Source organism: Rutidosis leptorrhynchoides, chromosome 11 (genome assembly GCF_046630445.1).
Source record: "Rutidosis leptorrhynchoides isolate AG116_Rl617_1_P2 chromosome 11, CSIRO_AGI_Rlap_v1, whole genome shotgun sequence".
NCBI classification, from domain to species: Eukaryota; Viridiplantae; Streptophyta; class Magnoliopsida; order Asterales; family Asteraceae; genus Rutidosis; species Rutidosis leptorrhynchoides.
Genome location: NC_092343.1, coordinates 45,309,677 through 45,381,765, shown reverse-complemented (window position 1 = coordinate 45,381,765; position 72,089 = coordinate 45,309,677).

Here is a 72,089-nt window from a genome sequence, read left to right as displayed (position 1 = left end):
TATGTAACCGATTAGTATCCAATTTGTCGCCTAAAGAAAAAGCAATGTTAGTTGAATTTGTGAAAGTTACAGAGGAAATCAACAATTGGCTTGAAGTAAAAGTCAGAGATATACAAGTTGTTGATAGTCCAATTAAAAACGAAGTTAATCACAATTTCGACACCACAGCTAACTAAGTGTGGGGAGAATCAAGTCTTTTTAAGGATAATATATATTTCTGTTAGAGTTAAATTTTCTGTTTTCGTGTAGTTTTCGAAAATGGAATCCGAATGGTCTTTCCCTAGCAGACCCTAAAGAACTAGTCTTCTCCCTGCATTCTGAATTTTTATTTCTTTTAGGTTTTACGAGATGAGGAATTCCTTTGATCTGAACCATCGTCTACTACTACACGCTATGATTACTAAATGTAATAATAACACTTTTTCGAGTGAACTGGTATCCTCCATAAGAGACAAAATGGACGAAGTGAGGAAAGAATTCAGGAAAGATCATCATAAGACACATTTTGGTAAAGGAAAATCAAAATCCGCAACAAAAATAAGAGCACGACACCTTGAAAGATGTCATAAATGCAGAAAATGGTCACACGAAGGTAAATGTTCGAACAATCAAACATATTCAAATACCGAATTTGTTACTCTATGCAGAGAAGGACCGTTCATATGTTTAGAAGAAAAGTTATTGAAAAATCGAGGTTACGCTTACGTAGCTATGGAAAACCAAATCACACGACTCTTCTATGAGTCGGCTAAAGCAGGACTCTGAGAATTCTATCTCACAGGTAAGTATGTACAGTTTTTATTTGTTTTTATTTATTGCTTTTAACCTTTTGATAATAAACGCTGAATCGTTCGCTATAAAGTATTAAATTGATATTCAATAAAATTAGGTATGCGAAACCGAAATTATTGATATCATACAAAAATTTATTACATCACTGCGAAATTTAGCGTTTATTCTTAAGGTATAAATATCTTTAATCAATCAATCCAAAATATTTCAAAAATTCGTCAGGAGTAAAACTAGGTAATATAGCCGAAATTACTTTACCCAAAAGAGGGGCGTATATTTTTGATAATATTTGATTGATTAAACTGAGATAAAAGACCAAAAAGATTGTTAATTTTAATTTTTTACCTTGTTTTTAAATTAATATTAAATAATTATTGTAAATTTTTAAAACCAATATATTTAAGTTTTTAAATATTTTAAAAAATTAATATTTTTAATATAAGTTTGTAAAATTAATGTATAAAAATATTAATGATATTTATATGAATTTTTAATTTTATGCATTTTAAGTTTGGTGTGAATTTAAAAACAAAATTTACTTTATTTCATTAAGTTAAAAATATGATTTCTAAAATTCATCGTGAGTTGAAGACTAGGTCGTTGAACCGAAATTGCTTTACCCAAGGGAGGGACGAGAAATTTTGTTATAATTATTTTTAATCTTATTTGATTTAAAGTATGCCAAAAACATTTAAAAACCCAAAAATCTTTGCTTTTATAACAACGCTTTAAAGTGACAAATTTTAAAATTTTGTCGAGAGACGAACTAGGACAACGATCCGAAATGCCCTCATTCTTAAAAGAAACAAATTTTCAAAATTAATTTAATTATTTATTTTATAAGTTAAAGATTTTTATAAAAAAAAAAAAACAGACCCCATGCGATCGCATGGGGTTTACACTGTAAAGCCATGCGATTGCATGGCCTAGAAAAACTGGACAGAATCAAAAAGGCCAGTAAGCTGTTCTGTTCCACACAACACACACACAAACATACGCAAATACTCTCAAAACACTTTCTAAAATCTTCATTTTTTCACCAAATTTAACCAAATTTCGTTCTACAATCAGCTATAAGCATGTCTTTTCTCAGATGGGGAAGCAGGAAGGTAAAAATTTTACCCCTAAACTCATAAATTTCCTACTTTTTGTGATAATTTTAATTAATTGCAATAATTTGATTTTGTTAATTTCTAGTGTAATTAGAGTTAAATTGTTAGTATATTATGCATGTATAACTTAGATTGATGCTATTTAACATGATTTGAAGCCAAAAACTTCAAAATTTTTAGAAATCTAGGGTTTGTGTTCTTGAGCAATTTGTGGCTTTTTGATATAAACAGGTTATGGCCGATTTTTGTCATGAATTATTGTTAAATTAAGTAGTGTAATATGTTTAGGTTGCTAAATGATCCAAACTTTGATCCTAAACATGATTTTTGAGAATTAAAGTGGAATTTTTAAGTCTAAAATTCATGAATTTGATTAATTTGATATAAATGCCATTTAAAACTTGTTTAATTGCTAGTAATAATTATTTTAACATGTTATTTGAGTTGAATGCTTATGAACTTTGTATACATTTTCATATATGCTTATTTGAAAAATTGTAGAATTGATAAAAATATGAAAATGAGTATAAGTTTAATATGGATTAAACATGTTATTGTAATTGTTTTAATTTGTTATTTTGCTAACACTAATGCATATTTGGATGCACAAATTTTATGTTTAATGTGTTTGGCAGAGAAATACCAATACTGATGGTGCATCATCATCATCTAGGCAACCTGCTCCGGAACCACAGCCAGAGATGTAATATCACGAATCGGAGCAACAACATGAACAACAACAACAACATTATGATCAACACGTACCATACTATGAACCAGACCCACAATTTTTTATTGCCTACGTAGTATTTCCCGTTCACCATATAATAGAACACCCAACAATTCATGAAGAAAAGTTGCATCCCAATTTAAGGATTGATAGAAGTTGGAGAGATTACCCGACGTACCAAAGTAACAAATTTAAGCTTTGGACCAAAAATGTAGAAGTTCCAAGGGTAATAGATTGGGAGCCTTTGGAAAGGGTCCACCTAGCTAACCCAGTTAGGCAGCATCTAATCCAAAGGTATGGTAGCTCTTCTTTTACTGATTGTGAACGTTTATTTACCACTCGTAGGCCTGTATATAAAGAGTGGTGTGTTGAGCTAATGAGTACTATAGCTTTTAATAAGGATGTAGATAGGTTAGACGATAAGAGTTTTCTTAGATTTTTACTTGGCCGTAGGATGTACAGGATGTCCATGCTGGACATGGCCAGGGCTTTACAGATTTACACTCCCGCTGAATTACTATCACCTGATTGTACAAATTTGATTTATCATGGTGAGCGGGTAGATAGAAATTTTGACGCTAACGCCATATGGAGGCGTATGTCAAATTTTAATGTGTTTACGCGGGGAGGAAGACACTCCTATTTAGATATTAATAAAGCCGAGCTTCGTATAATACATAGATTCTTAGCAAACTAGATTACACAAAGAGGTAACAACAAGGAGAAAATGATCTTACACGATTTATTTTACCTTAAGTGCATTCGAAACACTAGAAGCTTTGTTAATATCCCCTACTGTGTTGGTTTTTATCTGTTCAAAATGGTGGAAGGAATACAGGAAGGGGGAATAATAGGAGGAGGCATTTTTGTTACTCTCATTGGAGAGTATTTAGGTGTAGATAGGGATCAAGGGGATCCGATGATGGTATGTAGGGAACAGGACGAGACTTTAGGTTTGCAAGTCTATCAAGGTGCAAAGGTATTGACTAGGAGACGCAATCAGGCAGTACAATATCAGGTCCGCCATTCACAGATAGAGAGGGGTTCAGATGATGAGATGGAGGAAGCAGATGACATCAGGGATGTCATTAGGGATAGTGCTACTGACGTTTTCCAGCGTATAGATGAGGTGGAAATGACTAATGAGGATAGGCATCGTCGGTATGAGCAGTGACAAGCTGTGAATGAGTATGAGACGTCCAGGTAACGCCAACACGATAGCTGGCAAGTTCATCAGCACCAAATCATGAGCCAGCTATCATATCAGGTACCAAATAACTACATCCCGACTCAACCTGCTTACTATCCACCGCATCAGCCCGACATGCGACCACCCTATGACCTGTACGACCCCAATCAAGCCTACCAGAACACCTATCACCAACCATGGAACCCGAACGATGATATGAATTGGAACCCCTATCCAAATCAATAGTGTTCCATTGGTGATGTCTTCTCTTTTATTATTTTTATCTATTTATGCTAAACATTTAACATTTTGATACTTTTATGTAATGTTTAATATGTTTATTATTTTGTACTAATATTTCATTTTTATAATTTTAAAGTGGGATATCAAGTCCCATTTCAAAATACCATGCATGTTTATATTTGTATTGTATATATTTTATCTCATGTACACAACAGGGTAAAACAACGCATTTTCAAAGACTGACATTAAGTTCAGTAAAAGCTATTAATTTTGACGACAAAATGAAAAACAAGTGTGATGTAACAACAGACGGAATAAACAAATGATGTGCATCATTTATCATTCAACATAAACAACAATATGTTTGGAAACTTTGGTAAAATTTAATCATTTTTCTAAGCTAATCACCCTCAATAATTTAAATTGTTACTGATTTCTTGCAAATGAGGGCATTGCAAGATCTTAAGTGTGGGAATGGGTTAAATTCTTTCGGGTTTTAAAATTTTAATTTAAACACTTGGTTACCATTAAAAATACTAGTAACGCAGTAGTTGTATTAGAATCTAGTTCTCTCTGATAATAAAGAACAGCCCTAGTCTTATATACTGACTACCCACTTCTATTAAAATTTTTAATTTTTTTTTTAAATAAATGAATTCAAAATCATGTTTATACATATTTATGAACGATAAAACTACGTGTTAACACCGAAATTATTGTTACCTCGGAAAGGACATAAATTGAGAAACAGCCCAAAATGCTTGAATTTATTTAAAATGGAATAGAGGAGAATAAAAAGGCAAAGAAAGGAAAATAAAAGCCAAGTGTGGGAAAAATTTACCAAGTTATTTAGAACATATATCACATATTTTTGTATAAATAATTGAAAATACTTTTGTTTTGGACGATATTAATCAGTTTTACCAAGTTTATTGTAATATAAATGGAATTTAAAAGGAAGTAAAGTCTTCTAAGAAAAAGACACGCGCTTCTTGATTTAGGTCAGGAAGTTGTCGTCCAGACCAGTTGTAGAGTCTTCGAAAAACCTTGAAAAGTTTTCTCAAAAATCAGCTGGAAATCCACGGACCTCGGCATCAAACAGGGTCGTCAAGTGGTCAGAGTTATCCTAACCATGAGAGGATATGTCTTGTACAATGGGGGCACCATGCAAATTAGCTTATAAGACTAATGAATCAGATCCCCAGAAAGGATAATCTCTTTAAAAGATCAAAAATCAGCTTTTAAGACTGATATTACTCAATCCTTGAGATTGACCTTAAAGATTGAGAATTCAAACTCATGGAATTCGATGATATCTAAACTCGAGCTTGAACGAGAAAATATTTTGATCAAATTACAAACCGATTTGTTTTCTGAAACCCTATTTTCAATACGTTCATTACCATTGAACGTAAAATCCTAGGAATTCACTTGGAATTCATTAGGTCACCTGAACCAAATCGGGTGTCAACCGTAAAAACGGTGGTTGCATAGCATGGTCGAAGACAGGACCTTGTGCCAGACTGAAAAAAATATAGGGTGATCTTTACTATTGCTCCTACAAAGGATAGTAATTGCATTCGACACGATATAGACCATAATCAAAAGCATGTCACGGGACATTGCCTCAACATTTACTTGTTCAACACTTTCCTTTACAACCGGACGGTAGTTTACCGAAAGGTAATATACGGAGCAAGTAAACTGGACGTGTTGCTTTCCCAATACAAGGTTAGCAAGTGGGTGACACAAAACCATAAGTTTTGAGCTAAAATTTTCAAATCTGAAACCCACAAACCTACAAAAACATTTTGCAAACACCGGTGAAGGGTTATTCCGGAAAACTTATCTAGGGTAAAAGCTAGATTGAATTTTCAAAAGATCAAATGTTTTCATAAAGATCCAATTTCCTAAAGGATCCAAATTTTCATAGTCATGTGGAACTGTAAACCACATCGTTACTACTATTGTTCATACCGCCGCATTAAAATCACTAATGTACAAAGTGTGAAGAATAAAGAAGTGATTCTAGTAAAGTTATATTCAAGTTCTATATTTCTTGAGGACAAGCAACGCTCAAGTGTGGGAATATTTGATAATGCTAAAAATGAACATATATTTTATAGCATTATCCCTCAAGAAAGACAAGCTTTTAGTTGCAATTGTTCTATTTACAAGTGATATTCGTTTAAATAATAAAAGGTGAAGACAAAAGACAGATTCGACGATTTGAAGACGCAAACGACCAAAATGCTCAAAAGTACAAAATACAATCCAAGTGGTTCAATTTATTGATGAGAAACGTCTAAAAGTTACAAGAGTACGAGCCGCGAAACGCAAAATACAAGATATTAAATAGTACGCAAGGACGTTCGAAAATTCGGAACCGGGACATGAACCAACTATCAACGCGCGACGCAACGGAGCTAAAATTACAAGTCAACAATGCATAAGAATATAATATAATATAAAATTAATTATATAAAATTATATATATTATATTATATATTAAATAAATACTCGCAACCCACGTTTTGGAATCATTTGTGACCAGGAAAAGGTGGCCATGCGATTGCCTGGCCAGGAAGGCTTAAAGTCATGCGATCACATGAGAGCCTGTAGCTGGCCAAGTCCTATAAATTGCAACGTTTTCTGCCGAATTATGTACATCTTTATCTACTCTCTATCTCTCAAATATATATATATATTTATATTTATAATTTTAATTTTAATTTAAGATTAATAATAATAAGGTTATGGTAGCGAATGTTGTAAGTTTGTAAGTCGAAATTCTATCCATGTAACACTACGCGATTAATACTCATTGTAAGTTATGTTCAACCTTTTTAAATTAATGTCTCGTAGCTAAGTTATTATTATGCTTATTTAAATCGAAGTAATCGTGATGTTGGACTAAATATTAAAGACAGGATCATTGGGCTTTGTACCATAATTGGGGTTTGGACAAAAGAACGATACTTGTGGAAATTAGACTATGGGTTATTAATGGGCTTTATATTAACTAAACGATACCTCGTTAATTTAATATAAAGGTTACAATTTGACGTATCTATATATAACCACATACGCATAATCGGGTACGGTGGGCGGGATATTTATAAATACAATTTATTTTTCATTTGACCAGATACGGGGATGGATTAATAGTTAATGGACTCATTAAAACAGGGGTGAATTACATTCAAGGGTAATTGGTGTAATTGTTAACAAAATAGTAAAACCTTGGACTACACGCAGTCGATAACCTGGTTTATTCATTAAACAAAGTATTAAGACCTTGTTACAGTTCGAATCCCCAATTAGTTGTAATATTTGACTTCGGGTATAAGGATAATTTGACGAAGATCCTCGCACTTTATATTTATGACTGATGGACTATTATGGACAAAACCGTATGGACATATCGAATAATCCAGGACAAAGGACAATTAACCCATGGTAATAAATTAAAATCAATACGTCGAACATCATGATTACGGAAGTTTAAATAAGCATAATTCTTTTATTTTATATCTTATCGCACTTTTAATTATCGTACTTTTATTTTTTGCAATTTTATTTATCGCACTTTTATTTATTGCAATTTTATTATCGTCATTTACTTTACGCTTTAAATTAAGTTATATTTATTTTTAATATTTTACATTAGGTTTTAATTGTGACTAAAGTTTTAAAATCGACAAACTAGTCATTAAACGGTAAAAACCCCCTTTTATAATAATAATAATAATACTACTTATATATATATTTATACAAATATAGTTTAAAAATATAACGTTAAACTTGGCTAGCTCCCTGCGAAACGAACCGGACTTATTAAAAACTACACTACTGTACGATTAGGTACACTGCCTATAGTGTTGTAGCAAGGTTTAGGTATATCCACTCTATAAATAAATAAATAACTTGTGTAAAATTTGTATCGTATTTAATAGTATTTCGCAATAAAAATATAACTATTTATTATACACCTCGCATAACATCAATTACCTTAGAACTATCTTAGATTACTCTAGATTAAAGCTACCTTAGACTACCTTAGATTACTTTAGAATAACCCTAGATTAGTTTAGAATAAATTAGGAACTTAGTTTATCTGCTTAAAATTTAAAAACAAAAAGGCATACCTAGTGTGAAATGTCCCGTTCTTATTGATTAAAAACGTTCCATATTAATTGATTTCGTTGCGAGGTTTTGACCTCTATATGAGACGTTTTTCAAAGACTGCATTCATTTTAAAACAAACCATAACCTTTATTTCATCAATAAAGGTTTAAAAAGCTTTACGTAGATTATCAAATAATGATAATCTAAAATATCCTGTTTACACGCGATCATTACATAATGGTTTACAATACAAATATGTTACAACGAAATAAGTTTCTTGAATGCAGTTTTTACACGATATCATACAAACATGGACTCCAAATCTTGTCCTTATTTTAGTATGCAACAGCGGAAGCTCTTAGTATTCACCTGAGAATAAACATGCTTTAAACGTCAACAAAAATGTTGGTGAGTTATAGGTTTAACCTATATATATCAAATCGTAACAATAGACCACAAGATTTCATATTTCAATACACATCCCATACATAGAGATAAAAATCATTCATATGGTGAATACCTGGTAACCGACATTAACAAGATGCATATATAAGAATATCCCCATCATTCCGGGACACCATTCGGATATGATATAAATTTCGAAGTACTAAAGCATCCGGTACTTTGGATGGGGTTTGTTAGGCCCAATAGATCTATCTTTAGGATTCGCGTCAATTAGGGTGTCTGTTCCCTAATTCTTAGATTACCAGACTTAATAAAAAGGGGCATATTCGATTTCGATAATTCAACCATAGAATGTAGTTTCACGTACTTGTGTCTATTTTGTAAATCATTTATAAAACCTGCATGTATTCTCATCCCAAAAATATTAGATTTTAAAAGTGGGACTATAACTCACTTTCACAGATTTTTACTTCGTCGGGAAGTAAGACTTGGCCACTGGTTGATTCACGAACCTATAACAATATATACATATATATCAAAGTATGTTCAAAATATATTTACAATATTTTTAATATATTTTGATGTTTTAAGTTTATTAAGTCAGCTGTCCTCGTTAGTAACCTACAACTAGTTGTCCACAGTTAGATGTACAGAAATAAATTGATAAATATTATCTTGAATCAATCCACGACCCAGTGTATACGTATCTCAGTATTGATCACAACTCAAACTATATATATTTTGGAATCAACCTCAACCCTGTATAGCTGACTCCAACATTCACATATAGAGTGTCTATGGTTGTTCCGAAATATATATAGATGTGTCGACATGATAGGTTGAAACATTGTATACGTGTCTATGGTATCTCAAGATTACATAATATACAATACAAGTTGATTAAGTTATGGTTGGAATAGATTTGTTACCAATTTTCACGTAGCTAAAATGAGAAAAATTATCCAATCTTGTTTTACCCATAACTTCTTCATTTTAAATCCGTTTTGAGTGAATCAAATTGCTATGGTTTCATATTGAACTCTATTTTATGGATCTAAACAGAAAAAGTATAGGTTTATAGTCGTAAAAATAAGTTACAAGTCATTTTTGTAAAGGTAGTCATTTCAGTCGAAAGAACGACGTCTAGATGACCATTTTAGAAAACATACTTCCACTTTGAGATTAACCATAATTTTTGGATATAGTTTCATGTTCATAATAAAAATCATTTTCCCATAATAACAACTTTTAAATCAAAGTTTATCATAGTTTTTAATTAACTAACCCAAAACAGCCCGCGGTGTTACTACGACGGCGTAAATCCGGTTTTACGGTGTTTTTCGTGTTTCCATGTTTTAAATCATTAAGTTAGCATATCATATAGATATAGAACATGTGTTTAGTTAATTTTAAAAGTCAAGTTAGAAGGATTAACTTTTATTTGCGAACAAGTTTAGAATTAACTAAACTATGTTCTAGTGATTACAAGTTTAAACCTTCGAATAAGATAGCTTTATATGTATGAATCGAATGATGTTATGAACATCATTACTACCTCAAGTTCCTTGGATAAACCTACTGGAAATGACAAAAATAAATCTAGCTTCAAAGGATCCTTGGATGACTTGAAAGTTCTTGAAGCAGAATCATGACACGAAAACAATTTCAAGTAAGATTTCCAATCGAAATAAGATTGTTATAGTTATAGAAATTGAATTAAAGTTTGAATATGATTATTACCTTGTATTAGAAAGATAACCTACTGTAAGTAACAAAGGTTTCTTGATCTTGGATGATTACTTAGAATGGATTTAGAAAACTTGGAAGTAAACTTGCAATCTTGGAAGTATTCTTGATTTTATGAAACTAGAACTTTTGGAATTTATGAAGAACACTTAGAACTTGAAGATAGAACTTGAGAGAGATCAATTAGATGAAGAAAATTGAAGAATGAAAGTGTTTGTAGGTGTTTTTGGTTGTTGGTGTATGGATTAGATATAAAGGATATGTAATTTTGTTTTCATGTAAATAAGTCATGAATGATTACTCATATTTTTGTAATTTTATGAGATATTTCATGCTAGTTGCCAAATGATGGTTCCCACATGTGTTAGGTGACTCACATGGGCTGCTAAGAGCTGATCATTGGAGTGTATATACCAATAGTACATACATCTAAAAGCTGTGTATTGTACGAGTACGAATACGGGTGCATACGAGTAGAATTGTTGATGAAACTGAACGAGGATGTAATTGTAAGCATTTTTGTTAAGTAGAAGTATTTTGATAAGTGTCTTGAAGTCTTTCAAAAGTGTATGAATACATATTAAAACACTACATGTATATACATTTTAACTGAGTCGTTAAGTCATCGTTAGTCGTTACATGTAAATGTTGTTTTGAAACCTTTAGGTTAACGATCTTGTTGAATGTTGTTAACTCATTGTTTATTATAACAAATGAGATGTTAAATTGTTATATTATCATGATATTATGATATATAATATATCTTATTATGATATATATACAGTTAAATATCGTTACAACGATAATCGTTACATATATGTCTCGTTTCGAAATCATTAAGTTAGTAGTCTTATTTTTACATATGTATTTCATTGTTAATAAACTTAATAATATATTTACTTATCATTTAACATAATTAACCAAGTGTATCAATATCTTAATATGATTCATATGTACCTAGTAGACGTTGTTATAACGATAATCGTTATATATATCGTTTTCGAGTTTCTTAAATTAATAGTCTCATTTTTATGTATATAACTCATTGTTAAAATACCTAATGAGATAAATACTTATAATAAAATCATGTTAACTATATATATAACCATATATATGTCATCGTATAGTTTTTACAAGTTTTAACGTTCGTGAATCACCGGTCAACTTGGGTGGTCAATTGTCTATATGAAACCTATTTCAATTAATCAAGTCTTAACAAGTTTGATTGCTTAACATGTTGGAAACACTTAATCATGTAAATAACAATTTCATTTAGTATATATATAAACATGGAAAAGTTCGGGTCACTACAGTACCTACCCGTTAAATAAATTTTGTCCCGAAATTTTAAGCAGTTGGAGGTGTTGACGTATCTTCTGGAAATAAATGCGGGTATTTCTTCTTCATTTGATCTTCACGCTCCCATGTGAACTCGGGTCCTCTACGAGCATTCCATCGAACCTTAACAATCGGTATCTTGTTTTGTTTAAGTCTCTTAACCTCACGATCCATTATTTCGACGGGTTCTTCAATGAATTGAAGTTTTTCATTGATTTGGATTTCGTCCAACGGAATAGTGATATCTTCTTTAGCAAAACATTTCTTCAAATTTGCGAAGTGGAAAGTGTTATGTACAGCCGCGAGTTGTTGAGGTAGCTCCAGTTGGTAAGCTAATGGTCCGACACGATCTATAATCTTGAATGGTCCAAATCGAACAACGCCTTTCCAAGGTGAAACCTTAAGCATGACCATTTCTCCAATTTCAAACTCTATATCTTTTCTTTTACTGTCCGTGTAGCTCTTTTGTCTACTCTGGGCGGTTTTCAATCTTTGTTGAATTTGGATGATTTTCTCGGTAGTTTCTTGTATTATCTCTGGACCCATAATCTGTCTATCCCCCACTTCACTCCAACAAATCGGAGACCTGCACTTTCTACCATAAAGTGCTTCAAACGGCGCCATCCCAATGCTTGAATGGTAGCTGTTGTTGTAGGAAAATTCTGCTAACGGTAGATGTCGATCCCAACTGTTTCCGAAATCAATAACACAAGCTCGTAGCATGTCTTCAAGCGTTTGTATCGTCCTTTCGCTCTGCCCATCAGTTTGTGGATGATAGGCAGTACTCATGTCTAGACGAGTTCCCAATGCTTGCTGTAATGTCTGCCAGAATCTTGAAATAAATCTGCCATCCCTATCAGAGATAATAGAGATTGGTATTCCATGTCTGGAGACGACTTCCTTCAAATACAGTCGTGCTAACTTCTCCATCTTGTCATCTTCTCTTATTGGCAGGAAGTGTGCTGACTTGGTGAGATGATCAACTATTACCCAAATAGTATCATAACCACTTGCAGTCCTTGGCAATTTAGTAATGAAATCCATGGTAATGTTTTCCCATTTCCATTTCGGGATTTCAGGTTGTTGTAGTAGACCTGATGGTTTCTGATGTTCAGCTTTGACCTTAGAACACGTCAAACATTCTCCTACATATTTAGCAATATCGGCTTTCATACCTGGCCACCAAAAATGTTTCTTAAGATCCTTGTACATCTTCCCCGTTCCAGGATGTATTGAGTATCTGGTTTTATGAGCTTCTCTAAGTACCATTTCTCTCATATCTCCAAATTTTGGTACCCAAATCCTTTCAGCCCTATACCGGGTTCCGTCTTCCCGAATATTAAGATGCTTCTCCGATCCTTTGGGTATTTCATCCTTTAAATTTCCCTCTTTTAAAACTCCTTGTTGCGCCTCCTTTATTTGAGTAGTAAGGTTAGTGTGAATCATTATATTCATAGATTTTACTCGAATGGGTTCTCTGTCCTTTCTGCTCAAGGCGTCGGCTACCACATTTGCCTTCCCCGGGTGGTAACGAATCTCAAAGTCGTAATCATTCAACAATTCAATCCACCTACGCTGCCTCATATTCAGTTGTTTCTGATTAAATATGTGTTGAAGACTTTTGTGGTCGGTATATATAATACTTTTGACCCCATATAAGTAGTGCCTCCAAGTCTTTAATGCAAAAACAACCGCGCCTAATTCCAAATCATGCGTCGTATAATTTTGCTCGTGAATCTTCAATTGTCTAGACGCATAAGCAATCACCTTCGTCCGTTGCATTAATACACAACCGAGACCTTGCTTTGATGCGTCACAATAAATCACAAAATCATCATTCCCTTCAGGCAATGACAATATAGGTGCCGTAGTTAGCTTTTTCTTCAATAATTGAAACGCCTTCTCTTGTTCATCCTTCCATTCAAATTTCTTCCCTTTATGCGTTAATGCAGTCAAGGCTTTTGCTATTTTGGAGAAATCTTGGATGAATCTTCTGTAGTAACCAGCCAATCCTAAAAATTGACGTATATGCTTCGGAGTTTTTGGGGTTTCCCACTTTTCAACGGTTTCGATCTTTGCCGGGTCGACCTGGATACCTTCTTTGTTCACTATGTGACCGAGGAATTGAACTTCTTCTAACCAAAATGCACACTCTGAAAACTTAGCGTATAGTTTTTCTTTCCTCAATACTTCTAGCACTTTTCTCAAATGTTCTTCGTGCTCTTGATCATTCTTTGAGTAAATAAGTATGTTATCGATGAAAACAATGACAAACTTGTCAAGATATGGCCCACACACTCGATTCATAAGGTCCATGAACACAGCTGGTGCGTTAGTCAATCCAAACGGCATAACCATAAACTCGTAATGACCATAACACGTCCTAAAAGCAGTTTTTGGAATATCATCCTCCTTTACTCGCATTTGATGATATCCAGAACGTAAATCGATCTTCGAATAAATCGACGAGCCTTGTAGTTGATCAAATAAGTCGTCAATTCTCGGCAGTGGATAACGGTTTTTGATGGTAAGTTTGTTCAACTCTCTGTAGTCAATACACAACCTAAATGTACCATCCTTCTTCTTGACAAACAAAACAGGAGCTCCCCATGGTAATGTGCTTGGTCGAATGAAATCACGTTCTAATAGTTCTTGCAGTTGGCTTTGCAGTTCTTTCATCTCGCTGGGTGCGAGTCTGTAAGGAGCACGAGCTATTGGTGCAGCTCCTGGTACAAGATCTATTTGAAATTCAACAGATCGACGTGGAGGTAGTCCCGGTAATTCTTTCGGAAATACATCGGGAAATTCTTTTGCGACGGGAACATCATTGATGCTCTTTTCTTCAGTTTGTACTTTCTCGACGTGTGCTAGAACAGCATAGCAACCTTTTCTTATTAGTTTTTGTGCCTTCAAATTACTAATAAGATGTAGCTTCATGTTGCCCTTTTCTCCGTACACCATTAAGGGTTCTCCTTCTTCTCGTACAATGCGAATTGCATTTTTATAACATACGATCTCTGCTTTCACCTTCTTCAGTCAGTCCATGCCAACTATTACATCAAAACTCCCTAACTCTACTGGTATCAAATCAATCTTAAATATTTGGCTACCCAGTTTAATTTCTCGATTCCGGCATATATTATCTGCTGAAATTAATTTACCGTTTGCTAATTCGAGTAAAAATTTACTATCCAACGGCGTCAATGGACAACTTAATTTAGCACAAAAATCTCTACTCATATAGCTTCTATCCGCACCCGAATCAAATAAAACGTAAGCAGATTTATTGTCAATAAGAAACGTAGCCGTAACAAGCTCCGGGTCTTCATGTGCCTCTACCGCATTAATATTGAAAACTCTTCCGCGGCCTTGTCCATTCGTGTTCTCCTGGTTCGGGCAATTTCTAATAATGTGGCCCGGTTTTCCACATTTATAACAAACTACATTGGCATAACTTGCTCCGACACTACTTGCTCCGCCATTACTCGTTCCGACACCATTTGTTCCTTTCGTTCTATTAACCCCTGGTCCGTAGACCTCACACTTCGCTGCGCTATGACCATTTCTTTTACACTTGTTGCAAAATTTGGTGCAGAACCCCGAGTGATACTTTTCACACCTTTGGCATAGCTGCTTCTGATTGTTGTTGTTGTTGCAGTTGTTATTGTTGTTGGGATGATTGTTGTAGTTGCTGTTGTTGTAGTTGTTGTTGTTGTTGTTGTTGTTGGGCCGTTTGTTGTAGTTGCGATTGATGTTGCGATTGTTGGGATAATTGTTGCGATTATTATTGTAATTGCTGTTGTTGTTGTATTGGTGATTCTTATCACCGTTTTCCTCCCACTTTCTTTTGACTTGCTTCACATTGGTCTCTTCAGCCGTCTGTTCTTTAATTCTTTCCTCAATCTGGTTCACTAGTTTGTGAGCCATTCTACATGCCTGTTGTATGGAGGCGGGCTCGTGTGAACTTATATCTTCTTGGATTCTTTCCTGTAATCCTTTCACAAACGCGTCGATCTTCTCTTCCTCATCTTCGAACGCTCCCGGACACAATAGGCACAATTCTGTGAATCGTCTTTCGTACGTGGTAATATCAAATCCTTGGGTTCATAACCCTCTAAGTTCTGTCTTGAGCTTATTGACCTCGGTTCTGGGACGGTACTTCTCGTTCATCAAGTGCTTGAATGTTGACCACGGTAGTGCGTACGCATCATCTTGTCCCCCTTGCTCTAGATAGGTATTCCACCATGTTAACGCTGAACCTGTGAAGGTATGCGTAGCGTACTTCACTTTGTCCTCTTCAGTACACTTACTTATGGCAAACACCGATTCGACCTTCTCGGTCCACCGTTTCAATCCGATCGGTCCTTCGGTTCCATCAAATTCCAAAGGTTTGCAGGCAGTGAATTCTTTGTAGGTGCATCCTACACGATTTCCTGTACTTCTACATCCAAGGTTATTGTTGGTATGTAGCGCAGCCTGTACTGCGGCTATGTTTGAAGCTAGAAAAGTACAGAATTCCTCTTCATTCATATTCACGGTGTGTCGAGTAGTCGGTGCCATTTCCTTCAAAATAGTCAAATGGAACAAGTTAATCATACAGTATATTAAGAGTAGTTAATAGTATTTCGTAGCATAATATGAACTCATTTATAAAAGCTTTTTCTTCATATTAGCGTTTTATAAGTTTAAATTCGGGTAGTACCTACCCGTTAAGTTCATACTTAGTAGCTAATATACAATTCAACTACTACAATTCTATATGAAAAACTGATTATAATAATATTTCGCGTTCAAACTTTTATACAATATTTTACAAACTTACAATACCGCTTATTTTACATAAAGCATGAAATATAGCACACAATAACTTTGATGCAAGATAGTTGTGAAGATAATTCTAGCTAGTACACAAGTTGTTCAGCAAAGGCAATAAAGACACGTAATTCATACGTCCAGAAACAAGTCATGCATTCTGGTTTTACTAAGACTACTTCCCATCCTTGGTCTTGTGGAACATAACTGTTATGGCCGTTGATAAGACAGCGTGTTGTAACGTCTTCAAAGGGACGAGGGTTACGTAATGACCAACAATCTCGTAATAACCTAAAAACCTCATTTCTTACCCCAATTACCGACTCCGTCACTTGTGGGAACGTTTTGTTTAATAGTTGTAGCCCGATGTTCTTTTTCTTACTTTGGTGAGAAGCGAACATTACTAACCCGTAAGCATAGCATGCTTCTTTATGTTGCATGTTAGCCACTTTTTCTAAATCATGAAGTCCTATATTCGGATACATTGAGTCAAAATAATTTCTTAACCCGTTGCGTAAAATAGCATTTGGGTTCCCCGCAATATATGCGTCAAAGTAAACACATCGTTACTTATGGGTTTCCCAATGTGATATCCCCCATCTTTCAAACGAAAGTCTCTTATAAACCAAGACATTCTTGGAACGTTCTTCGAATGTCTTACAAACTGATTTCGCCGTAAATAGTTGTGCCGAAGAATTCTGACCGACTCTAGACAAGATTTCATCAATCATGTCTCCGGGCAGGTCTCTTAAAATATTGGGTTGTCTATCCATTTTGTGTTTTTATACTGTAAAATAGACAAGAGTTAGATTCATAAAAAAAAACTTATTAATACAAGCAATTTTTACATATATCATAAAGCATAAGCACACTATATTACATATATTACACCACACGAATACAACTATCTTATTCCGACTCGCTCGTTTCTTCTTCTTCGGTTTTGGTTCGTTTTGCCAAGTTTCTAGGGATATATGATGTTCCCCTAATACGAACTGTCGTTTTCCACAACGGTTTAGAAAAACCTGGTGGTTTCGAGGTTCCCGGGTCATTGTTACAACTTAAGGGCTTCGGGGGTTGACGATACATATAAAGTTCATCGAGGTTGGAATTAGATTTCTCTATTTTTATGCCCTTTCCCTTATTATTTTCTTTTGCCTTTTTAAATTCAGTTGGGGTAATTTCTATAACATCATCAGAATTCTCGTCGGAATCCGATTCATCGGAGAATTGGTAATCCTCCCAATATTTTGCTTCCTTGGTAGAAACACCATTGACCATAATTAACCTTGGTTGGTTGGTTGAGGATTTTCTTTAACTTAACCGTTTTATTATTTCCCCCACCGGTTCTATTTCCTCCTCCGGTTCCTCCTCTTCCGGTTCTGATTCTTCTTCCGGTTCTGATTCTTCTTCCGGTTCTTCTTCGGGAACTTGTGAATCAGTCCAATATATATTCGACTCTTCGTTATTATTAGGTGAGTCAATAGAATTTGTGCTAGAGGTAGACATCTATCACACAATATTAAACATGTTAAGAGATTAATATATCACATAATATATACATGTTAATAATATATAGTTTCCAACAAAAATGTTAAGCAATCATTTTTAAAGAAAACACGGTCGAAGTCCAGACTCACTAATGCATCCTAACAAACTCGATAAGACACACTAATTCAAATTTTCTGGTTCTCTAAGACCAACGCTCGGATACCAACTGAAATGTCCCGTTCTTATTGATTAAAAACGTTCCATATTAATTGATTTCGTTGCGAGGTTTTGACCTCTATATGAGACGTTTTTCAAAGACTGCATTCATTTTAAAATAAACCATAACCTTTATTTCATCAATAAAGGTTTAAAAAGCTTTACGTAGATTATCAAATAATGATAATCTAAAATATCCTGTTTACACGCGACCATTACATAATGATTTACAATACAAATATGTTACAACGAAATAAGTTTCTTGAATGCAGTTTTTACACAATATCATACAAACATGGACTCCAAATCTTGTCCTTATTTTAGTATGCAACAGCGGAAGCTCTTAGTATTCACCTGAGAATAAACATGCTTTAAACGTCAACAAAAATATTGGTGAGTTATAAGTTTAACCTATATATATCAAATCGTAACAATAGACCACAAGATTTCATATTTCAATACACATCCCATACATAGAGATAAAAATCATTCATATGGTGAACACCTGGTAACCGACATTAACAAGATGCATATATAAGAATATCCCCATCATTCCGGGACACCTTTCGGATATGATATAAATTTCAAAGTACTAAAGCATTCGGTACTTTGGATGGGGTTTGTTAGGCCCAATAGATCTATCTTTAGGATTCGCGTCAATTAGGGTGTCTGTTCCCTAATTCTTAGATTACCAGACTTAATAAAAAGGGGCATATTCGATTTCGATAATTCAACCATAGAATGTAGTTTCACGTACTTGTGTCTATTTTGTAAATCATTTATAAAACCTACATGTATTCTCATCCCAAAAATATTAGATTTTAAAAGTGAGACTATAACTCACTTTCACAGATTTTTACTTCGTCGGGAAGTAAGACTTGGCCACTGGTTGATTCACGAACCTATAACAATATATACATATATATCAAAGTATGTTCAAAATATATTTACAATATTTTTAATATATTTTGATGTTTTAAGTTTATTAAGTCAGCTGTCCTCGTTAGTAACCTACAACTAGTTGTCCACAGTTAGATGTACAGAAATAAATCGATAAATATTATCTTGAATCAATCCACGACCCAGTGTATACGTATCTCAGTATTGATCACAACTCAAACTATATATATTTTGGAATCAACCTCAACCCTGTATAGCTAACTCCAACATTCACATATAGAGTGTCTATGGTTGTTCCGAAATATATATAGATGTGTCGACATGATAGGTCGAAACATTGTATACGTGTCTATGGTATCTCAAGATTACATAATATACAATACAAGTTGATTAAGTTATGGTTGAAATAGATTTGTTACCAATTTTCACGTAGCTAAAATGAGAAAAATTATCCAATCTTGTTTTACCCATAACTTCTTCATTTTAAATCCGTTTTGAGTGAATCAAATTGCTATGGTTTCATATTAAACTCTATTTTATGAATCTAAACAGAAAAAGTATAGGTTTATAGTCGTAAAAATAAGTTACAAGTCATTTTTGTAAAGGTAGTCATTTCAGTCGAAAGAACGACGTCTAGATGACCATTTTAGAAAACATACTTCCACTTTGAGTTTAACCATAATTTTTGGATATAGTTTCATGTTCATAATAAAAATCATTTTCCCAGAATAACAACTTTTAAATCAAAGTTTATCATAGTTTTTAATTAACTAACCCAAAACAGCCCGCGGTGTTACTACGACGGCGTAAATCCGGTTTTACGGTGTTTTTCGTATTTCCAGGTTTTAAATCATTAAGTTAGCATATCATATAGATATAGAACATGTGTTTAGTTAATTTTAAAAGTCAAGTTAGAAGGATTAACTTTTATTTGCGAACAAGTTTAGAATTAACTAAACTATGTTCTAGTGATTACAAGTTTAAACCTTCGAATAAGATAGCTTTATATGTATGAATCGAATGATGTTATGAACATCATTACTACCTCAAGTTCCTTGGATAAACCTACTGGAAATGAGAAAAATATATCTAGCTTCAAAGGATCCTTGGATGGCTTGAAAGTTCTTGAAGCAGAATCATGACACGAAAACAATTTCAAGTAAGATTTCCAATCGAAATAAGATTGTTATAGTTATAGAAATAGAATTAAAGTTTGAATATGATTATTACCTTGTATTAGAAAGATAACCTACTGTAAGTAACAAAGGTTTCTTGATCTTGGATGATTACTTGGAATGGATTTAGAAAACTTGGAAGTAAACTTGCAATCTTGGAAGTATTCTTGATTTTATGAAACTAGAACTTTTGGAATTTATGAAGAACACTTAGAACTTGAAGATAGAACTTGAGAGAGATCAATTAGATGAAGAAAATTGAAGAATGAAAGTGTTTGTAGGTGTTTTTGGTCGTTGGTGTATGGATTAGATATAAAGGATATGTAATTTTGTTTTCATGTAAATAAGTCATGAATGATTACTCATATTTTTGTAATTTTATGAGATATTTCATGCTAGTTGCCAAATGATGGTTCCCACATGTGTTAGGTGACTCACATGGGCTGCTAAGAGCTGATCATTGGAGTGTATATACCAATAGTACATATATCTAAAAGCTGTGTATTGTACGAGTACGAATACGGGTGCATACGAGTAGAATTGTTGATGAAACTGAACGAGGATGTAATTGTAAGCATTTTTGTTAAGTAGAAGTATTTTGATAAGTGTCTTGAAGTATTTCAAAAGTGTATGAATACATATTAAAACACTACATGTATATACATTTTAACTGAGTCGTTAAGTCATCGTTAGTCGTTACATGTAAATGTTGTTTTGAAACCTTTAGGTTAACGATCTTGTTGAATGATAATGCTAAAAACGAACATATATTTCATAGCATTATTCCTCAAGAAAGACAAGCTTTTAGTTGCAATTGTTCTATTTACAAGTGATATTCGTTTAAATAATAAAAGGTGAAGACAAAAGACAGATTCGACAAATTGAAGACGCAAACAACCAAAAAGCTCAAAAGTACAAAAGACAATCAAAGAGGTTCCAATTATTGATAAGAAACGTCTCGAAATTACAAGAGTACAAGATTCAAAACACAAAGTACAAGATATTAAATTGTACGCAAGGACGTTCGAAAATTCGGAACCGGGACCAGAGTCAACTCTTAACGCTCGACGCAACGGACTAAAAATTACAAGTTAAATATGTATATAAATATAATATAATATATAATTAATTATATTAATTATATATATATATTATATATATAAAATAAATCGTCGGCAAGAAAGACTCCAAACATGGGTGAGCTGTAAAAGTAAACTCCGCGACTCGCGGAGTTTGAAGGCCAAAAAGGCCGCGAGTCGCGGAGCCCCAATTTCAGAAACTCCCTATAAAGCTCGCGCATTCTGATCGTAATCATCATCTTTTTCTTCTCCTCATTCATACGTAAAATATATATATATATATATTTATATTTTATATTTTAATTTTAATTATAATTCTAATAATAAGGGTATGTTAGCGAATATTGTAAGGGTGTAAGTCGAAATTCTGTCCGTGTAACGCTACGCTATTTTTAATCATTGTAAGTTATGTTCAACCTTTTTACATTAATGTCTCGTAGCTAAGTTATTATTATGCTTATTTAAAACGAAGTAATCATGATGTTGGGCTAATTACTAAAATTGGGTAATTGGGCTTTGTACCATAATTGGGGTTTGGACAAAAGAACGACACTTGTGGAAATTAGACTATGAGCTATTAATGGGCTTTATATTTGTTTAACTAAATGATAGTTTGTTAATGTTAATATAAAGATTTACAATTGGACGTCCCTATAAATTACCATATACACTCAATCGGACACGATGGGCGGGGTATTTATATGTACGAATAATCGTTCATTTAACCGGATACGAGAATGGATTAATAGCCACTAGAATAATTAAAACAGGGGTGAAATTATGTACAAGGACACTTGGTATAATTGATAACAAAATATTAAAACCTTGGGTTACACTCAGTCGACATCCTGGTGTAATTATTAAACAAAGTATTAAAATCTTGTTACAGTTTAAGTCCCCAATTAGTTGGAATATTTAACTTCGAGTATAAGAATAATTTGACGAGGACACTCGCACTTTATATTTATGACTGATGGACTGTTATGGACAAAAACCAGACGGACATATTAAATAATCCAGGACAAAGGACAATTATCCCATGGGCATAAAACTAAAATCAACACGTCAAACATCATGATTACGGAAGTTTAAATAAGCATAATTCTTTTATTTCATATTTAATTTCCTTTATTTTATATTTAATTGCACTTCTAATTATCGCACTTTTATTTATTGTTATTTAATCGCACTTTTAATTATCGTACTTTTTAATTATCGCAATTTTATTTTATCGCACTTTTATTTATTGCAATTTCATTATCGTTAATTATTTTACGCTTTAAATTAAGTCTTTTATTTATTTAATATTTTACATTAGGTTTTAACTGCGACTAAAGTTTTAAAATCGACAAACCGGTCATTAAACGGTAAAAACCCCCCTTTATAATAATAATATTACTTATATATATATTTGTATTTCTATAAAAGTAAACTAATATAGCGTTAAGCTTTGTTTAAAAAGATTCCCTGTGGAACGAACCGGACTTACTAAAAACTACACTACTGTACGATTAGGTACACTGCCTATAAGTGTTGTAGCAAGGTTTAAGTATATTCGTTCTCTAAATAAATAAATATCTTGTGTAAAATTATATCGTATTTAATAGTATTTTCTGCTAAAATTAATAACTATTTTATACCACTCCGCTACTACATCAAGTATTTTTGGCGCCGCTGCCGGGGAACTTCTTAAACGCCGGAAGCGCAACGCTAATAGAAAGAAAAAAAAAACATAAGTATTTTTAAGATTTTGTTAAATATTTAAGTTTTATAAAGTTTCTTTATTTTTATATAAGTTTTATTTAAGTATTTTGTTTTTATTTAAAAACATATAAAAAAATATATATAAATCTAGTTTTAAGATTTTTATTTATAAAATTATAAAGTAATTCTATTTTTATTTAAGTTTTTAAAATATAAGTTTTTATTATACACATATTTTTTTATATATTTAAACAGAAAATTAAAAACAGAAAAGAAAAAAAAATAAAGAAAAAACGCGTCAAATTCAAACTGTACCAGAGTTGAATTTTTGAACCCCGCGACTCGCGGGGTTTGATGCATTAAATACCGCAACTCGCGGAGCTTTTTCTGACACGCCTGCCAGAAACCCTAACTGCATTTAATACGGAGTAATAATTATTATTATTAATTAAGTTTTAGGTTTTAATTAAACTAATATTTAATTTTAATTATTTAGTTATATTAAGTTTTAATTAGTTTTATTTATATATTTAAATTAATACTTTTATAAAATAATATAAAAATAATATTTTTATAAAATTTATACTTTTTACAACTTTTTGTATATTTTTATATTTTGTCCCTTTTTAATCGTTTTAGCGTAATATTTGTATTTTTAGTTCATATTTAGTTTTAAACTTAGTTTTTGCCATAGTTATTTTTACTTCTAGATTTTTAGGCTTTGCCGTAAAATCCCTTAAGTGCTTTTTATTTAGACTAAGATTTAGGTGCTTTAGAATTTTGCGACGCCTTTTTAAGTTTTAGTTTCTTTTTAAGTTATTTCCATTTGGGATATAGTTTTTCCTGCAAGCTTTAATATTTTTAGACACCTTTTACCTATGTATCAATTATCATTCCAATTAGTAATCTCAATTTGCGATTATAATTTTAAGTTAGTTGTAGTAATAAGGTTAGGTTAGTCAAGTACTTTTAAGTTTTATAAGTTTCTTTAATTTTTCCGTCACCTTTTATTTTTCAACCATTTTTCTTTTTCGATCTTTTTCGACGAACTCTTTTTCTTTCTTATTTCTCGCTATTCTAGTTTTTAGGACATAGATTTTTATTCTACTTCTTATCTAAATTTCTTAAAATTACGAAAATTTATTTTAAGTGGTTAAATTGATAGACATCAAAATTTTCTGGTTCGTAGTAATAGTTGGATTTGTACGTGGACCGGGTTATTGGAGCCAAACAGTCCTCAATTATATTGAGACCAAACGAATCTTGCCCCTCTGCTGCATCTTTTGGCTATTCGAAACGTGGGCAAAATCAGAAAAGTCTATTAATTGGATAACTTATTATAATTTTTCTTTCCTTTTAAAAACTAATAGGATATTCAGTGAATGCACCGAGCAAGACGATCACCACCTTTTGTACGTTCACCACCTGTAACTAGATCAAGACATTTAGCAAATATAACCGCCGTTGATTTTTCTTTAGAATCGTCATCCAGTCGACCAAGTACTTCAGTTCAAATTTCCGATAATCCATTTTTTGAACCCGACCTCACAATTGAGAATCCGGAGAATATTCAGGAACGGTTCGTAGATCCTGAACCATTAAACTTTCCTCCGGAACCACCAATCATTCAAACAGAGATTGTTGAGGAACGAACCATTAAATCAGAATCCTCTAGTGATTCCGATTCAACAAATTCAATTATGGAGAATCTGGAACCTTTAAGTATGGAAGACCGAATGAGAGCTAAACGCACTGGCCAAGGTCACGCAATTACTCATCCAGACATTAATGCGCCAGATTATGAAATCAAAGGACAAATTCTACACATGGTGACTAATCAATGCCAATTTAGTGGTGCGCCGAAGGAAGATCCAAATGAACATCTACGTACCTTTAATAGAATCTGCACACTATTTAAAATCCGAGAAGTGGAGGATGAACAGATATATCTCATGTTATTTCCCTGGACTTTAAAGGGAGAAGCCAAAGATTGGTTGGAATCGTTACCTGAAGGGGCGATCGATACATGGGATGTTTTAGTTGACAAATTTCTTAAACAATTCTTTCCTGCATCTAAAGCCGTAAGACTTCAAGCAGAAATTGTTACGTTCACACAGAAACCGAATGAAACTCTATATGAGGCATGGACTAGATATGGAAAGTTATTAAGAGGATGTCCGCAACATGGTTTAGACACCTGTCAAATAGTACAAATATTCTACCAAGGATGCGACATCACTACAAGGAAAGACATAGATATAGCAGCTGGTGGTTCTATTATGAAGAAAACCGAAACTGATGCTTACAAAATTATTGATAACACTGCTTCCCACTCACATGAGTGGCACCAAGAAAAAGATATCGTTAGATCATCTAAAGCAGCTAGAGCCGATTCTAGCCATGACTTAGATTCAATTTCCGCAAAGATAGATGCTGTGGAGAGACGAATGGAAAAGATGACTAAAGATATTCACTCAATACGAATTAGTTGTGAGCAGTGTGGAGGACCACATTTGACAAAAGATTGTCTCAGTATTGAATTAACAATGGAATAAAGAGAGAATATTTCATACATACTGGAAATAATTATCAGAATAATTATCAACCGCCAAGACCAATTTACAATCAAAACCAAAATTATAACCGAAATATTCCATACAACAACCAACAAGGTCCTAGCAATCAACAAGTATCAAATAATAATTACAATCAGCAAAGACCTAATTTTCAAAACAAACCACCACAACAAACCGATAATAAAAAGCCGAATTTAGAAGATATGATGACGAAGCTAGTTGAAACTCAAACGCAGTTTTTCACATCTCAAAAACAAACCAATGAACAAAATGCTCAAGCATTTAGAAATCAACAATCTTCTATTCAAAATCTGGAACAAGAAGTGAGTAACCTAGCAAGGTTAATAGGTGAAAGAAAACCGGGAAGTCTACCTAGTGATACAAATGCCAACCCCCGGAATGAAACAGCTAAAGCCATTACCACAAGAAGTGGTACAACACTTAAACCACCTGAAATACCTGTAACTTCTGATGAAGCTATTCCTACTCCACAAGAAGCACAACCTGATCAAGATAAGGAAAAAGAACCGGTAGTTGAAAAGGTTAATGAAGATAACACAGCTAAGGATAAACCTTATGTTAAACCATACCAACCACCACTTCCTTACCCGAGTAAAATGAAGAAAGAGAAACTTGAAGCCGAGCAATCCAAATTCTTGGATATGTTTAAACAGATAAATGTAAATCTTCCTTTCATTGATGTGATTTCAGGAATGCCTAGATATGCTAAATTCTTGAAAGATCTAATTTCAAATAGAAAGAAAATGGAAGAACTCTCGGCTGTTACTATGAATGCTAATTGTTCAGCAGTGCTGTTGAATAAGATACCAGAAAAACTATCTGATCCAGGAAGTTTCACAATTCCATGTTTTCTGGGAAGTCTTAGTTCAATAGAAGCATTGGCAGACTTAGGTGCTAGTATAAATCTAATGCCGTATTCACTATACGCTAAACTAGACCTTGGAGAATTGAAACCAACCAGAATAAGCATACAACTAGCCGATAGATCAATAAAATATCGTAGAGGGATAATGGAGAACATGCTAGTTAAAGTTGGTACTTTAGTATTTCCAGTAGATTTTGTTGTTCTGGACATGGAAGAAGATTCTCAAGTTCCTCTCATATTAGGAAGACCATTCTTAAACACGACTAAAGCAATGATAGACGTGTTCGGTAAGAAATTGACCCTAAGTATAGAGGATGAGAGTGTTACCTTTTCAGTTGATAGAGCAATGCAACAACCACAATCTGCAGATGATACATGTTATTATATTCAAACTATAGATGCACATGCAGAATTATTAGAAGAATTTCCAGAATTACAAGGAACAGGAGAATGTTCTTTAGGAGAAGGTAATGAACCAATTGATGAAGCTGAAATGTTAGCTACACTTATAGCTAATGGATATGAACCAACAACAGAAGAAATTCAAATGCTAAAAGAAGAAGACAAATATCGATATAAATCATCGATAGAAGAACCTCCGAAATTAGAGTTAAAGCCACTTCCAAACCATTTGGAATACGCTTATTTACATGGTGAATCTGAATTACCTGTAATAATATCGTCTTCTCTTACTGAAAATGAGAAATCACAACTCATTTCTGTGTTGAAAGCTCATAAACCAGCCATTGCATGGAAGATTCATGATATTAAAGGAATAAGTCCTTCGTATTGCACACATAAAATCCTTATGGAAGAAGGTCATAAAACGTATGTGCAACGCCAACAAAGACTAAATCCTAATATGCAAGATGTAGTTAAGAAAGAGATTATTAAACTGCTAGATGCAGGTTTAATTTATCCAATTTCTGATAGTCCATGGGTAAGCCCAGTTCAATGCGTGCCTAAGAAGGGTGGCATGACTGTCATTACAAATGAGAAAAATGAGCTTATTCCTACTAGGACTGTAACAGGATGGCGTGTATGTATTGATTATAGAAAATTAAATGACGCCACCAGAAAAGATCACTTTCCCTTACCTTTCATAGATCAAATGTTGGAAAGATTAGCCGGAAATAGTTACTATTGTTTTCTAGATGGATTTTCCAGATATTTTCAAATTCCAATAGCACCCGAGGACCAAGAGAAAACCACATTCACGTGCCCTTATGGTACTTTTGCTTACAAACGCATGCCATTTGGACTTTGCAACGCCCCTGCAACCTTTCAAAGGTGTATGATGGCGATTTTTCACGACATGATAGAAGAATGCATGGAAGTATTCATGGATGACTTTTCAGTCTTCGGTGATACATTTGAATCATGTCTAGTTAATCTGGAACGAATGCTTCTTAGATGCGAACAATCAAATCTAGTACTTAATTGGGAGAAATGCCATTTCATGGTTAAAGAAGGCATCGTTCTTGGTCATAAAATTTCAAAAGAAGGAATTGAAGTGGATAGAGCTAAAGTAGATGTAATTGCTAAACTTCCACATCCCACCAATGTTAGAGGAATTAGGAGTTTTCTAGGGCATGCTGGTTTTTACCGACGTTTCATAAAAGATTTTTCTAAAATTGCCACTCCTATGAATAAACTCCTAGAAAAGGATGCTCCATTCATCTTTTCAGATGAGTGTATCAAATCTTTTAATATTCTTAAATAAAAACTCACTAATGCACCGATCATGATAACACCAAATTGGAATCTACCATTTGAACTAATGTGCGATGCAAGTGATTTTGCAATGGGAGCCGTTTTAGGACAAAGGATTGAAAAACGATTTCAACCTATATATTATGCTAGTAAGACGTTACAAGGAGCATAAACGAACTATACAACTACTGAAAAAGAACTCCTTGCTATTGTCTTTGCTTTTGACAAATTTCAATCATATCTCGTTCTAGCAAAAACGGTGGTCTATACCGACCATTCTGCTCTTAGATACCTATTTTCGAAACAAGATGCTAAACCAAGATTAATCCGTTGGATCTTACTCTTACAAGAGTTTGATATTGAAATCCGAGATAAAAGAGGAGCAGAAAATCTCGCCGCTGATCATCTTTCTCGTCTTGAAAATCCTGAGTTAGAAGTTCTAAATGAATCGGCCATACAAGACAACTTTCCTGATGAATATCTATTGAAGATAGATTATAAAGAAATACCATGGTTTGCAGACTATGCAAACTATTTAGTATGTGGATTCCTTGAAAAAGGATTATCGTACCAAAGACGAAAGAAATTCTTCAGTGATATAAAACACTATTTTTGGGAAGATCCACATCTGTTTAAAAGTTGTCCCGATGGAATAATACGCCGATGTGTATTTGGAGATGAAGCTAGTAAAATTTTAAACCATTGTCACACAGGACCAACAGGAGGGCATTATGGGCCTCAACTAACAGCAAAAAAAGTTTATGATGCTGGATTCTATTGGCCTACAATTTACAAAGACGCACACCTTCTTTGCAAATCCTGTGATGCTTGTCAAAGGGCCAGAAAAATAAGTCAACGTGATGAAATGCCACAAAATGTCATCCAAGTATGTGAAGTATTTGACATTTGGGGTATTGACTTTATGGGTCCATTTCCAAAATCTCATAATAATCTATACATACTCGTAGCCATTGATTATGTATCTAAATGGGCGGAAGCACAAGCTCTCCCAACTAACGATGCACGAGTTGTAGTCAACTTTTTAAAACGTCTTTTTTGCAAGGTTTGGAACACCGAAAGCTTTAATAAGTGATCGGGGTACTCATTTCTGTAATAATCAACTTGAGAAAGTTCTTAAAAAATATGGAGTAACTCATAAAATCTCCACCGCATATCATCCACAAACAAGTGGACAAGTTGAAAATACCAACCGAGCCTTAAAACGTATTCTAGAGAAAACCGTAGGATCAAATCCGAAGGAATGGTCCATTAAATTGGAGGATGCACTCTGGGCTTTTAGAACAGCCTACAAAACTCCAATTGGAACCACACCTTTTAGACTTGTTTATGGAAAAGCATGTCATCTTCCAGTAGAAATTGAACACAAAGCATTTTGGGCTTTGAAAACATGTAATCTTGATCTACATGAAGCTGGACGTCTACGATTAAGTCAACTAAACGAATTAGAAGAATTAAGACATGAAGCATATGATAATTCGTTAATCTATAAAGAAAGAACGAAGAAATGGCATGATAAAAGAATCAGAAGTTCAAAAAAATTTAAAGAAGGAGACAGAGTTCTTCTTTTCAATTCACGATTCAAGCTATTTCCTGGAAAATTGAAATCAAGATGGTCTGGACCATTCATAGTCAAAAGAGTTTTCCCATACGGAACGATAGAATTAATAAATTCAAATGGGATTGAATTTAAAGTTAATGGTCACAGAGTTAAACATTACATACATGGTCCGATGGAAGTCGACAACGAAGTTAACCACAATTTCGACCCCACAGCTAACTAAGTGTGGGGAGAATCAAGTCTTTAAAGGATAATATGTATTTCTGTTAGAGTTAGATTGTCTGTTTTCGTGTAGTTCTCGAAAATGGAACCCGAATGGTCTTTCCCTAGCAGACCCTAAAGAACTAGTCTTCTTCCCCCATTCTGAATTTTTATTTTTTTTAGGTTTTTACAAAATGAAGACTGCCTGTGAACTAAACCATGGTCTAATGCTACACGCTTTGATCACTAAACGTAATAATGACATACTACCGAGTGAATTAGTATCAGTAATCAGAGAAAGAATGGACAGAGTTAGAAAAGAATCCAGATGCGAAGATAATAAGTTACAATTTGGTAAAGGAAAATCAAAATCCGCAGCAAAAAGAAGAGCACGACACCTAGAACGATATCACAAATGCGGAAAATGGTCACATAGAGGTAAATGTTCAAATAATCAAACCTATTCAAATACCGAATTTGTTACTTTATGCAGAGACGGACCGTTCATATGTTTAGAAGAAAAGACACTGAATGCTCGAGGTTACGCCTATGTAGCCATGGAAAACCAATTAAACCGACTATCTTATGAATGGGATAGATCATATAACTAAGAAATCTATTTCACAGGTAAGTCTGTACAGTTTTTATTTTATTTTATTTTTAACCTTTTGATAATAAACGCTAATTTGTTCGCTATAAAGTATTAAATTGGTATTAAATAAAATTAGGTTTGGCGACCGAAATTATTGATATCATTCAAAAATTTATTACATCACTGCGAAATTTAACGTTTATTCTTAAGGTATAAATATCTTTAAACAATCAACCCAAAATATTTCAAAAATTCGTCATGAGTTAAATTAGGTTTTGGAACCGAAATTACTTTACCGAAAAGAGGGGCGCATATTTTTGATAATATTTGATTGATTAAAGTGGGATAAAAAGTCAAAAAGATTTTTAATTTTATTTTTACCATGTTTTTTAAAATTAATATTTAAATCTTAAATTAATATTGTAAACTTTGTAAAAACAATATTTTTAAAATTGTAAATATTTGAAAAATTAATATAAGTTTGGTGTGAATTTATAATATGAATTTTTAAATTAAGTTTGGTGTGAATTTTTAATTTTTAAAATATGAATTTTTAATTTTATGCATTTCAAATTTTTAAGTTTGGTGTGAATTTTTAATATTAATTTTGAATTTTATATTTAAGTTGTGTGAATTTAAAAATAAAAATTTACTTTATCTCATTAAGTTAAAAATATGATTTTTAAAATTCGTCGTAAGTTGAAGACTAGGTCGTTAAACCGAAATTGCTTTACCCGAGGGAGGGACGAGAACTTTTATTATCATTATTTTTAATTTTATTGAATTAAAGTATGCCAAAAACATTAAAAAACCCAAAAATCTTAGCTTTTAAAATAATCGCTACAAAAAGACAAATTTTAAAATTTTGTCGAGGGACGGACTAGGACATCGATCCGAAACGACCTCGTCCTAAATAACAAGGGAAACAAAATTTTAAAATTAAGTACTTAATTGTTTTATAAGTTAATGATTATAAAAAAAAAAAAAAATAGCAAACTCCGCGACTCGCGGAGTTTGAAGGGTCCAAACACCGCGAGTCGCGGGAGGACCGAAATACAGAAAAAATAAAAAGAGCTGCAAACTGATCAGTCCACACCCCCAAAACCGAAAACACTGCGAAATACTCCGAAAAAACACCCAAAAACACCCCCAAAATCACAATTTTTAACCGTTAATCACCAAATCTTTTACTAAAATCATGTTGAGAAGGATGCTATCTAGGAATTACTCAAGAAAAACGGTAAATTTCTACACCTAAACACCATTTAATCCGAAATTTGTGTTCTTGAGCAATTTTTTCCCCAATTTGATTTTGATGCTTTTTAGTGTAATTATGATTAAATTGTTTATGTATTATGCTTGTACAACCTAGATTGATGCTATTTAACATGATTAGAAGCCTTAAACTTCAAATTTAGAGTAATCTAGGGTTTGTGTTCTTGAGCAAATTTGGGGCTTTTTGATATAAACAGGTTATGGCCGATTTTTGTCATGAATTGTTGCTAAATTAGTAGTATAACATGTCTAGGTAGTTAAATGATCCAAACTTTGAGCCTAAACATGATTCTGAGAATCAAAAGTGAACTTTTTCAAGTCTAAAATTCATGAACTTGATTTTTGAAAGATAATGCCATTTGAAACTTTTTTAATTGCTAGTAATGATTATTTTGACATGTTATTTGAGTTGAATGCTTATGAACTTGGTGAACATTTTCGTATATGCTTATTTGAAAAAGTGTAGATTTGATGAAAATATGAAAATAAGCTTAAGTTGAATATAAATTGATCATGTCATTGTAATTATTTTGATTGATGATTTTGCTGACACTAATGCATATTTGGATGCACAAAAATTGTGTTTGATGTGTTTTGCAGACTGAAAGGGGTGAATCTTCATCCCAAGCCCGCAATGCTCCTGCTGAGAATGCGGAACAACAGGAGGTGGATAACTACTACAAGCAGGATATACCTCATCCAGTCATGACCTTTTCTGATATGCACTTGGAAGAGTAGCACCCGAACCTGAGATTTGACAGACTTTGGATAGATTATCCAAAATACCAAAGGGGTTTGCATACTCTTCATTCTAAGGTTGTTGATGTACCGAGGGTCATAGAATGGGGACCCTTAGAAGCTGTAGAATTGGCCGGGCCAATTAGGGAATTACTTGTACAGAGGTATGGTAATTCTACTTTTAATGACTGGGTACGTTTATTCACCATGCGTAGACCTGTATATAAAGTATGGTGTGAAGAATTGTTGTGTAGTATAGAGTTGAATGATCGGGTAGCTAGTTTAACCGATCGTTCTTTTATTAGATTTTTGTTAGGCGGTTCGATGCGCCACATGTCTTTACTAGACATGGCTCAGGCTTTACGTATATATACGCCTGAGGAGTTAGCATCTGCCGATTGTAGAGGGTTGATACTAAACGGTAGAAAGATAGATGAAAATTTTGATACACACGGTGTGTGGAGTCAAATGACAAGCCATCACCGTTTCAAAGGGGGAAATTACTCTTATTTGGATATAGATAGAGCCGAATTAAGAGTGATTCATAGGTTTTTAGCTAATTCGATTACACAAAGGGGTAAGAACAAGGAAAAGGTAAATGAACAGGATTTGTTTTACCATATGTGTATTCGAGACCCACAAAGCGCTGTAAGTATATCATATTGTGTGGGTTATTATTTATCAGCTATGGTTAGGGGGATGAGACCGCATAGCATAATAGGAGGTGGTATTTTTATTACTTTGATTGGTGAATATCTCGGTGTGGATATAAGTCGGGGGGGATTATTAGTAGAAGAACCAGAACCCCGCGATACTATAGGTTTAAATGTATACCATGGTGCGAAAGTTTTGAAAAGGCGAAATAAGGCTACAGTACCATACCATGGTAGACATCCACAGGTTGAGAGAAACCAACAGCAAGGTAATGTAGGAGGGGGGAATGAGATGCAAGAAATGCAAAGGTTTATAGCTTCTCAGGAGTACAAAAATGCTAGACAGAGAGCATTTGAAGATTGGCAAGTTCATCAGAACCAAATCATAGCTCATTGCCAACATATAGGTAGAAACTATATTCCTACACCGAAACCCATCTTCCCTCCCTGGTCTATAGAGATGCAGCCACCGTATCCTACGTATAACCCTGCCGAAGCATTCTATAGCACCTATGGTTATGCCTGGAACCCCTATTGGTACCAGTATCATCCCTAGTATACTTAGTTTTAATTATTTTGTAATTTGTAATGATTGATACGTTTAATACTTTTGTTAATATTGTAATAGTTTTTATAATTGTTTAACTTTTATTCTTAGATTTTAATAATTTTTGAATGTGGGGTAATATACCAAACTTCAAAAATATGTATATATGTTTGCAGTTTATCATATGTACACAACAGGGTAAAACAACGTATTTTCAAAGACTGACATTAAGTTCGGCAAAAGCAACTAATTTTGACGACAAGATGCAAAATATATGTGAAATAACAACAAGACAGAATGAACAAATGATGTGCACCATTTATCATTCAGCAAACAAACGCCAATATATTTGGAAACTTTGGTAAAAATTTAATCATTTTCACACAAATCACCCTCAATAATTTAAATTATTACTGATTTCTTGCAAATGAGGGCATTGCAAGATCTTAAGTGTGGGAAGGGGTTAAATTCTTTCGGATTTTAAAATTTTTTACTTTATACACTTGGTTACCATTAAAAATACTAGTAAAGCAGTAGTTGTATTAGAATCTAGTACTCTCTGATAATAAAGAACAGCCCTAGTCTTATATACTGACTACCCAATTCTAGTAAAATTTTTAAAAAATTTTCAATTAAATGAACTCAAAATCATGTTTATACATATTTATGAACGATAAAACTAGGTTTTAACACCGAAATTATTGTTACCTCGGAAAGGACATAAATTGAGAAACAAACCAAAATGTTAAAATTCATTTAAAATGGAATAGAAGACGATAAAAAGGAAAATAAAAGCCAAGTGTGAGAAAATTTACCAAGTTATCTTAAACATATGTCACATATATCTGTAACAAATAACTGAAAATACTTTTGCTTTGGACTAAACTAAACTGTTTTACCCGATGAAAGAAAAGAAGAGATGGATCTACACGATGAATCAATTCCATCATTAAAAGGAAGTAAAGTCTTCCAAAAAAGACACGCGCTTCTTGATTTAGGTCATGAAGTTGTCGTCCAGACCAGCTGTAGGTTGACGAAAAATCCAGAAAAGTCATCACTAAAATCAGCAGGAAATCCACGGACCTCAGCATTAAACAGGGTCGCCAAGTGGTCAGATTTATCCTAACCATGAGAAGGATTTATCTCGTACAATGGGGGGGCACCATGCAAATTAGCTTGATAAGACTAATGAATCAGATCCCCAGAAAGGATAATCTCCTTAAAAGATAAAAAAAAAATCAGCTTTTAAGACTGATATTACTCAATCCTAGAGATTGACCTTAAAGATTGAGAATTACAAACTCATGGAATTCAATGATATCTAAACTCGAGCTTGAACGAGAAAATATTTTGATCAAAATTACAAACCGATTTGTTTTCTGAAAACCCTATTTTCAATGCGTTCATTACCATTGAACGTAAAATCCTAGGAATTCACCTGGAATTCATTAGGTCACCTGAACCAAATCGGGTGTCAACCGTAAGAACGGTGGTTGCATAGTGGTCAAAGACAGGACCTTGTGCCATACCAAAAAATTATAAGGGTGAGCTTTACTATTGCTCATACCAAGGATAGTAATTGCGTCCGACACGTTATAGACCATAATTAAAAGCATGTCAGGGGACATTGCCTTAACAGTTGCTTGTTCAACGCTTTCCTTTACAACCGGACGGTAGTTTACCGAAAGGTAATATACGGGACAAGTAAACGGGACGTGTTGCTTTCCAAATACAAGGTTAGCAAGTGGGTGACACAAAACCATAAGTTTTGAGCTAAAATTTTCAAATCTGAAACCCACCAAACCCACAAAAATATTTTGCAAACACCAGTAAAGGGTTATTCCGGAAAACTTATCTAGGGTAAAAACTAGATTTAATTTTCAAAAGATCAAATATTTTCATAAAAATCCAATTTCCTTAATGGATCTAAATTTTATAGTCATGTGGGACTGTAAACCATATCGTTACTACCATTGTTTATACCGCCGTATAGAAATCACTGATGTACAAAGTGTGAAGAATAAAGAAGTGATTCTAGTATTTCAAGACGATATTGCTTGAGGACAAGCAACGCTCAAGTGTGGGAATATTTGATAATGCTAAAAACGAACATATATTTCATAGCATTATTCCTCAAGAAAGACAAGCTTTTAGTTGCAATTGTTCTATTTACAAGTGATATTCGTTTAAATAATAAAAGGTGAAGACAAAAGACAGATTCGACGAATTGAAGACGCAAATGACCACAAAGCTCAAAAGTACAAAAGACAATCAAAGAGGTTCCAATTATTGATAAGAAACGTCTCGAAATTACAAGAGTACAAGATTCAAAATGCAAAGTACAAGATATTAAATTGTACGCAAGGACGTTCGAAAATCCGGAACCGGGACCAGAGTCAACTCTTAACGCTCGACGCAACGGACTAAAAATTACAAGTTAACTATGTATATAAATATAATATAATATATAATTAATTATATTAATTATATATATATTATATATATAAAATAAATCGTCGGCAAGAAAGACTCCAAACATGGGTGAGCTGTAAAAGTAAACTCCGCGACTCGCGGAGTTTGAAGGCCAAAAAGGCCGCGAGTCGCGGAGCCCCAATTTCAGAAACTCCCTATAAAGCTCGCGCATTCTGATCGTAATCATCATCTTTTTCTTCTCCTCATTCATACGTAAAATATATACATATATTTATAATTTATATTTTAATTTTAATTATAATTCTAATAATAAGGGTATGTTAGCGAATATTGTAAGGGTGTAAGTCGAAATTCTGTCCGTGTAACGCTACGCTATTTTTAATCATTGTAAGTTATGTTCAACCTTTTTACATTAATGTCTCGTAGCTAAGTTATTATTATGCTTATTTAAAACGAAGTAATCATGATGTTGGGCTAATTACTAAAATTGGGTAATTGGGCTTTGTACCATAATTGGGGTTTGGACAAAAGAACGACACTTGTGGAAATTAGACTATGAGCTATTAATGGGCTTTATATTTGTTTAACTAAATGATAGTTTGTTAATGTTAATATAAAGATTTACAATTGGACGTCCCTATAAATTACCATATACACTCAATCGGACACGATGGGCGGGGTATTTATATGTACGAATAATCGTTCATTTAACCGGATACGAGAATGGATTAATAGCCACTAGAATAATTAAAACAGGGGTGAAATTATGTACAAGGACACTTGGTATAATTGATAACAAAATATTAAAACCTTGGGTTACACTCAGTCGACATCCTGGTGTAATTATTAAACAAAGTATTAAAATCTTGTTACAGTTTAAGTCCCCAATTAGTTGGAATATTTAACTTCGAGTATAAGAATAATTTGACGAGGACACTCGCACTTTATATTTATGACTGATGGACTGTTATGGACAAAAACCAGACGGACATATTAAATAATCCAGGACAAAGGACAATTATCCCATGGGCATAAAACTAAAATCAACACGTCAAACATCATGATTACGGAAGTTTAAATAAGCATAATTCTTTTATTTCATATTTAATTTCCTTTATTTTATATTTAATTGCACTTCTAATTATCGCACTTTTATTTATTGTTATTTAATCGCACTTTTAATTATCGTACTTTTTAATTATCGCAATTTTATTTTATCACATTTTTATTTATTGCAATTTCATTATCGTTAATTATTTTACGCTTTAAATTAAGTCTTTTATTTATTTAATATTTTACATTAGGTTTTAACTGCGACTAAAGTTTTAAAATCGACAAACCGGTCATTAAACGGTAAAAACCCCCCTTTATAATAATAATATTACTTATATATATATTTGTATTTTTATAAAAGTAAACTAATATAGCGTTAAGCTTTGTTTAAAAAGATTCCCCGTGGAACGAACCGGACTTACTAAAAACTACACTACTGTACGATTAGGTACACTGCCTATAAGTGTTGTAGCAAGGTTTAAGTATATCCGTTCTCTAAATAAATAAATATCTTGTGTAAAATTGTATCGTATTTAATAGATTTTCTGCTAAAATTAATAACTATTTTATACCACTCCGCTACCACATCATTGAATGTTGTTAACCCATTGTTTATTATAATAAATGAGATGTTAAATTGTTATATTATCATGATATTATGATATATAATATATCTTAGTATGATATATATACAGTTAAATATCGTTACAACGATAATCGTTACATATATGTCTCGTTTCGAAATCATTAAGTTAGTAGTCTTATTTTTACATATGTATTTCATTGTTAATACACTTAATAATATATTTACTTATCATTTAACATAATTAACCAAGTGTATCAATATCTTAATATGATTCATATGTACCTAGTAAGACGTTGTTATAACGATAATCGTTATATATATCGTTTTCGAGTTTCTTAAATTAATTGTCTCATTTTTATGTATATAACTCATTGTTAAAATACCTAATGAGATACATACTTATAATAAAATCATGTTAACTATATATATAACCATATATATGTCATCGTATAGTTTTTACAAGTTTTAACGTTCGTGAATCACCGGTCAACTTAGGTGGTCAATTGCCTATATGAAACCTATTTCAATTAATCAAGTCTTAACAAGTTTGATTGCTTAACATGTTGGAAACACTTAATCATGTAAATAACAATTTCATTTAATATATATATAAACATGGAAAAGTTCGGGTCACTACACAGTGTATGACCCAAACCCGATCTAGACCAGGGACGTTGTTATTCGTACATGATCCAGACACAATAATCTCTAAAGCAAGCAAAGAAGAACGAATCAGAAATCGAATGGCGTTATATGTTACTTTAGCAGAAAACACCAAACCCTCGATTGAAGGTCGAGGAGGACCGCTCAGATTCCCGGAGATTTAAGGACACTCGTTCGAATTAAAACATCACATTATACAGCTCATCTAAAATGGCTGTCAATTTCACGGATTACCGAATGACGATCCTAACTCTCACCTTGATAAATTCATACCCCTTTCAAACTCCTACAAACAGCCAAGGATAGGATAAGATATAGTCCGTCTATATTTGTTTCCCTATTATCTCACTCATCATGCGGAAACATGGTTTGAAGGATTGGAAAAAGATTCCATCACGTCATGGACGGAGATGACCACTAAATTCCTAACCAAATATTTCCCTCATTCTAAACAAACCAAACTTAAGAATGACGTCATTAACTTTAAACAAAGTTATGATGAATCTCTTTACACTGCATGAGAGCGATTCAAAACCCTGCTGAAAAAATGCCAAAATCACCAGTTAGAACGGTCAGCCCAAATCTGTACCTTCTACAATGGTCTTACGGTAAATCACAGGACGACGATCGATGCAGCAGCTCAAGGAAATCTGATAAACCAAACCGCAGACGAAGCATGGGAATTGCTCGAGAACATGACAATGCATCATCATGACTGGAACAGTGGTGAAACAACTTCACCATCTGCCCCACTCTCCGCACTTAAGAATCAAACGGAGGCCATAAAATCCCTCATGGATAAGATGGAATCTCTTGCCAAACAATTCGGAGAATTGAAGACACAGTCACAGCAGGTTAACCAGGTTCAGGCTTGTGTCAATTGTACCAACCCGTAACCCACTGAAAAATACCAAGTTGAGTACGAGAACCTTGACGGTTTAGTCTGTTACGTTCAATACCCAGCTCGTCAATCAAATCTCGGATTCAATCAACAACTTAGGGTTAACCAATTCCAAAGAAACAACTAGCCTTTTCGCTATCGTTACCCACCTTATCTACCCCAACAATCTCAATTGACCTACGATCAACCACTTCCACTCACTGGTCCACCAGCTGAGAAAAATTCCCCAACCACCCAAATTACTAAAGTAACCAGCCCTACTCTCGGGACTGATGATCAGTAGACTCAGTTGATCCAAGGACAACAACAGTTAAATCATAGAATTACATCTATACAAGACCAGACGGAGATACTAATGAGAAATCAATTGGCTCTGCTCAAAAGTCTATAAACGCAGCTCGGACAGTTATCACAACGATTTGAAACCTGACCACAAGGAAGATTACCTAATAATACTATCCAAAACCCCCACATAAAGGAAGCTAAGCAAATAGATTCCGTAATCTCAGAAGAAGAACCACTGAGAAGGTCATCTAGGCTCAAGAACAAATCGACATATACTCAGAAGCTGTCCACTACACCTCCAGTTCGTGTACCCAACCCTGAAAGGCTACAGGAGGAACCATCCAAGCTTGATTCCTACAAACTTGATGGAAGATTCCTGGACACCATGTCCAAAGTCCCCAACCAAAATAAATACATCCGAAGGCTTCTCTCTACGAAGGAAAGGATAATAGATTCTAACAAAATTTCACTGAGTGAAGAATGCTCGGCATTACTCATAAACTCTCTACCGTAAAAGCTAGGAGATACGGGCCGATTCATTTTCCCGTGTTCAATCTACCATTCTGGAACCATTCATGCGCTAGCAATTTCATTTGCAAGTCAATGATATCTTAATTTAGGCTAATTTTCAAGTCATCATAAGTTCTAAATATGATTTAACTATAGGAAAAACTTAAGCATAATTTCGTATAGTTTATCAAAGTTTCAATTTTCAATCAAACAATCCTAACTTGTTCCAAAAACTAGTTTCTAAGTACTCTAGATGAATCACTAAGCCTAAATGAGCAAGCAAAACATCAAATTTCTAAAAATTTCACCAATTTCTAACCTAAAACTCAAACTAACGAATCGAGAACTAAAAGTTAACCAAAATGCCTCAATCGAACATAAAAAATGCCTCAATCGAACATAAAACCTAACACATATAAATCACATTGTCTAACTAAGCATAAAGGAAATCAAAATTGAGCATAAAACACAATTTTTCTCAAAAGCCAAAAATTTAACTTCGAGTAAAAACCCGATTTTTAACCGTGAAAGAGTACCTTTTATGCGAAATTGAAGATGGAAACGTGTTTAAGAGGCACGAGAGATGCGGATTATAGCTTTGAATCGTTAAATTTGGTCAAGATTTGATGATGATGGTGGTGGTGTTTGGCCGTCGATCGAAGGAAACAGGGAGGAGGAAGAAAAAAAGAAAAAAGAAAGAAGAAAAATGAGAGGCAGAGAAGAAAAGGAGAAGAAAAATGGGCCCGTGTGGCTCACGGACTTATTTTCCCGACCTGACTGCGAGTTTTTTTATATTTTAAAAAAAAATTTAAAAATCATCACTAAGTTAATAAAAGATAAACAAAATTTTGCTTCGGATCTTAATCCGATTATTTTTACCAATTAAACTAAAAATTAAAAGCAAAGACAAATAGACGGAGTAAAATAAAAAAAATTATTTTATTAATAACTCAAATTATACAGGTTCCACAACTAAGTTCCAAAAATGACGCTGAAAGAAAGATAAATTTAACGTCTCCTTGACCATCCAGAGTAAATCAGAGAGTGTACTGAAAATATTTCAAAGTCACTTAGCATTTTTCGCTCACGCTTTTGTAAATCTCCGATGCCGTCCATAAGTTTTACCAAAGCCCTTTCTAACTTTTTTAATGTTTGAAATTCCATTCCTAGGTCCAGTATCTTGATAATTAAGTTCGAAAAGAAGTTTTGACATTGTGTCTTGAAATAAAAGATCTTCCGCGCAGTCAGGATCACCGATAGTAAATTTAAAGTTTTCAGATATTTCTAAAATGATCTTTCTTTGCGGAGTTGTAAATGGAAATTTTGACATAGTGAGGATTTGCACAAGTTCTGAATATATTTCCTTTCTTTTTGCGAAAAAATTATGATGTATTCTTTCCTCGATCGAATCCGGAAAAACTTCGATTAATCGTTTGATGAGAAATGAGACTGGATCAACGTAGAAGAAATCTCGATCTCCATATTTTGAAATAGGGTTAGTTTTTTTGCTTTCAATCCAAAATTCTAATTCAGAAATCATTGCTGCGACATAACGGTTGATATGAATTTGAGAAAATTCCTTATCACTGATATGGGGAAGAAAACTGACGAATGACTCTAAATCGAATTTGAGATTTATTTCTGCATCCCGATACTTGCCAAAAATATCATCCCCACATCCCTTTAACAGTTTGTGAAGAGAACGAACTTGATCATGCAGCTCTTTTAACAGATTCAATTGAAATGTTGAAAATGGGAAATTCGAGGAATAGAGGTGCCTAACGAATTCTCTATAGACGTCTAACCTTCTGCTAGGATTTAACAGATTTCCAGTGAACGGAGGATATGAGTTATCAATGTGTCGTTTGTCTCTTGGAACATATTCAAACAAGTCCGGATATTTGAAAATTGTTGGGTATTCTTCCCGTATTTCATCTTCCATAATGAGGAGTTTATTTAGACTGAGCCTCCCTTTTGGATCGTGAAGAGGGTCGAATCCTGGTTCATTTGAGTAAAACTTATCCAAAAGTAATGAAATCTCTAAGTCGGATGAAGTTATCCGGCTTCTTGGACTACAAGGATCAAGAATTAATTCTTGATGAGATTCATCAGGGTTTAGATTTGTTTTGATCTTATAAAGAAAAACTTCTCCGGTTTTTGAAGTTGTGGGAGAGCAACTGCCTTTCGTACTTTCTTCGTAATCGGTTAAGTTTGAACTGAAATCTACAGAAATTAATACCATAATTAATATTTTGTTTTTATAGTTTTTGAAAAGGGTTTACTATAATGGCGACTTTAAATCCTATACCGACAAACTCCCTGTTTGTTAAGCATGTGTGTTTCTTATCAATTTATCTTATGAAACAAGTGGCCAGGCCGACAACGGAGAGGTAGGATCCTTTTGGCTCCAATATAATTGGAGACTGTTCGGAAAATCCAACAACCAAGTCTGTGTATAATTGTGTTTCTTAGACACCACTCAAGAATCTCAGATATCTTGACAAAATCAACGATTACCTTAACAAACAGAAAATTCAATCCCCGACAGCGACGCCTAAAACTTGTTACTACAATGATATGGCTAAAACGGACGGTTTTATTTGTGCGGTGTCGTTAGGTCGCAACACGTCAGAATCAGCTACCAAAAGAGAGTAACGGTTTTATTATTTATATTTAGCTGGGGTTTCCTAGCTATAATTCACCTACTTGTCTTTCTTTTAACGAGTAATTGGTAAATATAACTCATGTTCCTATTTTTGTATGTTTGCTCAGTAACGTGGGACAAAAGTGCCTATATAGTTAACCCTAGTGACAAGTGGTGATAAGTTCAGATTAACTAAAGGTAATATAAATTATAAAGATAAAAACAGGTAGGTATGAAGAATAGAATTCTGATGGGGAATGATCACAAGAGTTTAGCTTCCTAGAATAAACACTAAACATCAATCAACTGGGCTATGAACCTAACTGATTTGTCACTAAGAGTTTAGGCTTTGAAGATTCTGGCTAAGACGGATATCCCTACTCCCAACGTTAACCTTAGAGGGTTTAAACGACCTTATGGATAGAATCCTAGGTACATGAACAAAGTGGTATATCCCTGAAGGAAAGTCTCGGCTTTTCTTAATCCTAGTTGGTCCAACTATAATAATATTCCACCACTCAATACTAAATTATGCCTTAACATTAACAGATGTGCAATCTTAGATATTCTAAGGTACTGCTAATTGGATTAGAAGTCTCTCCTTTGCGATCACTTACTCAATCCCGGATCATCTTACAACATCTCAAGAATGTTGCTTCAGATGCGAATCATGCTTCTGAGCAAGCCAGTGTTCACTGAACTCTATTTTATCTACTCTAATCACAACCTAAATGGGCAGCTCTTCTTTGACGAATAACTTATGGATATATCCCTGTTGACAAATTCATAAAGGAAATTGAAATTACCTTGAGAGTTGATTGATTCCATTTTCATTGATTTTTAATTGTGTTGAATGAAATGAGTGGATTGAAATAGAAAAAAGTATTGTTCAGTGCGAAAACCTTTTTTATACTCTAGAACTTGAGGTTAGAATAGTAGGGTTGGATTTTCGCGCCAAAATACTTCTGCTTAATTAGGGATGGAAAAAGACCCACACCTCTGATTGGTAAACCCGAAACCGACACTTTTGGGGCGAGTTCATGTCCGGGTATTCGGGTTTTGAGCCGGGTATGGGGATGATTTTAATTTTTTTCTGAGTTCGAGTATGGAAATGGGTTTAGATACAAACCCGCATACTCGACTCGAATACCCAGCCCATATGCCCGTATACCCGACCCGAAAGCGATTCCAATTTCATTAATAACTATAATATATTTGATACTCCGTAATAATAATATAAGCTACAATGAGTATTGTACAATTTTTCTATATTTATATATAGTATATTATTTCAGATTTAGAACTCAACTAGTATCGGGGTCATCCCGCGCATTGCTGCGGGTTTGACGAGAAAGTTGTTGTTATACAAAATTATATGTCTCACATTAAATTATTTTACACGTACTATGATTAACAAAATAAAAAAACCCAAATAAATTTAACAAACTCGGATAACTAATTTTTTAACCAATCAAACCAACATAATTTAGTTGTTTAAAATACTTTAACGGAAAAAAATGTTTAACAAAACTAAATAATAATCGCTATATACAACCTATATATTTATGCTAATAATATCTAGTAAGGTTATCAATATAAGATAAATAAATTTGAAAGTATTACTGTATAAAATCATAGGAATTAAAAAAATACACAATATATATATATATATATATATATATATATATATATATATATATATATAGTCTATTTTTTAATTCCTATTATTTTATACAGTAATACTTTCAAATTTATATATAAATATACATATATATATATATATATATATATATATATATATATATATATATATATATATATATGTGTGTGTGTGTGCGCGCGCGCGCGCGCGCGCTCGCGCGCTGTAAAAATGATCATCGGTGACTATCCACTTCATATTAAAAGTCAATTAAAATTCACATACTCACGTTAGTGGCTATTTAAAAAAACTAATTAAAAGAGTACCATTTGTGCAAAGATTATTAAGGCAAATAAAAAAAATATTTTTTTAAGCATAGCACTAAAACCTATACTTAAGCTTTATGGACATGCAATACATGGTTGTATTTTGTTGAAAACTATCTCACTAACTTGCTAATAACCACTTTCATACACTTTTTGTATCATCATTCATGCACATATTCTTTTTTTAAGCATAGCCTTTAGGGCTATGTAAATTAATAATTTTAAAAAATTTAATCAAAAGTGCACCATTTGTGCAAAGGTTAATAAGGCAAATAAAAGGGAAAAATTAATAAGGTGTTTAGTTTTCAGCCAAATAGATTTGTCGATTCATACGCCATTTAGTATATGGTTTAATTTAATATCATTATTGAAACATAAACTGAAATAAGGGAATGGTGAATGATAACGGCTAACAACGAGGATATTCGATACACTACAAAAACCCGATAACCCTACATTTAGTAAATATATTGGGATTCCCGTTTATTCGCGGAGAAACCCGATAACCCGACGGCTAGTAAGTAAATGGGGACCCGACGGGTATGGGACCGGGTTTGGAACAGAGTTTTCAAACCGTGTTCAGGTTTGGGATTGCCTAAGCCCGGCCCAAACCCGACCTGATGTCATCCCTATGCTTAATACTCCATAATTACGAGTAATAATATCAAAATTAATAATTACGAGTAATAATATTAAAATTAAAATTAATAATTCAAGTAAATTTTATTTATTGTATAAGTTTATCTGTATTTGAAAAATAATATTCACCTAATTATTTATAACAATATATATTAATATTAATATTAATTATATCTATAATAATTATTCACTTAAAAAACAATAACTAATAAAGATGAGTGTGATAACAAAAACAAATTTTTTTTATTTTTTTATTTTTATTTTTTTAGGGTATGAATACGATATCATTAATTTACGTACGGATGCTCGTATCTAACAAAAACCAATCAATAATATCGAAGTATCGAACTACCTAGTTTAGACACAATTGTTACACTATCTTTTTACTTTTTAATGAATTTAGTTAAATTTACTTTGAATATAAGGAAAACACTTGAAGCAATTTTAATAGAATAAAGAGTATTTAACATATATACCCTTTCTAAACTTTAAAATCACATATATATCAACTTAAATGAATTAATATCATATATGCCCATAACTAAATTGTATATTAACATATTTATTCACTTGAAAATAATAATATTATAAATGTTCATTTTAAACATTTAAATCCGTCATATATACCCATTTATCTCATTAAATCATTAAAACCTCATTTATTTTTAAACACTTAACTTTGTAATTATACTAGTTACCTAGTGTATATTTTAGATTTCGAACATTTTTGTTACAACCTACAAAAAAACATAAAATTTGACAATTTCATAAAACTAGTAATCATCCAAGTAATCGGTATACACGATGCTTATAAAATAATAACAACAAAATAATGAGCAATTGTGTATTCATGTCATTCAGTTAGTTATTTTGTAGCTGTAAAAAATTTTTAGAAACATAATGTGGAGACTATATAAAGTTATAAACATCTCTAGAATAAGGTAGAAGAATGTACGTACTTGAGTTTCTAGTACATGTATCTTATCCGTTAATTTTGTTTAATCATAGTCATTCATTTTGTAGTAGAATTAGTATAAATAGAAGTAGCTTCATTTGACACAACACATTCTAAAAGTCTTGTAAATTTATCTTAATTAATTAATATAAGTACTTACATTAATTCCACTAGGTCCTTATTGTGTGATATTTCAATTTCTTAAATCGTTGGGAGGTCTGAGCAAGGTTAACTTAGTACATAATAAGTGCCTCACGTTGAGCTTATCCATATGTCTCTCAAAAAAAGTGAACACAACTATCTAAAAAATAATTTAAATATATTTAACATTGTTTATTTATTTATATATAATTTTATGTAAAAAGATATGTTGATTTTTAATAGAAATTCAATAACGGTATCAACATCAAGTTTCGTGGACCCTAATAATATGTTTATGAATATAACAAGTTAGGTGGTTACCGCGCTTCGCGGCGATTAACGATCGGTTAAAAAGAAAGGAAGAAAAAGTAAAAACAAAAAGAAAACGGGTTTGGCCGGGTTAACCCGGTTAACCGAGGCAGGTTGTCCCGGAGTTACTATTCATTAGTCTTGTCACCCTTGCAATTTGATTATATATGATATACTATTCATTAGTCTTGTCACTTTTGGATTTGATTATATATGATAAAAATAATAATAAAATTGACTTAATGGCTCTAGAATATTTTTTGAATAGCTTTAGTTGACTAGGCTCTTATACTTCTCTCCCATTTTCTTTCTGCAAAAACAAACTCGAGAACACACTTGCAAATTAAACCTGCAAACAAGAAAATTAACACTCCCAATTTTTACGCATTTCAACATTTCAAGATTTCAAGATTAAATGGCGCCAACATCAAATTCATCATCATCATCTTCTGATGATGACGATGATAATCATTCAATCGAACATCCTAGGGAATTTGGTATATTATGTAGATACGGTGATGGAGAAATGGGGTTTGTACAAGCAAATCATGTTGTTCTTTTTCGAAGTAGAAATCAATGGAGGGTGCGGATTGGTAAAGATTGGCTTCCAACCTAGCTTTACGGATATTGTTCAACTGATTGTGTAAAAAAGTTTGTTCTTGTAATTAATCTTTAATTTCATGATTTGTATTAATCCGTATTTCTTTACTCTTGCTCTCGAAAATATAAATATACATATTTCTTTAATTTGTTCTTTGATTATGGTTAGTTGTAGATGGGTTATGAACCTGTTTCTTCTTGACAGATTTTCAATTCTTAGCACTTAATCATCATCTAGGTTCCATTTATCTTGTTAAAACAATCACCCAACCCAAAACTCCTAATCGGTGCTTGCTTTGCACCAAATAGTGACAACTTAAACTCATAAATACCAAAATTAGGGTTCATAATCACCAAGAACCCTAAACCCAACCCCAAATCAAGAATCAAAGTATAAGAATTTCAAATTTGGGTTTCACCTCTTTACCAAATTTGAGCCCACAACTGAAAGAAGTTATGCTCCAAAGAGTGTTGAAATCACCACCATCTCCAACCTTGAGCTTCATCTTCTCACACTACTCTCTCTCTAGGTTGAGAGTAATTTATGTAAATGGAGATAAAGAAATGATGTTTCCAGATCCATTTTGAGGTTTAAACACGTTTTAAACCAAGTTACATCTTGGTCCATTCACAAACAAAAGCTGTCAAAGCTGCACAAAACTACTAGCACAGTGGGGCGGCGAAAAGTGTATGTGTGATAAAGTTCTGGGGATGGTTTTGTTTTTTGGGTTGTTGTCGTTTTGGGTATTTTGGTGGGTGACGACGATTTTTCGGGGGACTTTTAGTATTACAAGAGTAAATTTGGGTATTTTGGGGTGGGTGACGACGATTTTTCGGGTGTATTTTAGTATTACAAGAGTAATAATAATAATAGTTGTTTAATGAAATATGTTGCATTTCGAAATAATAATAATAATAATAATAATAATAATAATAATAATAATAATAATAATAATAATAATAATAATAATAATAATAATAATAATAATAATTTAATAAAAAAATATGAAAATATGGATAAGATTTTATGATTGCATAATAACACTAGACATCGTCTTCTAGTCTGCAACGTCCATTTTTTTTAACCTGGGTATCCAACTTTATTTTATAACTGACTAATCCCAGGGCGACCACCCGCTTTGCGAGCAGCCCGGAGTCATTGCAGGCGAACTTCCGTGGCCATGATAGAGAATAACTTTGTGGGTGCCTGGAATCGAAACCTTGACCTCCACATTGGAAGGTAAGAGTCTTACCATGCCACCACTACTACTTCCATTTCTATTTCTATTTCTATTATATAGTAACAAACACCCAAAACGAAAATCAAAATTATGATTTCGATGAAATCTTTAGGTGCTTCGGTGGTGATCAACCTCCCAACCGCCTCCGTCACCACCACCGTCACCCAACTCCACCATTCAACACATTCATTCCCAATTCTATCAGTACCACAACACTTGCCAAAATTAAGTACTTTTAGTATCAGTTGGAAAGCAACCACTCCTGTTAGGACAGCTGTAGCTGCTTGATATCGGCCAAAAAGTCACATTTTTACCCCCAATATTAAGCCCTAGAACAATAAAGATTCAAACTTTGTCGGCAAAATTATCGCTTTTCTGGTTGATTTTGTAGAATAAGTAATTACGAAGGCGATGCAAAAAGAATCAAGTAAAACGGAGCTAAAACGAAGATTCTAGAGCGAAAACGGTGAAAGACAAGAAATCAAGTTACGATCCAGTGAAAATTAGCTGACCATGCAGACCAAACGGCTTGCCAAACGGCCTGCCAAACAGCCTGCCTGGCTCACAAACGGCATGCCTAACGGCCAGATCAAACGGGCACCTTAAACGGGCAAACCTGGCAAACGGCCTGCCAAACGGCCTGTCAGCCGTTTGCAGGCAAATTTCAAGTCTATTTAAAGGGCTTTCTCCATCCATTTCAACACACACTCAATTTGTAATTCACTTTATATTTTCAAGCTTTTAGTTAGTTTTTAGTAGTAGTTAGCTTAGCTTTTATTTTCCGGAGGATATCCCGGCGAGTCCTTGCGATCTCTGGCAAATATATATATATATATATATATATATATATATATATATATATATATATATATATATATATATATATATATATATACACACACACATAAACATATATATATGATGCTATATATAATTAGTGATTGTATGTTATAATATATTAAAATGTATAAATATTGAATATTCAAAATATATTATAATATATAATTAGTAAATATTATATAATTAATAAAATGTAACAATGGTGTATTAAAAATTATTTTTTTCAAGTTAAATTATAGTGGTTATATTAATATAATTATTACTTTCATTAAAATAAATATTAATATTAATATCAGTATTATTAATACTAATAAAATTATTATATATAGATTTTGACACATGTAATTTGATACATTATTATTATGATTATTACTATTATAAGCATTATTACAATTATCATTAGAAATTGTTATTTTTATCATTATTATTATTAAAATAATACAATTTATTATTATTATCATTAATAATATTATTATTATCATAGTTATTATCATCATTATTATTAATAAACCTAACTTTTCATTAAAATTATCACTATTGTTATTAATAATATTATCATAATGTTACTAACACTTTTATCATTTATATATTTAACAACATTATTAATAATATTACTAATAAAAGGGTAGCAATAATAAAATTATTATTAATTAGTATTATAATTATTGTTATTAATATATCTATTAATTATTAATGTTTATTAAAAATAAAACAATAAAAAAAGATATAAATAAAAATCTGTTTTCCTGTTATTACCCGTATCAAATTTTTTTTTTTTTTTGGGATTCGACTTCAGTAAAATCCAGATGCACATTCCTATCAACCCGTTTATATTTTTTGTTTCTTGTCAAAAATTATTACACATCATTATCAGATGTATGAATCTGTTAGAGGTTGTTTTCTGTATTTTAATTTATTTATTTTGTTTGTCTGATTAATTTTCTGATTGACTTGAATTGCTATAAAATAAGCGAGTAACTCATTGTTGTTAAGCAGAACCAATTATTCTCCACCAGCTTTACCAACTACAATTAGTATAGGCTGTTTTGTTATGATGAATTACACCGGATATTAAAAAAACCAAAAACCGACTCTGTTCATGAGTGAAATTCACAAAACCACGAGATCAAATACAATTTCATAATCCACAAATGCAGTCTTGTTAGGAAACCTCCAAGCAAACTTTCTGTAAGATCTCAACCTCCAATTCCTTATGTCGATTACTAATTTTGAGGTCAAAGTTTTTAGAAACAAAAGTCAACCGAGTGTTCTTAGAACAAATTCTAAGTTTCTGTTATGATTCGAGTTAAGATAATGATCTCAAAAGTTTCCATGAACGATGTATGAACTAATTCATGTTGGGATTACAACCTATAAGTGTCCAATTTTTAAAATCACTGATTTTGTTTTAAATAATGTTCGTGGTAACTGGTGACTGCCGCTGCTATTTTTATTTATTTATACAAGTCTAGCAAATGGGTCGTTCTATTTAGATTCCAAGTCATAAATTAAGATGGTTAAATTCATTGTTTGGATTTGGATTATCTCTGGTCGATTTCAGTTATGTGGTGAAGAAGAAGAGAAACAGGAAATATAGGATAATAGACTTTAGATCCATTTTAACTCAGAAAAACGGATTGGAACATATGGCTGGGTATGTTGATGGGTGTCCGAGAGGTCATGGGTTCGAGTCTTGTATGCGACAATTCTTTTTAGGATGGCTTTTGAAAGGGTATACATATTTCATTATTATTATTATTATTATTATTATTATTATTATTATTATTATTATTATTATTATTATTATTATTATTATTATTATTATAATTATTATAATTATTATTATTATTATAATTATTATTATTATTATTATTATTATTATTATTATTATTGTTATTATTATTATTATTATTATTATTATTATTGTTATTATTAATACTATTATTGTTATTATTATTATTATTGTTATTATTAGTAATATAATTATTATTATTATGTTTACATTTATAAGTATTATAATTATTGTTATTAGTATTATAGTTATTAATATTATAATTACTAATATAAGTATTATGATAAAATTCTCATTTATTATGATTATAAATATAAGTATGAAAATTATTATTATTATCACTAATAGTTGTATTATTATTATTATTATGATTATGATTAGGATTATTATTATTATGATGAAAATTATACAAGTTATCATTTATCTCATTAATATTAGTATAAGTATCACTTTTGTAACTATTAGTATTATTATTATTATTAAGAATATCATTATTATTATTAATATTATCATTTTTAATAAAGTTATTATTATTATTATTATTATTATTATTATTATTATTATTATTATTATTATTATTATTATTAGTAAATCATTAATATCATAACTATCATAAACAGTAAAATTAATATTTTTACAAGGATTATTATTAATATCATTGTTATTATCACTAATAGAGTTATTATTAACAAAAGTATATTATTAATGTTATTATCATTATTTTACTAATATTAACTTAGTATAATTAGAACTACTATTTTGATAAGCAAATGAAATACATAAATATATATATTTAACACATATAACATAACAAAATTTAATATTTTTATATACAAAATGAACATATAAAACATATATATATTATTAACATAAAAGTGATATAACTAATACATTTATATATATGTGTTCAATTACAACTATGAATATTAATAAATACACAAATGATATAGGTTCGTGAATCCGAGGCCAACCCTGCATTGTTCAATGTCGTCATATGTATTTTTACTACAAAATACAATATTGTGAGTTCATTTGATTCCCTTTTACTCTTTACATTTTTGGGACTGAGAATACATGTGCTGTTTTTATAACTGTTTCCTAAATGCTTTTGAGATATATTTTTGAACTGAGAATACATGAACTACTTTTATAAATGATTGACGAAATATACACAAATATTCAAAACTACATTCTATGATAGAATTATTTGGATTCAGAGGTTCGATTTAGTAGTTAACGGAGAGATGATTTTGCATTGCGTACACATTAGCTCTCGTTTTAACTACCATCGGCGGGATGATTTTGCATTGCACGCACGCACTAGCCCCCGATGTATTATATTGTATTATAATCGACTTTGTAGTTGGTAACGGAGGGATGATTTTGCATTGCGTACGCATTAGCCCCCGTTTCAGCTACCCTCGGAGGGATGATTTTGCATTACGTACGCATTAGCCCCCGTTGTAAGAATTATATTGTATTAACTACCACGGTGAGATGATTTTGTCATTGCACTACGCATTAGCTACCGTTGGTGAGTTGTTTGAAAGGTTTCGGTGTTCTTCATATGAATGATTTTACAGCAGGAATAGACCTGCACAGATTGTTTTCTAATTATGAGTATCTTGTGGTCTATTATATTATTGAAAATGATTGATTATGAAAAACTAATGAACTCACCAGCCTTTTGGTTGACACTTGAAAGCATGTTTATTCTCAGGTATTAAAGAAGTATTCCGCTGCGCATTTGCTCATTTTAGAGATATTACTTGGAATTATACATGGCATATTTCCAAAGACGTTGCATTCGAGTCATTGAGTTCATCAGGATTATTATTAAGTCAATTATAGTTGGATATATTATGAAGTGGTATGCATGCCGTCAACTTTTGATGTTATGAAACTTGGTCTTTTAAAAACGAATGCAATGTTTGTAAAATGTATCATATAGAGGTCAAGTACCTTTCGATGTAACCAAATGTAATGTATTCGTCCAGATGGATTAGGACGGGTCATGAAAGTTGGTATTAGAGCAGTGGTCTTAGCGAACCAGGTCTTGCATTAGTGTGTCTAACTGATAGTTGCTTAGATGCATTAATGAGTCTGGACTTCGACCGTGTCTGCATGTCAAAAGTTTTGCTTATCATTTCGTGTCAAAAATTACCTACTTATCATTCTTAGTCTAGACACATCTTACTGCATTGATTGCATGAATAGTGTACAGACAAAATTTATATCTTAGCGTATCTACTAATTCATATCTTTGCATATCTGTTACTATAAACTTTGCCTAACATATTCAGTAGATTCCTCCGTAACTTATGGGATTTTGGTATTATATATGCATATGTAAATTATGTATTGCAGGGTACTAATCTACATCCTATAATCTATTTCTTATCGAAAATCCTTCATCTGATCGTACGAGATGAATCCTTCAACCAGTTCGAGTCCCTCAGATTCCGATAGCTATTCCGATAGTTATTCCGACAGCTATTCCGACATGGATTTTTCACTCGAGCTCCGAAAGCTGTATAACCGTAATGAATCAACCAATCATCCATCCCCAATTCATCGGATGGGTTCATAGTCGACTTAATCAATGGAGACACAAAGAAGGCGATCCTTTTCATCAATCAAATTCACCTCTTGGCGAAGAACCTGAAGCACTTACCGGTGAACCAGTCCGAAATACCATTTTCACCCTCATTTACCGAATATCTCATCATAATTACATACTATCTCAGATTCTAAACCTTATTCATCCGCTCATTCCGACCGACAATCATCCTGAAATAATAGAAGAAGTCAACGAACTTCGCGCTCGAGTAGTGGATTTGGAAAATATGGTGCAAAACGTACCAGCTTCAACAACATCAACGACATCAACAGTACCACCAGCAACAACACAAACCACAACAACACACGCCTCAACATCACATTCTGTACCTTGAGCATAATCATCATTCTACATGTAACGACCCGGATTTTTCCGATCGTTTTATACTTATGAGATTAATATTTACATAAAATAAACCATACCAACATGATAAGCAATCCAAACTGTTGAGACTTATGTTTTTGAAAAGAGTTTCACACAACGTTTGACCGTCCAATTTGACTGATGATATCACGAACTATATAACACACGATAATTATACGATTATGTATATGTACATATCTATACATATTTAACATGATTTAAGGATGGTTTAACATTTCATTGTGAACTAACAACAATGAGTTATAAGTATACTTTGAGACCACTAACTTAAGTTTTCAAAACGATAACTATATGTAACGTTCTTTGACATATATACTTACGATTATGTGGAGTGCACACTTGTTTGAACTTATCTTGATTATGACGGGGGTTCGGGGGCAGCGCCCCCGATAAGCGGGGTCCAAGGGGTGGCAACCCCTGGCGGGGTCCAAGGGGCAGAGCCCCTGGCTGGGTCCAAGGGTCAGCTTGGAATTTTTTTTTTGGCTAACATTGCTTTATTAAAAATGTCTTAAAATTTTATTTTGGCCCGGTTTGACCCAAAAATAAAAGCCCAGTTTTGAGCCTCTTTTACAGTTATAAACCCGTCCATATTTGAATTCTCGTTCCGATTCCTCAAAATTTCTACAAGTATATCTAGGGTATATGTAACCGTATCATACCCAGCTTCTATACGTATTTACTATTGGTATATACCAACAATAAACTGCAATGATCAGCCACTAGACATGATGTTACATGTGGGAACCAGCCATTTAACCTCATGTGTGAATTTTGTGCAAGAAAACAAACTAAATCTCCTATATATCCATCCCATAATCATGCTATTTTGCACACACACACATACAATTTCATTTCCAATTTTCTTTCAAGTTAATTCACTCCCTAATCTCTCTTCATTTACCTACTCAAGAACGTATCAATATAGTCATCCGATTTCAAGGAGATTACTTCCAATCTTTCAATCCCACTCCACCACTCTTTTGATTCCAAGATTTTTCTTACCTTTTCCAGTAGCTTTGTCTAAGTAACTTGAGGTAGTAACCTTATTCATAACCTTATTCGATTCATATTTATATAGCTATCTTATTTTGTGTTGTAAAATTTTAACAACAAGAACATAGTTTGAGTGATTTCAAACTTGTTCGCAAACTAAATAGATCTTTCTAGTTTGATTTTTAAAAACACTTCAAGACCTGTAATATATCATATTATGACAAAATCGGATTAATCATATCTTGGATAATTAACATAATATTTAATATATATTTACTTATGATTTGATTTTATATATTTCAGGACCACCCGTAAACAACACGAGAAGATTAATCATAAGACCTCATGATTGTACGCAACACGTCATTTGATAACACGGTACTTTATGTACGCAACACGTCATTTGACAACATGGTACCATGGGTTAAGATTAATTCTGATCAATACGAATACGATGGGGTCTTTATTTATTTTATTTAAGCAACTAATTATGGACCACTAACATCGGACTGCTAACTACGGACTAAGAAAATATTAAAAGTATTAAAAGTATATATATATATATATATATATATATATATATATATATATATATATATAATGATTACTTGAAAAGAAAATATGTTGATATATTATATATATGGTTAGGTTTGTGATATCAATCGGAGACCAAGTCGTGATAAATACCTTCAAGGCAAAAGTGAGTATATAGTCCCACTTTTAAACTCTAAATATTTCGGGATGAGAATACATGCATTTTATGATTTATGTTATGGACACAAGTGATTAAAAATATATATTCTACGTTGAGTTGTACCACTAGCATACTTTCCTGTAACTTGGTAACTATTATTTACATGAGGTATTGTAAACGCGAATCCTGTTGATAGATCTATCTGGCCTGACAACCCCAACCGGACTGGACGACCAGTATTCAACGGTTGCACAGTACTTCATTTCGGTGACTACACTTGGCACGGTGTAGTAATATTTCATAATAAAGGGAATATGCGACGTTGATTAAATGTTAAGTATGGTTATCAAGTGCTCAACAACTTAGAATATTTTTATTAAAACATTTACATATGAAATCTTGTGGTCTATATTTATAATGCTGCCGGCATTAAACCTATATCTCACCAACTTTATGTTGACGTTTTAAGCATGTTTATTCTCAGGTGATAACTAAAAGCTTCCGCTGCAACATGTTGAATTTAAGCAAGATCTTGAGTATGCATATTTGTGTCAAAAATAAAACTGCATATCGGAGGATTTGTAATGTAAAATATGTTGGAGGTCGTATTGTTATTATCACATGTAAAGTTTGTAAGTCTAAGATTATTGCTAAACGATAATCATTATTAAGTTGTTTAAACCTTGTATTTGTAATAAAAGCTATGGTTTGTATTGTAAAAACGAATGCAATTTTTGAAAAATGTCGCATATAGAGGTCAATACCTCGCAATGAAATCATATGTTATTGTATTCGTCCTTATGGTTAAGGTCGGGTTATGACACTACATGACATTCTACATCATTTATCTTCGTTCGACATGGCGATTGTGTAATCTCTAATGTTTTAGAGATTATATATTCTTGTTCTAACGGTAAATCAAATGAGTTTAATATCATATAAACTCATTAAATCCTTGATTACATCTGAAGAAAATATATATAGGTATGTATATTTTCATAAATATTGTAATTAAAAATTCTTTTGTGCAAACGATTAATGGTGAAAATATTTTAACGGGTAGGTAATACCCGAGGAATATTTAGATTTCACATTAATAAGTTACACTGTACATTCTTTCAAATCTGATTCAATAGTTATTTACTATCCTACTTACATCCACCGGTGCACGTATCCGTTCACCACAGAATAACCATTTTCATTCAATTTCATATTTGAATTTTGACCTATCAGAATCCGACAAGTGGCATAATGAAGAAAACATTGGACAAAATAAAATTTGTTAGAAACAAACAAATTAACTATGAAATTTTTTGTTAAGAATCCACGCTAACAAAATCCTAGCTAACTATTCCTAGCTAACTGTTAATTCCTTATTGTACATTTAATTATCGCAATTTATTTATCGCAATTTATATTCTCGCAATTTTATTTATCGTCATTTAATTTCTGTTATTTATTTTACGCACTTTATTTATCGTCATTTAAATACTGTTATGTACGCATTTTAAATATCGGGACACGTATACAAGATTTTGACATATCATATCGACGCATCTATATATATTATTTGGAATAACCATAGACACTCTATATGCAGTAATGATAGAGTTAGCTATACAGGGTTGAGGTTGATTCTCAAATAATATATATACTTTGAGTTGTGATCGAGTTTGAGACATGTACACGGGTCACGATACGTATTAATCAATTCGAATATTATATATTAAACTATATATGAGTTATTGGACTGTTAACTGTGGACTATCGACCGTGGACTACCAACATTGGACAATTAAAATGAATTAAAATATTGATTATAACATATAAAACTAAACATCTCTTCAAGTTTGCCACTTGATTTCAACTTAAATCTCATTTGTATCTTGACGATTCCAATCTGCGTTCAAACCTTTCATGATACTTGAAAACACCTCAATCGAGAGGATGAACTAATCGCACTTCATCTACGGAAGAAAAGATTGATGCATATAGTTATGCACCTGAAAACACTCGGAACCTGAGTAAACGTATAACACTTATCTGTGCTAGCTCCGTTGGCATTGTTATTACCGAAAATGACATTGCAAATCCTTTTTCAAATTAGTCAATTTTGTCACAGCTCCAGCAAATCAACATCGACCTTTCATTCGAACAAACATTATTATAACTTTGATATATAAGTTGCCTTTTCGTCATCGTTACCGGAGAACTGTTTATATCCCATACTCATCCGCGTTTTGTAACGATAATTTCCGTACCAGTTACCGAGAATCAGCAATCAGTATTTTGAAATCTCGCAGCATGTCTACAACAACAGTTATATGTATATGTATAACATGATAAAGAATGGAGTGTTGAATACGCTCAATAGAAAATTTAGTACCAAAAAGTGGATTATGCGAAATTATGAAGGAGACTGTGGACAATCACAAGGACTAAACTTGTACATAAAGAATCCTGATGATTCTGTTTCTGATGAAATCTTTAGCGAATATCTTGCTCCGTAATCGCTCTAAATCATTGTGAATAAATTTCTTCATCACAATTTGATTCTAAAATTCTAAGATATTATCGTATCCTCTATTATAAATATCCTTGATATTTCTGAGGATAATTTCATAACTATTCTTATCCGAAATCATTTATCTTCTCGCATTATCAGTATTACATCAGAAAGGAAACTATTTTCGTTTCTAAATTCTGAAAAATTCAAATCAAAATATGAATGTTTTTGAAGTAGTGTTGGGAACTGATGCATGAGTTAGTATAATATAATGACACTTGATCAACGTGATTATATTACAGTAAGTCATGCTGAGTTTCTAATGGTACGTGATGATTCACAGATCATAACTTCATCATGAGCCATGTTACATAACTCTTTGATTCTGCTTAACTTTCGAACATATCAAGAAAATATATTTTTGATAGTTCTATTCTCAGTGATTCTAGTAATTTGACAAATCAAATCGTGATATTACGTTCTTTCTTGTTTAGAACATTAAGTTCATTCGAAACTACATACTTACAAATTTTGGACCATTACTCGCTTTACTATAGGTCGAGAAGAAAATACAAAGGCAAAGAGCTCCAAAATATAAGAGAAAATATAAAGCCCAATAACAACACGTAGGTTACAAACCGTGGAGATTAATACGAATAGCAATATAAAGACACAGTATAATTAAGAATAGTATCACCCCAAGGTAATAGTAGAAGTAAACAGATTTTTCTGGTGGAAGATTGAAAAGAAGGATGACAGAAATGATAATTAGGAAAATATCGAGGATTAGAACTGAATTAAGCATTTTCACAATTCTTGGAATTAAGAATTAAGAAAGAAAGTATTGAAGTGGTGAAAGTAATGAAACGGAAAGGGTCAATTTATAATGGAAGTATCCTACAAATCAATCGAGGCAGATGATCACATTTAATTAAAAAGGATCCGAATTTTCTTAAATTCCGAAGAATCAAATTTTTATTTCGAAGATTTTCTTTAAATTCCTTGAATTCCGGAAATCAACCGTGACTACATCACCGGTTAAGACGAACTTGTATTTACTCATTTCATTCTTTTGTGATAGCTTCACTCGTACTATTCATAAAATCAAATTATTTTATCTATATTACTCGATGATTATAAAACTCTATTTATCAACTCATATTTGTCATAAAAACATTTTTATTGTTAGCCATGACCACCTCACTCAAATTTCGGGACAAAATTTCTTTAACGGGTAGGTACTGTGACGACCCGAAAATCTCTGACTAAATTTAAACTTAATATTTAAATAATTTCGACACAATAAGCAGAGTCTGTAATGTTGAATCTCATAAATTTTGAACTGTTTTCATATATTCATTTGACCTTTGACTATTCTCGATAATTCACGAACCTTTAATTGTAAATAGAAATGTATATATAAATAAATATATATGTAAATAATTATATATTAAAAATTAAACAATTATGTGATTTAATTATTATGAAAGATAACTTAAGATAATTTAAAACAGGGATGAGCAGATTTCCCGATTTCCCAAAACCGAACTGGTACCGTACCGGTACCGGTACCGAAAATCGGTACCGATCGGGATTCGGTATCGGTTCCGGTCCTTGATTTTAAGCTAATAGGTATCGGTATTTTTCGGTACGGTACCATTCGGTATTGGTCTAATTCGGTATCGGTATTTTTCGATACGGTACCGAAAAAATCGAAAAAACGTATTTAAACCGTATTAAATACATGTAAAAATCTAAAAAATGTAAATTCAGGACAAACGGTATAATACCGAAAATTACCGGTACCGAACCGGTACCGGTATTGGAAAAACGGTACGGTACCGGTATTTGAAATTGGGTAAATTCGGTACCGGTACTTTTCAGTTTCGGTGCGGTTCGGTACCGGTTCCGTACCGTGCTCATCCCTAATTTAAAAACCTGTTATTTAAAACTGTTTAGTTAACTATTAAAAGTATATTGAATATAAATGGTTTTGAACATAGTTTGCCAACGTTAGCAAAATATTAAATGTGTACTTGGAGTTATTTGTTTCAATATATATATAATTAATATAGTTATCTACATAATATTTAAAACATAATTGTATATGTAGTAGTTGAAATATATATATATATATATATATATATATATATATATATATATATATATATATATATATATATATATATATATATATATATATATATATATATATATATATATATATATATATATATATATATATATATATATATATATATATATATATATATGATGCTATCTATAATTAGTGATTGTATGTTATAATATATTAAAATGTATAAATATTGAATATTCAAAATATATTATAATATATAATTAGTAAATATTATATAATTAATAAAACGTAACAATGGTGTATTAAAATTTATTTTTTTCAAGTTAAATTATAGTGGTTATATTAATATCATTATTACTTTCATTAAAATAAATATTAATATTAATATCAGTATTATTAATACTAATAAAATTATTATATATAGATTTTGACACATGTAATATGATACATTATTATTATGATTATTACTCTTATAAGCATTATTACAATTATCATTAGAAATTATTATTTTTATCATTATTATTATTATTAAAATAATATAATTTATTAATATTATCATTAATAATATTATTATTATCATAGTTATTATCATCATTATTATTAACAAACCTAACTTTTCATTAAAATTTCACTATTGTTATTAATAATATTATCATAATATTACTAACACTTTTATCATTTATATCTTTAACAACATTATTAATAATATTACTAATAAAAGGGTAGCAATAATAAAATTATTATTAATTAGTATTATTATTATTGTTATTAATATATCTATTAATTATTAGTGTTTATTAAAAATAAAACAATAAAAAAAGATATAAATAAAAATCTGTTTTCCTGTTATTACCCGTATCATATTTTTTTTTTGGGATTCGACTTCAGTAAAATCCAGATGCACATTCCTATCAACCTGTTTATATTTTTTGTTTCTTGTCAAAAATTATTACACATCATTATCAGATGTACGAATCTGTTAGAGGTTGTTTTTTGTATTTTAATTTATTTATTTTGTTTGTCTGATTAATTTTCTGATTGACTTGAATTGCTATAAAATAAGCGAGTAACTCATTGTTGTTAAGCAGAACCAATTATTCTCCACCAGCTTTACCAACTACAATTAGTATAGGCTGTTTTGTTATGATGAATTACACCGGATATTAAAGAAACCAAAAATCGACTCTGTTCATGAGTGAAATTCACAAAACCACGAGATCGAATACAATTTCATAATCCACAAATGCAGTTTTGTTAGGAAACCTCCAAGCAAACTTTCTGTAAGATCTCAACCTCCAATTCCTTATGTCGATTACTAATTTTGAGGTCAAAGTTTTTAGAAACAAAAGTCAACCGAGTGTTCTTAGAACAAATTCTAAGTTTCTGTTATGATTCGAGTTAAGATAATGATCTCAAAAGTTTCCATAAACTATGTATGAACTAATTCATGTTGGGATTACAACCTATAAGTGTCCAATTTTTAAAATCACTGATTTTGTTTTAAATAATGTTTGTGGTAACTGGTGACTGCCGCTGCTATTTTTTTTATTTATACGAGTCTAGCAATTGGGTCGTTCTTTTTAGATTCCAAGTCATAAATTAAGATGGTTAAATTCATTGTTTGGATTTGGATTATCTCTGGTCGATTTCAGTTATGTGGTGAAGAAGAAGAAGAGAAACAGGAAATATAGGATAATAGACTTTAGATCCATTTTAACTCAGAAAAACGGATTGGAACAGATGGCTGGGTATGTTGACGGGTGTCCAAGAGGTCATGGGTTTGAGTCTTGTATGCGACAATTCTTTTTAGGATGGCTTTTGAAAGGGTATACATATTTCATTATTATTATTATTATTATTATTATTATTATTATTATTATTATTATTATTATTATTATTATTATTATTATTATTATTATTATTATTATTATTATTATTATTATTATTATTATTATTATTATTATTATTATTATTATTATTATTGTTGTTGTTGTTGTTGTTATTGTTGTTGTTGTTATTATTAATACTATTATTGTTATTATTATTATTATTATTGTTATTATTAGTAATATAATAATTATTATTATGTTTACATTTATAAGTATTATAATTATTGTTATTAGTATTATAGTTATTAATATTATAATTACTAATATAAGTATTATGATAAAATTCTCATTTATTATGATTATAAATATAAGTATGAAAATTATTATTATTATCACTAATAGTTGTATTATTATTATTATTATTATTATTATTATTATTATTATTATTATTATTATTATTATTATTATTATTATTATTATTATTATTATTATGATTAGGATTATGATTATTATTATTATGATGAAAATTATTCAAGTTATCATTTATCTCATTAATATTAGTATTAGTATCACTTTTGTAACTATTAGTATTATTATTATTATTAACAATATCACTATTATTATTAATATTATCATTTTTAATAAAGTTATTATTATTATTATTATTATTATTATTATTATTATTATTATTATTATTATTATTATTATTATTATTATTATTATTATTATTATTATTATTATTAGTAGTAAATCATTAATATCATAACTATCATAAACAGTAAAATTAATATTTTTACAAGGATTATTATTAATATCATTGTTATTATCACTAATAGAGTTATTATTAACAAAAGTATATTATTAATGTTATTATCATTATTTTACTAATATTAACTTAGTATAATTAGAACTACTATTTTGATAAGCAAATGAAATACATAAATATATATATATTTAACACATATAACATAACAAAATTTAATATTTTTATATACAAAATGAACATATAAAACATATATATATATTATTAACATAAAAGTGATATAACTAATACATTTATATATATATATATATATATATATATATATATATATATATATATATATATATATATATATATATATATATATATATATATATATATATATATATATATATATATATATATATATATATATATATATATATATATATATATATATATATATGTGTGTGTGTGTTCAATTACAACTATGAATATTAATAAATACACAAATGATATAGGTTCGTGAATCCGAGGCCAACCCTGCATTGTTCAATGTCGTCATATTTATTTTTACTACAAAATACAATATTGTGAGTTCATTTGATTCCCTTTTACTCTTTACATTTTTGGGACTGAGAATACATGCGTTGTTTTTATAACTGTTTCCTAAATGCTTTTGAGATATATTTTTGAACTGAAAATACATGAACTGCTTTTATAAATGATTGACGAAATAGACACAAATATTCAAAACTACATTCTATGATAGAATTATTTGGATTCAGAGGTTCGATTTAGTAGTTAACGGAGAGATGATTTTGCATTGCGTACGCATTTGCTCCCGTTTTAACTACCATCGGCGGGATGATTTTGCATTGCACGTACTAGCCCCCGATGTATTGTATTGTATTATAGTCGACTTTGTAGTTGGTAACGGAGGGATGATTTCGTACGCATTAGCCCCCGTTGTAAGAATTATATTGTATTAACTACCACGGTGAGATGATTTTGTCATTGCACTACGCATTAGCTACCGTTGGTGAGTTGTTTGAAAGGTTCCGGTGTTCTTCATATGAATGATTTTACAGCAGGAATAGACATGCACAGTTTACTTTCTAATTATGAGTATCTTGTGGTCTATTATATTATTGAAAATGATTGATTATGAAAAACTAATGAACTCACCAGCCTTTTGGATGACACTTGAAAGCATGTTTATTCTCAGGTATTAAATAAGTCTTCCGCTGTGCATTTGCTCATTTTAGAGATATTACTTGGAATTATACATGACATATTTCCAAAGACGTTGCATTCGAGTCATTGATTTCATCAGGATTATTATTAAGTCAATTATAGTTGGATATATTATGAAGTGGTATGCATGCCGTCAACTTTTGATGTAATGAAACTTGGTCTTTTAAAAACGAATGCAATGTTTGTAAAATGTATCATATAGAGGTCAAGTACCTCGCGATGTAACCAAATGTAATGTATTCGTCCAGAAGGATTAGGACGGGTCATGAAAACCCAAGCCTATTGCATATTCTTGTTTGATTGTTGCCTTAGGACTTAGTCATATCAACTGTTTAGGTATTTATTAGGTTTCTATCTGCTTTAGTATCAGTATATCAACTGTAATGCTGTATAATGTTTGAATTGATATGATCTCATTAGTATGATGGTATGGTTGTTATTTTTCACTTAAGGTTTTGCCAATTTAAACCGACGGACTCCTTCCATTTGTGATCAATATTCAATCAACACGGCACGTTGTTATTCAATTAACTAAACTGATAACGAGGGTTAGGATTAGAGCTCAACTCACTAATAAACCTAGTACTTTACTGAGGATAACCTCCGAGATATAGCTACCTTTTAATTATACAACCAAGTGACATACTTCTCACCGCTCAAAGAGAACTCAGAGAGTTCAGAGACAAGTAGGTCTCTGTAATTGGCTCATCCAACCAGGTCTACATCATTCTGTGATGACCTGTCCTAATCTACCAGGACGAAGTCATCAACATCTGGTCCCATTGCAAGGTACTGACCTAAATATGCCATGAATGACTCCAAGTGATATCTTTAAAATGAGCAAATACACAGCAGAAGATTTCTTTCATACCTGAGAATAAACATGCTTAAAAGTGTCAACCAAAAGGTTGGTGAGTTCATAGGTTTATCATAACAATCATTTCAATATATATTAATAGACCACAAGATTTCCGTATATAAATATATGTACACTCGCAAGTGTATAAAAGTATTATATAAGCTGTAGGCACCCGGTAACAAGCCTTAACGTTCATGTTTTACCCTCTGAAGTACACCAGATCAGGTGTGTTTAAAATAACCTCGAAGTACTAAAGCATCCCATAGTCAGGATGGGGTTTGTCAAGCCCAATAGATCTATCTTTAGGATTCGCGCCTACCGTACATAGACAAGTAGTTTAATGTTACCAAGCTAAGGGTATATTTCTGGTTTAAACCCACATAGAATTAGTTTTAGTACTTGTGCCTATTTCGTAAAACATTTATAAATCAGCGCATGTATTCTCAGCCCAAAAATATATATAAAAATGGAGCAAATGAAACTCACCATACTGTATTTTGTAGTAAAAATACATATTACGAAACTGAACAATCCAGGGTTGACCTCGGATTCACGAACCTATATCAATTATATATATTAACACATATACATGTAATCGAACAACTAAATTTATATATTATTAGTGATATAATTGTTATTTTAATAAATTATATGTTTCATCAATAAGTAATTTTAAATATTTTTTATTTTATGTTCCTTAACTAAATAATTAGTATTTATTATAGAACATTAATATAGATATGTTATATGTATTAACTTTATTGTTGTATAACTAAAAATTATTTGATAAAAAAAATTGTATTATTTTATAATAATAATATTAGTAAATATACTTAATAATGATAATAATAATAATTATGATTCTAAAAATAATAATACTTATATTGATAATAGTATTAGTGGTAATATGGATAATAATAATAATAATAATAATAATAATAATAATAATAATAATACTTTTACTAATTGACATTTATTAAAATGTTATTTTTTAATAATAATGATAACAATAAAAATATCAATGATGTTAATAATAATAGTAATTGTAATAATAATAATAATAATAATAATAATAATAATAATAATAATAGTAGTAGTAGTAGTAGTAGTAATAATTAGAATTAGAATACTACCTTATAGTAATAAGCTCTTAAAAAAAATGCCACTACCCGGCTCGAACCCTCGACCTCTCGTTCAATGACCACACGCCTAACCAGTCCTCTGTGAATTTATTTATGTTTTAATTACAACTTATATTCTTATAACCCGTGTTATTCTGTTTTCTTCTTAATTATCTAACCCCCATCATATATTTCCTTCGTGATCATCATCATCCCACGCCATCATCATCCACAGAATTATAAACACGATACAGAAGTAGCAGGGAGTCCATAACATCATCACATTCCTTGTCATCATCGTCTTCGTTTCTTCATTTTCAATATACCCGCCACCATTTGTAATCATCATCAAATTACATCATACACCATTGTCTTCATGATCATCTATTGTCATCATCATCTCAACAGCATTCCGTCACCATCATCACCATCCCTCTAGAAACCGTATCATCATCCTCGTACGTCCATCACCTTCTACTCCACCAAGTAACATAACAAGAAGTGTTGAAAGGTCAATTTACAGGTTTTACGGTTCTAACAACGAATATAAAAAACACTAGCTGTTCTTGTTGGCCCACTAGCAGCCCAACGAAAATGATTAATAGCCTGATAACATTATCAATTACAACAACCCAATTATGCATTAACAGCTCACGACCCATGCTGCAACCGAAAGCCCAATAACATAAGTAAATTAAATTGCTCGGTATTGTGGAGGTGGGGTGCGTCAGATAATGGAGACAACAAACTCATCTCAATCATTGTTATCTTATCATCATTCTTTTATCATCATCATATCGTCATAGTCATCATCATATCATCTTCACTCTCTTATAATTAATCTCAATATCATGCACCATCATAACATAATCACGACTATCTTCACGGTTATCCTCGACCCATCATCATAAAATCATACACATAAGTAATTAAACAATAGAAGTACCCTTTTAGTTTTCTTGTTAATCGTTTACAGGTGGGTTTGGTTTTGATTCGTTACTGAACTGAAACAGAAACCATATCTGTAGCAGCAGTAGGTCTCGAACAATAGAAAGATGCAGGTGGTGATTTTCGATCAATTTAAGAGAGAGATATAAAGAGAGAATTGGTTGTGATGGGTTATGGTGGTGGTGACATCCGGTAATGATGGCAGTGGTGATAGTTTGATGACTGTGGGTATTCTCGGACTAAAACAAAAATAGGTAACCGTGGTGTAGCAGTTGGTTGTGATGGTTCATTCGGGTAAAAATAGAAACGTATGGTGATGGGTTTCGATGGTTGTTTGTCGGATTCATTGGACTAACAGAAGACATAAATAATCGTAGTTGGATGGTGGTTTGGTCGGTTGTAACATGAAACAGACGTGGCAATAGCAACAACAAGAAGTGGTTCGACTTTTGTGTGAGAAGCTGACCGGAACAAGATCTAGTAATAGGTTACGGGTTGTTGGTGTTCCAAGAACATAAACTGTATAGTAGTAGCAACTAGTCGATGGGTTGGAAACACAAAGAAGACATAAATATTACATGAGTATGGTGGTTTGTGGTGATGGTCATTTAGAGTGACAGTCGTGAGGATGGTTGTAGATAGTTGTCGATCAAAACAAGTAAACAAGGTGGTGTTTGTGTAGGTGAACCAAAAATAAAAGGAAAACAGAAGTAGTCGATGGTTATGGTGTTTGTTGATGGTGAAACTCAGCTGAAAAAACAGAATATATAAAAAAAATAACCACATACTAACATTCCATGGTTGTTTGAAGTGGGTTTCTTGCTTGGTTGCTCGAACAGAAACAGTGGTTAGTCATGAGTGTTCGAGTGGTGAAGAATCCCTTCAGTTGTTCTTGGATCAAAATGAGAGATAGAGTGAGGATGAGAATAGAGGTGGTGAAAAGATAATGGGTGTTTGATCAAGTATCTAACTATGTATTTTCTATATCTATCCCATCTATATATATATATATATATATATATATATATATATATATATATATATATATATAGAAATAGAACTCTAATAATATAAAACTCAAATCACAGATTGCATAGTAGCACAGTATGGCCATCGAATTTTCTTTGTGATTAGATGTTAAACAGAAAAATTTACTTTTATCAATCAATCTATATCCACTAACAATATAATAATTATTATTAATATTATACTAATATTCATATATTAATTAAATATGATAAAGAAAAAAAACAATGTGAGAATTCAATATATGCCGACGGTTTTCGAGGAGTATTATGACGTGCCCCATTGTTTACCCTAATTTTTAAATTAAATTCCTCTATTTATTTCAGTCATTATGGTATAAAGTTCGATCGTTAATTTATTAAATAAAATTTACATCAACTGTCCCTCTCGATTCTGGGTAAAATATGAAAAGTGTTAAAATTTAATAACTAAATCCTAAATACATTTTTAGTAAGCCTAAAATTTATAGAACTCAGTTTCGGATCACCGTTTATTTTAAAATTCCATAAGTTCATTTTTAACTTGATTAATAACTATCAAGATGACAAACGAGTGCTACGAGCGTTTATTAAATAAATTCTAAATCATATATATATATATATATATATATATATATATATATATATATACATATTCAATATACTTTTCATATATATATGTATATATATATATATATATATATATATATATATATATATATATTTATAATAATATTATATATTATTTTTATTTACACAAATGAATTAAATCACATAAGTTTCTCTTTCATATTTATATATATATATAAATATATATATTTATTTACAGATAGTGGTTCGTGAATCGTCGGAAATAGTCGAAGGTCAAATGAATATATGAAACAGTTCAAAATTTTTGAGACTTAACCTAACAGACTTTGCTTATCGTGTTAAAGATATTAAATCGTATTGAGAGTTTGGTTCAAAATTAGTCAAAATTTTCCGGGTCGTGACAGTACCTACCCGTTAAAGAAATTTCGTCCCGAAATTTGATCGAGGTCGTCATGGCTAACAATAAAAATATTTTCATGACGAATATGAATTGATAAATAGAGTTTTATCATCATTAAGTAATATGAATAAAACAATTCGATTACTTGAAGCGTATTAGTGGAGCTATCACAAAAGATCGAGATAGAGATTTAACTTTTGACGTAGTCATGGTGAATTTTCGGAATTCATGGAATTTAAAGAAAATCTTCTAATCAGAAAGAAAATGAAATAGCACGATTTATTAGCAAACTGTTGGAATTACGAAAGAACAGAAATATCAAGGAAATATTTCCGTGATATGCTTAGAAATTAAGTAGAATGAAAGAGTCGTGTAACATGGCACATGATGAGGATAAGGTCTGTGAATCATCATTACGTTACATTAGAAATTTAGCATGTCTTACTGTAATATAACCACGTTAGCCTGACGTCATTATATTATACTAACTCATAAATCAATTCCTACACTTCTCCAAAAATCATCCATAATTTAAACTCAAATTTTATAGAAGGATAGAAACTAAAACAGTTTATTTTATGATGTAACATAGATAGCACGAAAAGATAAATAATTTCAGACGAGAATAGTTATGAAAATATCGTCAGAAATATTGAGGATATTTATACTGAAAGATACGATGATATCTTAGAATTTTAGAATATCTAGAATTAAAGGATGTTGCAGAACTTTTCCGCAAGGATTTAGAATAAATAATGAGCAAGATATTCGCTAAAGATTTCATCAGAAACAGAATCATCAGGATTCTTAATGTACAAGTTTAGTCCTTGTGATTTGTTCAGAGACTCCTTCGTAGTTTGCTTAAATCATTTTTTTTAGTTTCAAACTTTTTCTGAGCTTTGCCAACATACAATTCTTTATCATCAACTTTTGGCTGTTGAGGTCGTTTACAGTTTTTATTGCTTCATTTAACTTTTCAAAATTCAGAGTATTAATTCGCAGACTGGGTGCTTTTCAGAATTTCAGAATGGAAGATCATAGTTCTAAGAGATAATTGTTATATGGATACATATAACTGTTGATATGGAAGCGTTACCCCGGTAATTGGTATGGTAATTCTTGTTACAAGATGCGGATGAGTACATGATGAGACTTCAATAGATAATTAATTTGTCGGAGAGATTTAAGTCAAGGAACAACGAGGTTGCTGGTACGTCTGCTGGTAATATATGATGGAATATAAAAGGTTCCCCGGTAATAATAAAAGAGCACGCATATATATCAAGGTTATAGTAACGCTAGTCCGACTGAAAAGTCGAAGTTGACTTGATAGAGCTGTGACAAATTTGGCTAATTTGAAAAGAGTTACAATGTTATTTTCGATAATAACAATGCCAAAGGAGCTAGCACAGACACGTGTTATACGTTTATCCAGGTTTCGAGTGTTTACAGGTGCATAACTATATGCATCAATCTTTTCTTTCGTAGATGAAGTGCGGTTGGTTCATTCCTCTAGATTGGGGTGTTTTCAAGAATCATGAAAAGTTTGAACGCAAATTGTAATCGTCAAAATACAAATGAGGTTTAAGATGAAATCAAGTGGCAAACTTGAAGAATTACTTAGTTTCATATGTTATAAACAATATTTTAATTCATTTTAATTGTCCAATGTTGGCAGTTCACAGTCGATAGTCCATAGCTAGTAGTCCAATAGTCCAATAGTCCAAATAGTTCAATATATAATCTAATTAATCAAGACGCATCGTGACCCATTGTACAAACTATTGTCTCAGATTTAATCCGACGTATTGTGTACATGTGTCCCGATTTGTCCGACGATATTTAAAGTGCGTAAAATAAATAACTGTATTTAAATGACGATAAATAAAGTGCGTAAAGTAAATAACAGTATTTAAATGACGATAAATAAAATGCGTAAAATAAATGACGATAAATAAAATTGCGATAAATAAATTGCGATAAATAAATTGCGGTAAATGTAATAAGAAATTAACAGTTAGCTAGGAACAGTTAGCTAGGATTTTGTTAGCGTGGATTCTTAACAAAATTTCTCATAGTTAAATTATTTGTTTCTAACAAACTTTATTTTGTCTGATGTTTTCTTCATTATGCCACTTGTTGGATTCTGATAGGTCAAAATCCAAATATGAAATTGAATGAAAATGGTTATTCTGCGGTGAACGGATTCGTATCTTTATGGATGTAAGTAGGATAGTAAATGACTGTTGAATCAGATTTGAAGAATGTACAGTGTAACTTATTAATGTGATACCCAAATATTCCTCGGGTATTACCTACCCGTTAAAATATTCTCATCATTAACAGTTTGTACAAAAGAATTTTTAATTACAATCTTTATGAAAATATACATACTTATATATTTTTTTCAGATGTAATCATGGATTTAATGAGTTAATATAATATTAATCTCATTTGATTTACCATTATAATTAGAATACATAATCTCTAAAACATGAGAGATTACATAATCGCCATGAAGAACGAAGGTAATTGATGTAGAACGATACGTAGAACGAAGATCATACTTGGGTTATAGATTGTGATATTGAGATGTGTGGTGTTGAGGCTTGTGTTGTTGGTGGTATTGGTGCTGATGCTGGTGGTACTGTTGGTGCCGGTGTTGA